The following is a 71,559-nucleotide window of genomic DNA, read 5'->3' as shown; positions in this document are numbered from 1 at the left end:
TGCTATGCATGAGCATAGTCGTAGAGTGTTTTCTGAAATATAACCCTAGTCTTGAGTGCAATGCATAGATTAGATGCAGCCACAACATAGAATCATAAAATTGTTTGGGTTAGAAAGGACCTTAAGTTCATCCAGTTCCAACCTCCTGCCACAGGGAGGGACACCTTCCACTAGAGCAGGTTGCTCCAAGCCTCATCCAGCCTGGCCTTGAACACTGCTGAGGATGGGACATCCACCACTTCTCTGGGCACCCTGTGCCAGCACCTCAGCACCCTCACAGGGAAGAACTTCTTCCTTATATCTAACCTGACTTCCTCTGTTTCAGTTTGAACCCATCACCCCTTGTCCTGTTGCTACAGTCCCTGATGAAGAGTCCCTCTCCAGCATCCTTGTAGCCCTCCTCAGACACTGGAAGCTGCTCTGAGGTCTCCAAGCAGCTTCTCTTCTCCAGGCTGAACAGCCCCAATGTTCTCAGCCTGTCTCCATACAGGAGGTGCTCCAGTCCCCTGATCATCCTTGTGGCCTCCTCTGGACTTGCTCCAACAGCTCCATGCCCTTCTGATGCTGAGGACACCGGAGCTGCACACAGTGCTGCAAGTAGGGTCTCACAAGAGCAGAGCAGAGGGCCAGGATCACCTCCCTTGACCTGTTGCTCTCCCTGCTTTTGATGCAGCCCAGCACACGATGGGGTTCTGGGCTCAAGTGCACACTGAAGCTGCTCATGTTCATTTTCTCATCGACCAACACCCCCAAGTCCTTCTCCTCAGGCTGCTCTGAATCACTTCTCTGCCCAATCTGTAGTTGTGCCTGGGATTGCCTGACCCAAGTGTAGGACCTTGCACTTTGCATTGTTGAACACCATGAGGTTGTCATTGGCCACCTCGAAAGCGTGTCACAGTCTCTCTGGATGGCATCCCTTCCCTCCAGTGTATTAACCGAATCACACAACATCACCACCAGGCAGGCAGAATCACAGAGTATGAGCCCTCCTACCTCCCCTGCCAGAGTAAATGTGACCTTTGGTCAAACTCTGAGGTTACCCTTTCAAAATGAATGGGAAGTTTGCTGTTAATTGCAGAAGCCAGACTTTCACTCTGACCTCAGCCCATGGGATTAAGTGAACACGGGCCTAGAGGCAGCCTCCGCAGCCCAGCAAAGCATGGAATTATTCACATGCAGGCTGATTTCCTTCACTTAACTAGACAACAGGAAAACAAACACCAACACCTACTCCAGTTCAGAATTCCTTGAGCTAATCTGTAACTCATTAGCAGTAGGATTCACCTCACTTCCCACTAAAACTGGGCTCTATAGCGCCAGCCAAAGCGTACTTTTTATTGTAGAAAATGAAAAAGGGACCAGTTCATTCAGCCTGGGTACCACCCTCTGAACAGTGAATGTCCAACAAACTCCTCACAGCAAATACTGCAGAGAAACCTGCAGAACACAACAGTGCTACAGCTGTGGCCAGTGGTAGAGTTTGATCTGGATCCCTCTGTTACAAACAGAAAGGGTGCTGGCAGCTGCATCTTCTCAGTCGAGGCCCCAGAGTCTGGTATGTATTCCTTTCCCTTGGTTCAAAATAGCCTCAATTTGATGTACTTCCAGGCGTGCTGCAAAAGCTATTTGTTTGCTGAAGTGGGGGTTTGGAGGCAAGAAGCTCTTCTGGAATGTTTCTCTTTCTCATTCCAGCTGGCTGAGAGAAGCTCCTATGTCCATGTAGTCACTGGAGGCTCCTGGCTGGCAAAGTAATTCGTCTGTAGCATACTTCAGAACAAATCTCAGGACACGCAGGGGCCTGGCACAGATCTCTTTTCAAGGCAAAGATGGAGAAATAAATCCATCCATTTTGCAAAAAAAATAAATATTATAACTAAAATTTTGTCAGTGATTGACTATTTTACTGTATTAAAAAAAAAGGTAAAGATACGAACTGATGCTGTGGAGGTTTGAAATGAGAACTGAGAAGGGAGAAGGACAACAAGGACCTCCTCCAGTCCATTGCAGTGCTTACCAGGCCCACAGTTTGCTTTCCTGTGCCCTGGAATTTGATCTTTGAGGCCTGCAATCCCATGTGTGCTATTGGGCAGGCGGATGTGGACGGAGCTCCACAGTCTTGAGACTGTACAAAGAAAGACCAGGCACTTACACCAGGGAAAAAGTTAAGGTTTTGGATTAGGAGAGACAATAACTTGGGCTAAATTGAACTAACTATGCTTCTCTGCTCCATCTGCTAGCATTTCACTAGCAGAGGGTTCTCTGTGTGGAAAAGCAGCTGATCAGTCATTCCACAGTTAGCTGTGCCAGCTAACGCTGTATGGTAAAACACATGAGCAAAAACAGTGAGACTTTTTGTAGCACTTCTGATCATTTTTACTTTCCAAAACCAGAGGGATGTGACCTTGGTTCTGTTCCTGTTCAGAACATAAAACACCTGCGTCATACAGAGAAGATGGCACAGAGACTAGAAGAGAAACTGCCCTGTTAGTGCATAGAATGTTGGGCACAGGTCTCCAAAAGCTGGGGTTTTGTCCAGTTTCAGAGCACTCATTTTTCTAGTTTTCCTGGTGATTCTCACTTAATCTTGCTGTATCTTCCATGAAAAAGTGTAGGACATCCTGTTACTGTGCTTTAACTGAGCAAAGGGGGACATGTAATCCTCCTTTATTACCAAGACACAATAGAAGAAGGAAACTCTGAAACAGATGTAGCATTAATTTGGTTTGGAAAACAGAGGTACCATCTTAAAGTTAACCAAAAACCAACCAAACAAAAACCCCAAAGGACACCCCCACAAATTATCAAAGCACTAGCTTCCCATCATTTTATACCAAAAAAGCTGGATTTTTCTATCTGCTTTTTCCAAGCTCCTCAAGATTTTTCCTACAGCCCCACAGAACACAAACATACTTGTTTTTCAGAGTTAGCAAAAGGTTCACCTAAATCCTACGAAGAGTTTAAAAGAATCACTAGCAATCATGGTATTAACATGATGGGATCAATCAAAATCAAAGTTAAAAGAGCAGGGTCATGAAAAACCTGAGTTCTGTGAGTAACTTCAACTCTGTCAATTAATGGAAATAGGAAAGATTTTAGTAACAATGACTGCAATGATAAGAAAGGATTACTATTTATATTTACACCAAGATATTAAGAGAGAACAGGTTTCCACCTGAAACATTATGTGGATGACAGTATCAGTTGTCTTACTGGTAACAGAATTGCCCTTTTTGAACATCTGGAAGTTCCCAATTATGGTTTTATTGTTCATATTATTTTTATTAACATGCAAGCTGTGGAAGCCATGCAAAGCCAGTTTGGTACTCAAGTTGCATGTAAGGCCTATTATAAAAACACTATTCTGAGGGACTTCTGCAAAGAGGGACCCAGTATTAGAATCTCTTTAGTTGCAGCTGGAAAACCTGCACTTTCAAAGACTTACCAATTTATGGCTTTATAAAATGGCTTGCTTGAAATAAGTCATGCCTCCTGCTGACCTCTTTTCATGGCTTTAATAAGGCATCACAGCAAGGTAAGAATTATCCCCATTAGCCTGCTTCAGAAGAAATTGTTCCATTTCAGATAATACATCAACCTTAGCACAAAACCCAATGGGAAGCAGCCATGTAGGTACCCGCAATCTGAGTGCCACATCCAATATATGTATTTATAATAGTATAGTACATGTAAGTACTTGCAATTAGTACATGTAAGTTATGATTTTGTCCCCAAATTAAGTGGAAGCTGAGACAGTGGATGAATAAACCACCCAGGGGATAAGAGCTGCACCAAAGCAAAATGCTAGTTCCTGCAACAGAAGGGCACAAAGGCCTGAGGAGGCTACCTTAGAGCCATGGTGCCCGCTGCAATTTGAGACTCCTTCTGAAAAGTATAGTCGAACTTCAAAAAGTAACTAAAAAGGCAGTGGGATTTCATGTTTGTGACTGGAATGGTGACTTCATCCTGCATATGCACAGCTTGCAACTGAAGAACTGTTCTTCTCAGTGCCAAGCCTTGTAAATCCAGCCTGAAGTCAAGAGCCAAAGTTGTGTTCATTCATTCTGATGCATCACTAAGTAGAGAGAATTCTCTTTCGCAGATTATGTCCCATGAAAGCAAGACTGCATTTCAGCTGCTATCGCTGCATTTACACATGTGTAACTAGCCACAGCAATTGTAGTGAGGAAAACAGTCTAGTGGAGGACAGGAATCATATCATAGACCATAAAAAGCTCCACAGACCATAAGACTGGTCCATGAAGTCTACTATAAGCAGTGACACAAATAGTGTGATCTGCAGTTACCACTGATTAGGGTTTGAACAGATGTCAGAACTTCACAGAGGAGCTCTTGCCTTGGGCTGTTACATAGAAGTGGCCACTTTAACGTCCAAGTCAGATTAAGAGAAGATGGAAACCTCATTTGTAAAAAACAAGCAATAGTTTGTGTATTTTTCATAAAGGCACTAGTAAGCCTTTCCCCTCTATGTAAAGTGGCACCAGAGTTTTCCAGTTCCATAGAGAAGCTTGCAGCTGTTACATACATGCCATAGTGTGTGTTGTCTGCCATTTACAAAAGGTACTCAGACATTTACCAAGTTCCTCTTAAAATGTACTGGTTACACCACGACACAGGAACTGGCTCCCAAGTAGCCTTAATGATTAAACTCAGAGTCCTATTCTGCGCTCTTGTTGTGCCTGAGCATGTGTATTTGATGGACTAGTGAAACACTGTGGATACATTCCCTAAATTATGGCCAGGCAGCCTGAAGGTGACATTTGTTGGGCTGACATCAAATGACTCCATTCAGAGCAGTGACAGACAAGGGGGCAGTCTGAGGCTCGCCATGTAATCAGCATTATTCATGCTCTAGCTGATTACTGATATTAAATAGATTTGCTAACTACAATGTCCGCCTAGAGAAAACGTTCAGAGATGAACTGGGAGCTTAGTCCCATGGGTGTAGATTGGAGGAATCCTCACGTTTGGGAAGTTAGATACTGCATTTCAGAGTGCCAGCATTTGAGCTCAGCATGTCTAAAGCACAACTGATGCCACTGGAGTTTGCTACCTAGTTTATTTAGTTTAAATCCCAATAGGTACCTAAAAACCTTTATGAATGTAGCCACCTGGTGCAAAGGATCCTTATTTTCCTCTGATGTCTTTATACTGAACAGTCTGTTGCTCACTCAGGAAGCGTAGTAAAACAAATGTGAATAGCATAGCATACCATCTAAGAAGGAACAGCCTGCCGCAGTGTGCACTCTGTCCCTGAAAAGAGCTTGCCTGGCATGATTTCCAAGGCACAGATATGCAGATCAGCAGTTGTATGCATCTGTACTGCTTGCATTTCTTATTTCAGACTCTAATTTGGATATCTGCTTAAAAATAAAAGTGACTTCGCTTACAAACAAGAGAGACTGGGAAAATATGTAAAAGCAGTCAGAGAAAACAAAGCTTGCATTTCTAATTGGAGAAAAGCATAGCATAGATTTAAAAAGAACTATTCTTTGTAAATCTGATCCTCCTAAATTCAATATAATGTGTATTTTTATGACTGTGCTTATTATTTCAAATTCCTGTTGCAGCAAAATACGAAATGAAGTGCTGAGGATGAGAAACTTGTTCCGCAAAGGAATGTTAAACATACTAGTGCTGCCAGAGGGTTTAGGGCACTCTGAGAGAACTCACACATTCTGGCTTCTTAGAAAAGCAAATGAGGATGTACTAGAGTATGTGAAAAAAATCTAACATCCCTAGAAAACTATAGAAAACTTTCAGTGGGGCTAAATTTAAGACCTTTTCCTGAAGATATTCAGCGTGGCAGAGCTGCAATACCCCTAAAACTATGTGTACTGCATAGCAGACTATAAAGACATGATTTTTACATTCTTTCTTGAGCTACATGAGTGACACTATTAAACTCTAAACACCTATGAAGACTTTAAAGTGCTAAAGAGGAAATGGGAATCCAGATTTCTCTGTATGAATGGCATTTAAAGAAGAGAGAAAATGCACAAAATAAATTGATACTACTTTCAGGGGTACTTCAGAAAGTCCACTGCCTTTTCTGTTTTCTGGCAGAGAGCGAAAGGATCAAGGTTTTTTTTTATTTCCTACTCTAATTTTAAGTAATTTGGATTTATGCTGGGAGAGAAACTTGGCCTCCCACTCTCTCCAGCAAGTTTTGAGGTAAGAGACCTTCAGTGTTTGAGTGTTCAGAGCCCACACACACAGGCTGCTGTCTCATGAGTCCATTACTCATCCAGATGGTGGAGGGCTGGATGTGCAGGTCGTGACTGCACGGAGCTGGACTCCAGCAGGCTACTGGTGGGTGAAAGCCTCATTGGCACATCCCTCAGTCTCCACCCTTCATGCTTTGATGTCATCAAGTACATGAAACAATTAAGTTCATGGTCAGGCATTCTGAATTCAGATTGCAAAAAACAATCATTCAAGATAAGTAGGCTTCCTGCCTTCTCCAAAGGATGCGTTCATTGTAGATTTGGATTAGATATTAAGAAAAAATACTTCCCTGTGAGGTTGCTGAGGCACAGGGTGCCCATGGAAGCTGTGGCTGCACCATCTCTGGCAGTGTTCAAGGCCAGGTTGGACAGGGCTTGGAGCAACCTGCTCTAGTGGAAGGTGTCCCTGCCCGTGGCAGGAGGCTGGAACTGCGTGAGCTTTAAGGTCCCTTCCAACACAAACCAGTCTGGGATTCTATAACTCAGCATATCCATGAACCAGAAAAAGCTGCATCTCGTGGGGTATTTCTGCACACCAGCTGAAACTGCAGCAGAAAAGACAGCCCAAATAAACTATGCATGAAGAGTTAATAAACTATGCTCTGTAGAGTTACGTAACACAACGAGAGGTGGAATGCTATGAGCTTAATAAATGCTATGAGTTAATAAACTATGCATGAAGAGTTAATAAACTATGCTCTGTAGAGTTACGTAAGACAACGAGAGGTGGAATGCTATGAGTTTCTGCTACAGTCTGGAAGCATCTGAGGAGGCAAATGTATCTGGAGGCAAGATTAGATCACATTAGTCACTATGAACCACAGATATGATACAGGAATGCATTTTTGTGTGTCAAGCAAGGTATTTCCATAGGAAAGGCCAGCACTGTGCAAAGCCCCGCTGAGAACTCACCTGTACCACTGGGGATGCTTCTCATTACTCAGGCTCGAGAAAGGTAAATTTCATCTAGGATAAAGGCAATGACTGAGCAGTAGATTAGGGGCATGAAGGGCCTATAGAAGAAGAGAACTAAAAGGAGCAAGACAAAGGTTGAGAGGGCTGCCATCACTTTCAAGAAAAATATCATTAGCGGAGGACAAAGAAGGAAAAGAGCTCCTGAAATGCAAGGAAAAATATGGTCAAGAACACACAACAATTCAGTACTTCTTTCCAAGAAGAAGACTTCACTGTAAGCAGTGTAGTAACAAATGTCACCCTATGTCTCTGCAAAGTTCATGCAGAGGGAAACAAACCCCTTTATTTCACCTCTGGCATCCCTAACCAAATGAATGTATATGGTATAAAGGCCCTTATTTACACAGTCTGAATGTATATATGAATTTTAGCACAAACATATAAAAATAACTAGAATAGTATCTTCTTTATTCTTTCAGTATTCAAAATAGCAAATCCTAAAGGTAAAAGAGACTTACCAGTGTTTTCTATAAGATCTAAACATCCCACCACAAAGTCAGCTAGACAAATAACTCTCAGAGAGGTTCAAGTCACATGAGCTGTAAAAGATTGGCCCTAGGGCTGACGTACCCCATATAAACACAGCCGGTGGGTGAGTTTAACAGAGTAGCTGTGCAGCTTGGTTTCAGTGGGAAAAGGCAATGTAACGGTGGCGTGGTTTAAACCCAGCCAGCAACTAAGTGAGAGGAGGAGAACCAAAAGGATGTAAAACCTGTGGGTTAAGAACAGTTATCAGTTATTATCCTTGCACAGATACCCAGTCCACCACTAAATCATGTCCCTAAGCACCACATCTACATGTCTTTTAAATACCTTCAGGGATGGTGACTCAATCCCTTCCCTGGCAATCTGTTCCAGTGCTTGACAGGCTTTCATGACCGCTAAGTTTAGGCCCCACATACAGCTACATGAAAAGTCTGTCCATATAAGCAGTCATTTCTAGCACCAGCAACAACTGTTTACATAGCTAACATGCATAGTCCTACATTAAGTTTAGCTGGTGCAAAAATACCCAAACCAGGAAAGATTCTCTGCAACAAGCATACCCTATCAGTTTTCTGACACCTTTGAGTATTAATTCGGAGGTCTTTTGCTTGTTTATTTATATAAAAGGCATTTTGCATGTAGTGTACTCTATTACTTATAATACAGTAATTTCAGAGAGTCTTCTTGGGGCCCAGTAAGGAGACAGACATGTTAGAGAACACTTTACACATCTGGCAGAGCTCAGCAGATCTGGATGTTGCACATGAGTCCAGGACTCCTGGGATTTAAGCTTGCAGTGAGATGGAAAATTTCCTGTGTAGGTGCAAGGCACTTTTGAGATTGAAATGCTGAAAGATGCTAGTCCCAACATCTACTTGGAAATTCCTTCACTGAGGCTATCAAACTGCCTCATTTCCCCATCATCACCAGGGTACGCTGGCTGCCTGCACCCCACAAGGTTGCTTTCTTTAGGACTAGCATCCACACAGCTCTTCTCACCTTCTGTTCAACGAGTGATCTGCATGATATTTAAAGTTGTATTTTACGTATTTATTGAAAGGAGAGCTTCCAGGCAGGAAACGCTGTCCAAGAGCTAAAGTAAGGAGAGGGTATTTAATCTGCACTGTCCATCTTTATCGAAGAGATGGAGACAGAGGGATTTCAAGTGACACCTCTGCCATTTTATAAATCAAGATGTATTAACAGATATAGGAAGCCAAACAAATATAAACCAAGTAATTCCCACAGGTATATTGGAAAGAACTAAGGAGTGTGGAAGGACATACATACTTTATATAGTATTATATGATACAACTCCCTATACATGGCATATCGATAGCACTGATGATATTTATATTCTTTTCTCATAGGATGGTTTGGGTCAGAAGCAACATTAAACATCATCCAGTTTCTTATATATCGACAACTACTCTTTGGTTCCATTTTTATTCTGTTCCCACTAAGGGAGCTGGAACTCCTGGCTTTTGGCATTCCACCTATCCAAACCTTGTTTCCTTTCTAACAGCTGTTTTTCAAAGCTCCTTAGAGGTGAAAACACTGAAATTGTTGGCCTTGGTGTGGGATCAGTAGGACTGGCACCCACCTTCCATGGCCCCCCTCCAGCTTCATCTTTGCAATAGCATGCTCATGCCAGGTCTCAGCCTGCAGAACATGACAGGGAGAGAGCTGAGGAATATTTAGGAGAGCTGGAGCTTTAGCATATCAGAGGATGTGTCTTTCAAATCCAAAGAGCAGGAAGTTTTCAGGCAAAAGTAATTTAGTTAAAGGACTAACATGCCAAAGTCTTAATCTCTGTCATCCTATGTTCTAGTCTGCAGGGGCCCTGAGTTTATTTTAAGATCATGCCATCATTAGTTAATTGCACAGATTATGTTTGTCCCTTCAGGTGAGTGAAGACTCAAAATTTAGAATGCAAAAGGAAATAAAGATTATATGACTCATAGTCATATAGAACATATATCATTAACTTCATGCTACATGGCATTTTATTTCACCTAACTTTCTGATATAGATGACATCACTCAGACTGTCTACACATATTTAGTCACATGCTGTTGACAATTTGAAAGTATATATTAAGGATCAAATCTGATTTAGCCCTTTAAAGAGACAGGCTACATAAATGTACACATACTTTAAAGGAGATCTTCCACCATTCCTTAGACAAGGGGGGAACAAGTCGGTGTGATGAAGCTGCATCTTTCTTAGCAGGCAGCTGAGAGTCAGAGCCCCACAGTGCCTAAGGGACTTTGTTATTAAACCAGAGACTGCCACAAAGACTGAGTCCTCAGAGTGCCACTGGCTCCACCTTTTGGACAAAGTATGAGTGCGTCGTTCTACCTCTAAATGTAGCATCAATCAATTAACATACTTATTAGTATACTAATAATTAGTAGACCAATTGATAATATTAAGACAATAATCAGCACACAGTAGTACAGTAGGATTTATATAGTATAACTAAATCCAGTGCATAGAAACTAATACAGAAAGAAGTGCTATACTTTTCCTTCCCCTCCTGGAAAGTAGCCAAATTTTGTATTAGATCCTTTCTGTTAGATTGGCTACACACAATGGATTGCCAGGCTCCCTGCATGTAAGCACTTCAGAATATGCATAGCTGTACTGCTATGATGTTTGATTTCATGATCAAAATTCTTCCCTGTGAGGGTGCTGAGTCGCTGGCACAGGGTGCCCAGAGAAGCTGCGGCTGCCCCATCCCTGGCAGTGCTCAAGGCCAGGCTGGACAAGATTTGGAGCAACCTGCTCTAGTGGAAGGTGTCCCCGCCCATGGCAGGGGGTTGGAACTGGATAAGCTTTAAGGCCCCTTCCCACCCAAACCATTCTGTGGTTCCATGATTCTATGATGGTAAAATTAATGCAGACTTTGTGCACTAAAATATATTCATTGATTTAAAAGTCTTGATATTGGATTGTATATTTCTAACACTACTTTTTCCATTGCCTGTTGAAAGTACTGGGCTAAATTTTAATAAAAAAACAACTGTAAGAAGTTCTCTGGTTCTATAGTTTAACCTTAATTATAGGTGAACAGAACAGCAGGCATTGTTCTTAGCTCTTTCCCATGCCTCCTGTCTCTGAAGGCAAGGCCAACAGCTATTCATTTAGGATAGCATGTGCACTGAGGCTTGCCCTCCCTGCTGCGGAGGGGACACAATGTTCTAGGTGCTGTTGATGCTGCCAGGCTGGAGCACAAGCTCAACACGAGTTCAGTAGTTTTACTGTTCCGAGCTACTGCTTTTGCTGTGGACAGGACACCTCTTTATCCAAATCCTCTTTGCTCCTCTGTGCATTATCCATTAACCTCGGCTGTCAATAAGCACAATCCCAGCACACTGCTCTTACCGGTGGAAGAAGCTATATGCTTCTAAGGAGCACACCCCTGGCTAGGGCTCTTCAAAGAAAGGCCCCACAGGCTCTGGTGTGCAGTGCCATGGACCCCCAACAGGAAAGCACTGTCCCTGGACACTTGAAGGAGCAGGATAGCAAATGCTTAAACATCCCAAATTGCCCTAGGTGCTTACTGGTGTTAACCACAGTCAGGAACTGCGTGAGGAGCCTGAGAAGGGCACAGGATATAGAAGGAGCCTAACTGCAAGCATAGAAACTCCAGCCCTTCAGTATCGAAGTGTTGCTTTGATACTGAAAAGGGGGATTTCCAGCCATCTTCTGGAAGCGAGGAGTCCCAGGAACACAAGACAAGACATTTACAAATGGGCAAAGTCACAGTAAGGCAATGGGTTCAAGGGTAAGCGCAGCCTGTTGAGCAAGACTGTGTCTTGCTGAGCAGTGACCCGGTCAGTGCATTGGAAATGAGAGGGATTTGAAGTATCCCATTTCAGACTCCTCTCATACATAAACAAAAAAGATGACTGGTCTGTGCTATGCAACTGCTGATGGATTGCAGGGAACTTGGGAGACAGGAGCATTGGCTGGCTAGAGAAAAACCATCAATCTCTTAAGATGAACCTTAAGTTTCTAGAAAGGCTGCCTGCAGAGGTCCTCACTAGGGGTGAGGAGATGGCCTCAATTATTCTAGGGCCCCTGTCCACACATCTCTGCCTGGGCTCACCCATAAATAAATGGATAAATAAATGAGGCAGCTGCTAGAAAAGATACAGCTGCCATTTAAATAGATGGAGAATGCTTCTGACCGGCTGAAAACTTCCATGTAATGCCCCATCATTTAACCAGATTTCTGTAAAGCAAACAGTGGATTATAACCATGATATTTCATCTATAATCATTATATTATGATGATTGTATTTAAGCTATCTGCATTCTTGCCAGGAAAGAGTTTGGCAAGTTGAATTTTGCACTGATGTTTTAACTTCTAAAATTATAGAATTAAAATAAGGAGTTATATGCAACTCTCTCCTGTGGTTCAGTATGAATACTGTAAACATATTTCACCTATGAAAAAGCACGTTGTAAAAATGTTGCTACTGAGCCAGAATTTATTTTGCTTTTAAACACAAAATATCTACCTTAGAACTGCACCAGAACTTGTTGTGATTTAAGAAGATATTTTATTGGTTGCATTCCTGGAGCCAAACACTCAAAGGTTGTTCTGTTTCTACGTGTGATAAAAGCTTTCCTTATTTTCACTGGCAAAGACAAATGGGCCCAGGTTGGCTTGGCCCAGATCTAGCACCCCAGTGCTGTCTGAGAGGATTCATTTGTGAATGAGACATGGTCCTTAACAGTTTTCTCCTTATGAAGTAAAAAAGGTGAGGAAGCAAAGGAATCACTGTTACACACAGTTCATCTACCTGCATGAATTATGTTCCTGTAAGAGGCAGAGTGTAGTGGAAAGGTACTTTCCTTGCTCTCTCTTAGCAATGTAACAGCTTTATGGGCTGCTGCTGTTCTGTAGCAGATCCAGTTCTACCACATAGTCCTAATACAACTTTATTTCATTGCTAGTATCTTTCTGTGAGATAAAATCCCTTCTTTAGAATCCCCTCTTCTTTTACTCTGTGACTACGTGTAAAGGCAGCACTTTCAAATAAAGGGGAAAAGGTTGGGATACTCGGTAATTAAAAAAATATGCATAAGGAAATGCATGGTTGAAATTAGCCGAGTTCTCCTTCCATTCCCTTCCCTACTTCTCTCACCTTGGTTCCTGTGAACCCTACTTGCTCTATGAAATAATAATTGCATTTCCCCGGCATCATGCTTCACATAGAGAGAATACTTAATTGAGCGCTCATGAGATAGCCATGGAAAAGAGCAAGATAAGCATGCATTTCCCATCATGACTGGAATGCATGTCTGTAGTGCAGTCTGTCATAAGGAGAGTGTCTTGGGAACAGCTTTACATGTCCTGTTTTAGAGACTTGCTCCACAGTCAGCCTGCTACAGACTACTTGTTTGGTCTTTCTAACCCTTGTTCTCCTTCCCTGTTTCCCTGCTAGCCTCATAACTTGGCTATCAGATCACTGGTCTTTTCCTCACAGCCACCCAAATGTCCAGGAGTTCTCTCTATGGGCAGATCAGACAGGAGCAGAATATGAAGTGATTGCCTCCTTTAACGTGAAGCGAGACATTTTCATTCACAAACATAGATTAGAAAGTAAAGAGAGGTTTTTAAGGGGGAAGACAGGCATGTTGTCACTCAGTGCCATTAAGTTTCCAGGCTGTTTCAAGAGCGGTCAGTGTTGCGAGACAGGGCACAGGATTGCTGCAGCAGGCACAGACAATGGGGTATCTATTAGCATTGCAGCAAGCAGCAAGCACATCTTGGGCAGTAAGGCAGTGTTATTTCAAAGGGAAATTTGGCTAGATACATTGCCATGTACAGATACTCCCCAGCTGCAAATTATGGAATGTAAATCAGGCTTTGGGATGGTGGGAAGAATACACTAACACAGAGAAATACACCAGAAGTCTCATTACCCAATGTCCAGGTTCAAAACCTCCCTTTCCCTTCAGTCCCCATGATGGAGAAGTAAAGGTCATTTTGACATGTGTCAGAAGGAAGTGTTACACAAAATGCCATGTGCAGAGGGCATAACAGACATTTCTGCATTAAATTACCGTGATGGTGTGACCTGAAAGTAATCAAACAACCTGAGAAGCCAAGGAAAATTGTGGAGAGAAAATAGTAGATGAAAGTAGAAAAATATTCACCTCTAAAAAGAAATGCATGTATGCAGTATGATTCTTTATCAGTGAGCTATTTAGAACACAGAGTTCTGTGGTACACCAACACCAGCACTGGTTTGCTCCATGCAACACTCAAAAGCAGTTTGGCTCCGAAACTTGCATTCCCACACCATTTATCCAAATATACTGCTTTCCTGCAGTACATCAGCTGTGGGGCAGTGTTCCACCCAGTTAAACCTCCAAGCCACTTGAAACATTTCTTACCTTTAGAATGGAAAATATCACAGCGTAGTCTAATGGTAACTTATTATTGGTTGTATTAACGTGGCTGTTTGGGACCTCTGCCAGAAAGCAGAGCTCCTCTGTTTGCTGACTCCTACAGAAGTGCAGTGCAGCTGTGCCCTATGAGTTCTCTCTTCCCTTTCCCTAGTTCAAGTGCTCTGTCATATTGCAAAATAATATTGATGCAAAAAAGCACTGTGAAACACACATGTGCTTGATTTTATGCTTGTAAATCTCATTGGTGCGTTACTGCATCTTCACAGCACACTGTATTAACTGATAGCTATTTATAAATATAGAACAGGGCAACTACAGCACAAAAATAATAAATAATCCTTAAAGAGAACAGGTAAAGGGTTTGCAAGTAGAATCATAGTATCATAGAATGGTTTGGGGTAGAAAGGACCTTAAGATCAGTCAGTTCCAACCCCCTGCCACGGGCAGGGATGCCTCACACTAGACCATGCTGCCCAAGGCTCTGTCCATTGTGGCCTTGAACACTGCCAGGGAAGGAGCATTTACCACTTCTCTGGGCACCCTGTGCCAGCACCTCAGCACCCTTACAGGGAAGAACTTCTTCCTTAGAGCTAGCCTGAACTTCCCCTTCTTTGAACCCATCACCCCTTGTCCTATCACTACAGTAAAAAAGATCATTACTCTTGGCAGTACCATAACCCAGATTGGTTTGCAGAAATAGCGCACTCACAGAATGAGATGCAGATTGCAGTGAACAACTTTTGTTATTTTTTGAACAGGTTGACTCAACTAAAGGGAAAAAAAAACCCTCAAAACAACAAACCAAACTTTTTTTTTTTTTTGTAGCAGCAAAACAAAGCAGCTGTTGTAGCTGAATCCAAGACTGTGTTTGCTCCCTTTTTCTTGCGGCAAGCTGCAGTACAGTGTCCTCACCTGGAAGCAAATACTCAGCAGTACATTAAATGTCAGCTTCATTACACTTCAGATACAACCCACAAGGCAGGTCTTTCATAGAACAAAATGTTATTCTCAGCTGCATTATTAGCTGGAGGGAAACTGCAGCGCTTCCATATGTATTTCAGGAGGTCCAAATGAACTGGATTCTTGCATCACTCTGGCAATACAAATAAAATTGTACATGCTAATATACATTCCCATTGCATTTATACTAGTTTTATCTGCATGATAATAATAGCTGGTTAAACAACTCTTTTCATGTAGCTCATATAAAGAGGAAAAGTAAAGTTTCAGAATTCGGGCTTCAGAATCTCAACTTCTTTCCCTTTGGGTCAGTTGCTTTCCACATTCCTTAAAACTTCTGAAAACACTAAACTAAGACAGACCCTGTGTTGAAGCTGATGTAACCGCCAGGCTCCCTGGGCTCCTCCAGTCCATCAAATGTGACAAGCTCAGCAAAGCATAGGGACCTTGAGATTAAAAGTGTCCCTCCCTATTTGCTGTGAAACGCAGCAGAAGCTGGGCCAATTGACTATCATTCTGTACTCAGGTAGTCATTTTGTATGCAACCTGATTGAATTTTACCATACTTCCAGCAGAGACTAACCTACACAGCTTGTGCAAGTGGCTCATGGCAACAGGGAGGGAAGGAGCTGGGCCTGTCAGCAAGCACTTTAGTAATTAACAGACCCCAGGAGTGGAGCTTTTCTTTGCTCCTGCTGCTGATTGCTGTGAGCAGCCCTGACAGCTTCTCGAGTTACGCTGGCTCCAGCCAATTCTCTGCCCTGCAGTCGAGCTGGAATTGGGGCGGGAGATAGATCTTGTCTGCTGTGCCCCCAGTCCATCTCCATGGGAAGCAAACATTTCAGGGGGTAAAAACCCCAACATTCATAAGCAAACACCAGTGAAGACAGCTGACCATTCAAGCACTTTTAAAGGCTCAGAACCTGGAGGCTCCAAGAGGCTAATCACAACCTTTTTGTTATTTTTTGCAGTGCAAATGCAAAAAGACACACATTTAAGGGTATCATTATAATCCTCGCACTCCTTCAGAGAGGGCTGACATTTATAGTCTTAAAATTGAGTACTTAGACAATATTCAGATTTCTCAATAACATAAGCTCTCTGGCATGCCCCATGATACTTCTTAGCAAAATTAGTCACCTTTTCAGCATTAATCTATTCTATAGGAGTCAGCATGTGACCTGGAATTTAAATTTGAGCATTTTTTGCAGATTTCTGTCTTTAGTCTTCTCTACAGAGAGATAAATGGAAAACAGAAAATAGTTTCTATCTCTTTTCCCCAGAGTGATCTGCCAAACTACAAAATGTATCAATATGCATATACTGAGATCATCCAATCCTAAATTCCACATACTGTAAATTACGTGGTTAACTCTAATCTGATGTACTTTAGACAAGGCACTATCTGTTAGTGGAAAGGTTAAAGCAAACTAACAACACCTATTAGCTCAAGGCCCAGCACTTCTAAATATTGTGCCTTACAGGTCCTATGTAATAATCAAAGACATGGAAAGCAAAGGGAGGTGGTTCAATGATTTACCATTTCCAACACCCAGGCATGGATTCCACTGTCTACCATGGTATGTGTAGGAGATAAATGCACACAGCGATATTGATGAAAAAAGAGACTAGTGAATTTACATTCTGAATCTGTCAATAAAAATCAACATTTATGTTACACTTTCTGATGTTGTGACATTCCAAAGGAGTAGGTGGAATAATCTTCATGTGTATACTTCATTGTTTCAAGGCAGTTTAAGAGACCAGCCTTGCTCCAACAACAGCTTGGCATTCCATACTCTTTTTTTCCTCATGATTCCTTAGCACACAAACTCAAATCTTAAAAAAAAGACCTGTTTTAACCACCGCTCTTGTCTCCCTTTTAACTGAGGCTGTGCAATGCTTTTGGAATTAAAAGTTCTGCAGGATCAGCATTTCCCTTATTTATATTGGAGTTTCTCGAAGGAATTGCTTAAATCTAAATGAAGAAAGGCTTTGACCTTGTGAATGAAATGCAATAGCTGTATCTTGGTGCCATACAAGAAGCTCCAGCAAATTCTGCCACAACTTCTATGGCTCTGAGAGGTAAAAACACACACAATGTTTTTGCTGCTAACTGCAAATATGCAATGAGGCTGGCAGTGTAAGAAAACACGATTACTCTGTAGAGCTGTTTCAAAGCAGAGCCTTCTTCTGTGGGTCCAGAATCACACCTGGTTTTACTTAATTGTCCTGAAGTTAATTCAGCCATGCCAGTAACATTAACTGCAATGAAGCTGCAATGCAGAAAAGTGCAAGATACAATACAAGAAAACAAAGCTACTGTATATTACAAAATATTTGATCTAAAAGAGAGAGAAAGTTTCTGAGTAGGAATTAACTTGTTCTTTGCACTTGCCTTTAGAGCCTCCTCAGAGCTCTGGAGAACCCTGCCATCTCACTGCTGCACCAGTCACCAGGGTGTCTGCCCTGCTCTGTCTGACTCTTCTCCTGCCTCTGCTGAGCCAGGACAGAGGATGATGACAACATCCAGACCTTTCCCTGGCACTCCCCCACCATGTCACCCCTGTTTTGGAAGTTGAATAGTGATGATGGACTGTGTACTCAGGGTACCTTTTCACAAAGAAAACATCCTGCTTTGTCCCTTCCACTCGACTCTGCAATTTGCAGCGGTTTGGGGTTGGGTTTTCAGAACAAACACTCAGTGAAAAGGGAAGGATGTTATTCCAGGGATAATCCACTGACAACCCAGCACTGCTTGTATTAACCCCTGAAGCTTTTCAGGGAAAAATGTTCTCTTACATACTCTGTATGCCTATTTAATTTTACCTCCATGGGTATTCCCGTAAAAACACTTGCTCTGGTTCAGTTTAGCTGCCTCACTCCTTGATGCTGCCCTCCAGGCCTGCCACATCCCATAGCTCTGCCACTGTGCAGTGGTGATGACAGATTAGGTCAAACAAGGCTTTGCAGCACAGTAATAGGAATCCTTGTACCTTAGTGAGCATCCCTGAAGACCCCCTGCTTTGGTTTCCTATCCAAACCCCTCTGCTGACATCAGATCTATCTGCTCCTAGGTAGGAAAGGCAACATGGAAAAGTAAAGAGTGCGAACAGCTCTGCTGAAGCAAATCTCTTATCAAGGGGGGATGAAAACAATATTCACACTTAAATTAGCTGGAGTTCAAAGGGAAAACAATCATGAGCAGTTTCAGCTTCTGTGCTTTGAAGCATGGAGTGATCACCAGGTAACAGCAAGAGCCTTTTTCCTCCAGCAGCCTGTTGTTCTGAGCAGATGTACAGTGAAAGGAAAGGAGGTGATTTACTGAGCAACCACAAAATATGTCAGCTCTGAACAAGGTGGGGAAGATCCTCAGGTCTGCTCTGTCCATGCTTTAGAAGAGCATCTCCATCAGTCTTATAACCAGGTGCAGTGCTTCTTAGAGATTTGAAAACACCTCACCAATAGCTCAAGATTTCTACCTTACTTCCTCCAACTGGCAATCAAAACACCAAATAGGAATTTATTTTGAAGATTTCTTTTTCTCCCCAATCTCTCTTTCCCATCTCTTCTCCCTGTCTCTCTCTTGCTCACTCTTTGACCTCAACATTTCTTTCCCTCCCATGGGAAAGCAATAATGATATACTAAATATTACATTTAATTTGGGGGTGTGAGAGTCACAGTTACCTTTACTTCACAAATTAGTGACGGCTTTGTTTTCCTGAGAATCAGAGCAGCAGAAAGAGGCAGCTATTCCAAGAACGTTGACCCTAGGAATATTCAGGCTGAGTTGACTGGATGCTTTCTATCTGCCTGGGAAATTACGGCATGGAGTGAAGTTCAACATCTGTGGCAGAGCCATTCTTATCACCTGAAGACTGAGGTGCCACATGCTTTGGGAAACGATGTAAGAAACCATCCACGACCAACTGTAGTACTTTAATTTTAAATATAAACATTTATATGAAGATGAACTGCTTTAACCTAGCCTGGAGAACCACAGAGGCCTGATCACTACTTGTTTTTGCCAGCTCCAGCCACTTCCCATCCTGAAAGGAGAGGTTGTGTTTCTACAAAGCATTATTTGTGCTTCCAGGAAAATCCATAGGTTCAAACACTGCCTACAACTTCAGAGCACCATGAACTGCTGAGGACAGATACTCCTGGGAAAGCCTCAGTGTGCACTGAACTCAGTGATGAATCCAGCAGAGCAGTTTAAGCTCCATCCACAGTAGGAAAGGAAGCCCAGGATCAAGCGGTTTGGAAGCTGGGGAGAAGTACAGCTTTTCTGTTACCTCTGAATAAAGACAAGAATGTAAAATTAAACAAAGTTTCACTCTTTCCTGCCAGCATATGGGTCTTGTGCTAGCTTTACCTTGCTTTTTCTCTCTGATACCATTTTCCATCATTTCTTGTCCTGAAAAACTGTATCATCTGCTTCACCCCAGAGTATAAAGAATACTGAAACCAATGCATCTCTAAAACCATATTATCAAATTTCCTTTCATGGTACTTTACCAGCTTTAGTATCTCCTTTCTGCACTCCGGGGAACTTGAAAATGCTCTTATACACAGCCTTTCACCTTTTTATTGTTTGCTCATGTTCTGCCCAGGATTTAAGTTGCAAAATACGACTATTTTAATTGTGTCATTTCAGGTAACATCACATACACAGTGCAGACAGAAGCTTTTACCAACTAGAATCGCTGCTGCCAAACAGAATTGATGCATTACTGTGTGGTGGGTCTCTCCACATGCTCCAGCATCAGAGAGATAACAGAGATAGGAGACATTCCACTTGACCTCCCCACCAGCCAGCTGGATCATTGTGTGCAGAAGATACTGGCCCAAATCTTTTCCTGACTAGTCCAGTCTTAGGCTCTGAAGCATGGGTTGCTTTGTGAGTTTTTCTCACTAAGCTCAACTGTTTCTCATCTTTTCCATGCTCATGGAACTGGGAGGGATCAGGTCTCCCAGAAGGGGGCTCATTCTCTTTGCCAGTTCATCTCATCATTGTTGTCTACACAGCAGGCCTGAGGGAAAAACTTGCTTTTAGTTCCCTGACAAGAGCTCCAAGCTCCACAGTGCACACGCCACTGTGATCATTGCTCTGCCACGGTATGTACCATTAGGCACTTGTTCAAGAGCAAGCATGCACAGATGCTATTTGGGACGTTACAATGAAGAACGATAAGGCATAGAGTTTGGAAATATTATTCAGGAATCGTTATTCCTGCAATAAAGAGCCAGTTTTCACTCACTCCCCTCAATTCCACTCTCTTTCCAGCAGGGACACTGGGTGAAAAACAATATATGAGCACAAATGAAACAATAAAGTCTTATTAAAAAAAAAAAAAAAAATCACCCATACTGTTTGCCAAATCTCCCTCCTGCTGGTTTAAAGCCATTCCCCCTTGTCCTATCCCTACATGTTCTTGCAAAAAACTCCCTTTCCAACTTTCTTGTAGCCCCTTTAGGCACTGGAAGCTGCTCTAAGGTCTTCCTGGAGCCTCCTCCTGGCTGAGCAACCCCAACTCACTCAGCCTTCATCGGAGAGTTGAAAAAGATAGCAAGTAGATGTAAAAGCAAAGAATCATCTCTGACTCCTACCGATTTCTGAACTTTGGCATTTCCCCCCTCTCCCCCCCCCCCCCCCCCCCCCCATCCTCAAGTCTACAACTTTGCATTCTTTTGCTGAACAGATTTAGGTCAAAGAAGAATACAAGATCCTGCTATCGTAGTCAGTGCCTCAAAGTAACACAGTTCTTCAGACCTTGCTGGTTGAGGTAAGGGATTAAAAGGAGAAGCAAAGAGCCACACCTCAGCCCCTCCAAGGCAGCTCAGCAGTCAGTGGAAAGCTACAGTTTCTCCACTGTAGAATAGTGGTCAATCAGGACTCCGGATGATCAACTCTCACTCAGGATTCTTGGCTACTTTGCAAAATGGTGTCGTGCACGCTCTGCTCTGTCACAAAGCCACTTCTCTGCACACAAAACTGTAATGACCAACACCCAGGCTTCACAAAACAGGCAGCAACTTTCAGAGGCTATATGGAAGCCAGATGCCTGTTTAGACCCTCCTCCCACAAGGGAAAACCCCAGCCAGAAGCTGCAAAAAGAGCAAGGAAAGTATTTTATCTCTGTCTTCTATGGATATGACGCTGCAAAAAGAAGCAAGGGAAGTATTTTATCTCTGTCCTCTATGGATATGGTTACCAAACAAGCCCTGCAGAGAAAGTAATACTTACTTTTAACACTCTCTTGTAAATATCTCATTGTAAGGCATCATCTCTAGAAAAAATGTAGTCCAGCCATGCTTTCAAACTGCACTTGAAATAGTCAAAGCTGTAAAGTTATTCGATGCTTTCACAGACAAATACTCCATGAGAAAATTAGGGTTTGGTGCAGTTGTGATTTAACCTCTATAAATACATATGCTTTGAGACATATGCTCTCCAAGTAAGCCCTTGGGCCATTCCAGGCAGTGCACCAGCACCTCAGAGCGTCTGTTATACGCATACAGACCACTAGAAATGGGTAATAATCAGTGGGACTTACTAGACTGGGAAGCACCTCAGCACCATCTCGGATCCAAGCTCCGGGCAGGCAGCACGCAGCACACCTCCGGCCAACAGATGGGTGCCTCTGTACCTTTCGAAGCAAAGCCTCCTACTGCTCTCACCCACCACCTCTTCTTGGAAGCACTGCTCGCTGTCACTGGTCACCATCTTTACTAGCGGGGCAACTGGCTGTTCTGTTGTGGTGGGGGTGCGTCACTAGCCCCCTGCAGAAGCGGTTCTGGGTGGGGATGTCAGGCTTTGGAGGAAGCCCCTGCCTTTTACTTGTTTTCTCCTCCTTCCGCTGTTTTGGGGGGCTTTTTTGAGTTTTGAGAGGGACTAACTACCTCTCTCCCTTCCGTGTGCTCCGGGGGACAGTTGTGTCCTCTGCACCGTGGCCTGCAGGTCCCCCACGGCCGGGGCTCGGAGCCAGCAGCCGCGCTCCCTCCCCGCCTGCCTGATGCCCTCAGGCCTCTGACGGGCGCCCCTCAGCCCTCAGCAGCAGGACATCCTCCCGCGGGCCGCTCCTCGGCTCGTCCCTGTCCCCTCAGCGGAGACGCGAGGACGCTTTGCAGCCGCTGGGGCCGCCTCGCAGCCCCTTCCTTCCCTCAGCCCGCACCGCGGCGTCGCCCTGAGGTGAACCCTCCCCTTCCCGCCCGAACCGCCGCGCTCCCCGGGCGCTCTGTTACCCCCTTCTGCCACCGCCCACCCTGATGGAGCTGCTGAGGGCTCCTGCGGGAGGCATGGCGGGGGCTGGGCCTTCTGCGTGGCTCTTGCCCTGCTGGGCGTGAGGTAACGGCAGTGCCCATGTCACAGCGCCCTTTGGATTCGCTCCCAGATGTTGCGAGCGGACAGCATGGAGGAACGCTGCTGAGAGCTTGAGATCCTGCTGCTAGCCTCAGTGCTGCCTGCTGCTCAAAGACCCAGAGCAAGGGCAGCTGGCACAGGGTGCCCAGGGAAGCTGTGGCTGCCCCATCCCTGGCAGTGTTCAAGGCCAGGTTGGATGCAGCTTGGAGCAACCTGGTCTGGTGTGAGGTGTCCCTGCCCATGGCAGGGGGTTAGAACTGGATGAGCTTAAGGTCCTTTCCAACCCAAACCATTCTGTTGTTCTACAATACAAGAATTAAAGCCATATCAGGCCTTTTCCCCTTTTCAAAATACTTCAGTGCCTCTCTATATATAATTTAAATACATAACAGGGCCTGTACTACGCTTTCACACCGTGAGTAGCTGCAAGGGTTCATCTTGTTTTCCTGCAGCACATGAAAAGAGTGGTGACTGCAAAACCCAATCTGCCCCCCTTTACTGCCCACTCTTAGACTGGCTTCAGCGGGGTCCCAAAGACCAAATGCCACTTGTGACCGAAGCGCACGTCGTCTTGCTTAGCTTCATCCAGAAGGAGTCCGGTTGATGTGCTCCAAGGGCACTCCACAATGCGAACTGAAGTAGTGTAAAAGCAGACTACCAGGAGGTTCACATCAAGAGCAGCTTCCTGATCCAAACAAGCTGACTTGGCTTTTCTGTGTAATTAATTACAGATGTTCAGAGCATCACAGCACTCCCTTGGTGTTTGCTTAGGTCAGAAGTCAGAACTGCAGCAGTAACACTTCTGGAAAGGGCTTTGTTTCAAGACAAAAAATTATTTCCCAGCATTGGTAGCAAAAAAATGTAGGCTCCTTCCTAAAGATCACTGTGTTTTTAGAGGAATTTATTTTATAAATACCTGTATTCTGTATTCTGTAACACCAAAATATACATGATGCATAGATTTACTTTGTGTTTGTCTGCTTCGTAAAACAAATAATCTAATCCCATTTGGTTACGATGGAGCAGCGTATTCCTGACTGATGCTCTACAGCACAAACACGGAGTTTTATGACACTGATCTGTGTGCACGTGTGCCAAGATTCAAAGCCTGTATTACTGCAGGCTGTAGGTAAAATGCTGTAGGCTGGGTGCAAAGCCCCTGGTGGGGTGCTGGAAAACACAGAGGCCAAAAAGTCAAGTCTAAACTAGGTAATGGGCTCCCTCATTACCTCTTAAGGTCAAAATGCGAGTTTTACTTCAGACTTAGCAGAGGATATCATTACCACCAGACTGGGTTATTGGTACCATTCAAGATTGGCCAAAGGTCACATATTGAAAGCATCAGAATCAGCTCCTGCAGCACCTTCAATTTTTATTGGAATTCACCCAACCAGTCCTAGGGAAGGTTTAACATTGTTGGGATATGAGATCATTATAGCCCAAGCTGGTGTGACAAGAGACCATAATAGTGATGTTTCTGAAAAGGTGGATTGGGAAGCGGAGATTTATAATCCAAATAAGACAGTGATAAAGGAGCTTGTTCTTATTATTCTTAATAAGAAGCACAGAATTTCCTGTACTAAACCAAATTAGTAAAGAGATTTCCATCTGGGAGACAGTGCTGTGCTTTGTCCACATTGTTCTAACAACAGTCAAATCAAGTATTTGAAGTCAGAAACTTGTTTGAAGACTATCCGCAAAGCAAATGACGCTTTTTATGTGCAACAGGACATAGTGTCCCTCAGGGCACAGTGTGTTGCAATAGTACTTCTGCCTCTCAGAGCATTTTAGCTACTGTCATGTATAGACAAGTTGCTATTTTTCTTATGAGACAGAATAAAAACAGGTGATGCTGCCAAAAGAAATTTAAGATGCTTCTTCCTAATGTGCCTTCGCTGACACTGAGAGCCACAAAAACATTTCTGCATCTCTGGATAGCATTCCTCCTGTGTACCCTCATAGTTTTAGTTCGCAGCTCTTCTTTGCCTGTAAATAACTTTGAAAGAGGGCTTCTGACATACAGATCTATTACTATTCACTTCAGGAATACAGTGCAGCAAAAGTTACCATCCCTGACAGTAGTAAACATCCTGTGGACTGTCCTTGTGGAAAGAGGCATATGCCATTTACTAGTCAGTCTGGATGGAGGTTAAGCTATAAGCAAGCTGGGACAGTGTGCCTCTACCATCACTTGTTCTGCAGGAGGAAACAGTGGCTGCCTTCTCTCGTGATTTCTAGGAAGCAGCAGACTTTCAGCCTCCAAAATGAGCAATGTCAACCTCCTATCACAAGGACTAAATCAAACACCAAGGAGCCGGCTGTATAAAGGAGATGAGTGGTGTGGTCTAAGTGACACCACAGCTATAGGTGGGTGCAGATGGGCACTGGCACACACCTTAAAGGAATCTCTCCTAAGCAAGCTTTGTTATACAAAGAGCAAAGCTGTGAGCCATTGCAGTGTCTCTCAAAGTGTGGAGGGTATCATATAGCTCGTCTTTTGTCCTAATGTTTACTACATCTGTAAGGGGGGATATTATTACACTGTTAAAAAAGAAAATTGGGTATTCCTGAAAGACTCCTTAATAAAAGGGGGGAAAAAAGCTGTTTAACCAACTGGAAAAAGTAAACCTGGTGCTTACTCCCTTTCAGACCCTGAAAGTGGGATGGGATTTCTCTTTCATAAATGTATTAATAATTATGTATTTTTTGGATGTCCATTTGTCTGTCCATGGACTGGACGTGGCTTTCTCTGAATTTGGCCCCAAATTTAAGAGAATCCATGCATTTGTGGAGTTTATTACCTAGCACGGAGATTTTGTTCTCTGTCTTCAGGCATCGTTAGGTTGTTGGACAGTCCCTTTCGGGAAGAGCCAATAATCTTTTAATCTCTTTGTGTACTTCAGCCCCAAACATCAACTCCAGTGCACACCCAGCTTTGGAAGATGAAGTCACCATTGGCAGCTGGAGGTCTCATTCTGCTGGCAAGAGCTGGTGTGCAGCAACAGCTTTGCCCTTTGTGTCAACAAAGTCTTGGGGTACCTTTGTCAACAGCATTTGTACTTCAGACAAAAAAGCAGCTGGTAAAGATCATCATGGTGACAAGTAACATAAGGTGCTCCCCTTACTTCTTTGTTATTTATGAGTTCTGTGGCCTTCCTTAACTCAGGGCACCCGTTAATAAAGTTATTTAACACAGTTGGGAAGTTGCAAGTGAAACAACAGACAAATGAAGAATATTTTCAAAGAATCCGTGTCTGTGAGCAAATCTCAGCAAGGGCTGAGGAGCTGATACATGCAGTGAAGTCAGGGAGACGCACACCAATTACAGCAGGCTTTGTATCAGCCCCTTAATGCATACCAATATTGAAACACTCAGTTACTCAAGAATGGATTTAAAGTACACGACTAAGTGCTACACAGAACAATTTTAACAACATTCACACACATCTGTAAGGAAGTAACATGTGCTTTGTGTTACTTCAAGCCTGAGATGCTGCAAGCAAAAGCAGTCTGTCTTAAATACAAAAAAAACCCAAACCCAAAAACCCACCCCAAGCTTTTTCTCTGCAGTCAGAGCAAATGGTGTCCGTTAGCTTCTCAGTAACAGAAACCAGATGCAGAATGGCCATCCAATCCTCTCAGTTTGCCCCCAATTTAGGCTGCTGATATTACATTAAAAGAAACGTGTGGAATTGTTCAGAAATGATGTAATAGCCATCCAAACACAGATTGTAACTCTCTGTTACTGTTCTATCTGCTAATGCAATCATTCTTGGGTGGCTGTGGGGATGCATCAGACATAATAAAACACAGTAGAAATAGCTGTTTGCCTGAAATACATCAGCAGCTGTTACAAACTTAGTGTCTTGAACTAAAGGGTTAGATCATGTAAATAACAGAAACTGACTTTCTAGGCCTTTCTAGGGCTTTACGTCTTTGAAGAGAAGCTGACCCACTCCGGCAACAGCATGTAGCAGATAGAGCATTTGCTTTCGGTAGGAATGGTAGCCAAAAATGGTTACAAATACTTGAAGCCTACGGGGCAACATTAAGGTTTTCCCTTAAAATATATATAATAAACTTCTATTAAAAACAAGGTTTAAACTTTTAATCATGATAGACTGGACTTTTTGGGGATCTGCCCTTTGAACAAATGTTTGACTGCCTCTACCAACTCCATTAGAATGAATGCTGCCTCATGATCAGGAAGCTACAGTCAGGTCTCATTAAACATGTGAGACATACAACAGCTTAAACAGAGCATCAGAAGCCAGTGAGGACAGGAAAATACCACTGTCCCAGTGAAAGGCAGAGCAGAGGTCTTTTATTAACAGGTTGTGATTCCCCATGGCCAAGGACATGTGGCCTTTGTCTAAGAGACAAACAAAGACAGAAAGGATGCCAAAATCAGCCCCAAAATGATTTGTTACTGGTGGGTAGGCAACTGCTGTGTGAAAGACTAAGCAAAAAGGAAAAAAAAAACATTAATTACTACAGTTATACAGCTCACAAGCTACTATCATTTGGAGTCTTTTGAGCCATCCATCCCTTTGTTCTCTTGGAAGTAGAGGACATGCATGACACAAAGTCCTTTGGCTTGTTTTCTGCACAGAGAAGGTTCTATGATTTTAAGGCACTTACACACTGCTGTATCTGCCTGGGAAGACCTTAGTGTAGCTAAAGACCACTAGCTGTTGATCCGGCAACAAAAATACCCTGAAACCTAAGATGGAAGAAGCGCACCTATAAAATCTTACGATTGGCCAGTCCCACTTTTTCAGGGATAAGTAATGACCCTAATCTCATCTTTCTTTCATTGAAGAGGACACAGGAGAACAGTGTAGAATGCTTATCAGTTCACACTTCTAATACATTTGTGTGCAATTAGGTTTTATATATAAACTGAATTTTACAACATCCTAAAATATTCAGTATTAATCATCTTTTTGTTGATGGCATCAGAGTGGGTTTGTTAAAATGTGGAAATAATCAACACATTATCAGTTTTTGAAGCAGGTGGCCATTCTGATGCAGAACACAATGTACATTTTAAGGAAAGGAGAATAAACTTAGAGGAACTTGGATTCAGCCTTGGCTGTTTCCACTGGGCTGCACATCACTGCTTCTCTGTGGTAACTGTGTTTATGAAATCCAAGCCAGCTCCCACTAACCTCCCCCCATCCACCTCCACCGCTCAGTTAGCATTTATACATAGCATGCATTTCTGTAATGAAAATAAATGAATTAAGATAGATTGAATTTCCCTCTAGAAACAGGATCTACTTAAAAAGTAAACAAAAGATTATCATCTATTTAACTTTTGTAGTATAAATGCTCCAACGCAGTTAGCCAGACATGAAAAAGACTCAGTCCTACCATCCATTCTAAAGCTCCTTAATCACGATACCATATAATAAGGTCATTTTCTCAGGTTTGGGATATATTTGGACATTTCCCATAAGCTTTAGTAGAACCAGACCTACATGAACATGAACTAAATCCTCTCTCCCTTCTATGTTTTTAGTGAATCTAGATACTTTCTGATTATGTTTTATAAACATTGAGGTTTAATATCTTCTAGCTTTCATTGCTCTAAATGCTTAAGACTGATTCTTTCCAAGAGATCTGCACAGCTTGAACATATAGCGTGGGCTGGCATGAAAATCACTTGATAAGCCTCTAGAGCCCATGTTTAACTGCAGGTCTGACTCGCCAACTGTTAACAGCCTCACAGGGCCTGGAAAAGCTGCAAATGTGGACAAAGTCTACAAAGGAATTCCTTGTTTTCTGGCTTTTCTGCAGCAAAAGTTGAACTCCTTTTATCACCGTAGTTTAACTTCCATATTACTTGATTCACAAAGTAAAGAGTCACAGATCCTGCTTTAAGCAATCTGAGCAGGTACTTTTATAGTGTGGCAGGAGAAGGGATATAGATCTGACTTAATGGGAGGTGATGAAGATTAAAATGGGCTTCAAAGGGGGAGCAAATGGAACAACCAGTGATCCCAACTACTGGGCAAAAATGAAAGGCAGGCAACAGGAAGTTAAAGTGTCAGGAACATCCAGCTGCCTTCACCAGCTGCAGAGGCTCCTGAAATACATGTAAATTTGAAGTTTTGGTCCCACATTTCCCCCCAGTTGTCTGTTCAACCTCTACTAAGGTACTCAAGGCAACAAAGCACCTTGTGATCTTAACTGCTGAAGACATTTACCTCCCAAAAGCTTCTGCCTGAGAGAAAATACTTAACTGTCAAATTGCCAACAAGGAGCATTAAAGAAAAGCACTGGAGGTTGAAGGAGCCTTTTTTTACTTTTTCAGGAATATTGTTTTTCCAGTCTGAAATTCTGAATTCCTTTTTCAGTTTGGAGAAGTTGCTGTGAATACCTCCCCCCATCATACCCACTAAATAACCTGATCCTGCTTCTCCCCTAGAATTTCTGAGTGCTGCCCTTATTCAGTAATGAGGCTGAGCCTGTTTCTCTCAAAAGTACTGCAGAGCACAATGTTTGTCTATCCATTACACATCTTGGAGAAGCTTACACTTCTGAACTGCTGGTTGCATGAGTAGTAATGCTTTATTGTGGCGAGAGTTCACTGTAAATGTCTATTAAGCGAGACATTTATTTAAGGAGGACCAGAGTGCACCTCTCATGCCAGGGTGGGAGTTAAAATATAAGAGCTATTTGGCCACATTAATCTGGTTACAAGGTCTATCAAGTCTTGATTTTGTCTCCTTCATTTTGAAGAACATTCGTGACATGGCAGGCAAACATACCAGGTAAATGTAATGAGGCATCCAGTCTTCTGTCAAGGCAGGCAGGAGTGAGGGTTTTAGGCTTTGACATGTTGACCAGACATGAAGAAAATGAGAAACTCTCTTGCTGTCCTGATTAACTTTCCCCATCCCTCATTTCAATTTATCAATGCAGAGAGAAGAGAGAAGCAGAGACAGTTCTGCTGCAGCTTTCCTATTCTTCATTCCTCTCAGATGAGATCTTCCATGCTTGGTCCCTCACCTGCCGAAATACAGTAATTGCCACGTACCTCAAAAGACCTCTGCCCTAGTCCTCTAGACTTAAATAAGCTTCTTCCCCAGAAACGTCACTGCCTCCTGACCTAGTACATGGAAACTTATACCCCAAAACCACCAGGATATTGAGAACCCCTTTTGTCAACATAGTAATGAAGGCCTGCTCTGAAAACATCCCTGGTTTGCCATATGCGAGGTTCAAGGGCTGTGAGATGAAGCAGGGTTCTTCAGCATCTCAAGATAAGCCTGGAAGATCTGGCAAGACAAAGAACCAAACACAATCAAGGTCTCATCTCAAGCTGTGTTCTCTCCAAGTAGTTTATCCCAAGGGAATGATGACTTATAGAGCTGTCCTGGCACCATGTCCTGTGCTTAGTCTTCCAGTTATCAGTAGCTCATTTTCATTATGTTTATTTTTTCCATGAAGTCACTGTCTGTATCTAAATAAAGTGGGTTTAGATTATATAAGGAAATTCCAACGTCTTCACTTCTCTCACACAAAGCTCAACATAACAATCCCATAGGTCTATTCCTGTAAACTTTAACAGAAGATAGTGAAACATAATACCACATGAGATAATTCCTACTAATAAACCATGTCTCTGTCTATGGGATTACCTCTCAAGGCTCCAGTTTCTAAGTGTAACTGACTGTATTTAAGAACTTTCTGCTGCAGCAGCAGCAGATAGTTAAGGAAATTTCTCTGATTCATTACTTTAAAACTTAAAATATCTGTATTTCAGTTTTACACACACAAGTATTTTTGAACAAATTGTTCAGTACAGAGAAGGCTGAAAATCCAGATTTAGGCAGGACGATACAAAAGGTCAGTAATACAAACAAGCACAGGTTCATCATCAGCCAAACCAAAATCTGTAAGGTGCAGACAATGCCACTTTAAGAACACAAACCGAGAAGTGTTTGTTAGCTCTCATTCAGGTCAGTGGACTTCCTAAAGATATGCTTGAAGTAGGATGGAAAAGAGAACATGTTGAAATCCTCGGGACAAGCAACACTCTACAGACCCAAATGCCCCCCCTATATATTGTACAGATGTTTTGAGTACATAGCAGATCCCTAGGGAGGCGTTACCTCCCTCTAGTTCAAGCCTACAGTGGTGGTGATCACCCTGTCTGCATGTGATGAGATTTTCATGCCACCCATGCAAGCAGGCAAATAGAAGCTCATTTGTCAAATTAGTCTAGTTTGTGTAAAAGAAAAATCCAAAATCATAGGGTCTCTGCAGCCTTCTCTCTGTAAATATATTCACCCCCTGCAACTCACAGGCTAACACAGAATGAAGGAAATAAGGCTTTGTGGTCCTATCATTAAAATATTGGCAACTGTAGCCACACATACCATACTTGAGGGAGTTAATCACTCATTCCCCCTCTAAGGGGCCTAGTCAAATAGCTACCATTAGAGTCATACAAGCCAAGCCAAATCAAAACAAACCCCCATGCCAGTGGCATGTCAGTGTTTGTATCTTCATCAGGAATGCCAATGCCTTCTGGAAATACAAACGTCATGACTCGAATTTGTGATTTATTTTCCGCTTCCAGAAGAAATGTAACAACTGAGATCTATGCAGAGGGTTCCTGTACCACCTCCCTGCTCCAAATCACTGAAAGCTCCGCAAAGCCATATCTTTCAGCTGCCGTAAACTGGTGTAGCTACTGATTTCAAACGCACTAAGCTGATTTATGCCAGCTGTGAGTTGGCCACTATAAATTAACAGATACCTATGAGCTGATCAGAAATCTAATACCTGCGTACAGATAATGCCATACTATTTCACAATATTAGAGGTAACTCCTTGAATTGCTAGTTTGCTTCTAAGTTCTTTGAGGAGTGATTAATTCACCCAAAGTGACCATGGTAGGTAAAGTTTTCTAGCAGATAGCAACATGGACAGTTCCTTTGAGTAAAACAAAGGCTGAAGTTGTTCCCAGTTTTTGCTGAAAATTACACAAGTACCAGCAAATGAGTGGACATCACTTAAAATGCTTGAAGATCTGAGAGTGATTTACCTTTTGCTTGTATTACGTAACACATAAATGTCTGCTTTCACATTTGGAAAAGACTTCTGACATTTGACTGAGTACATTTAGGACCCCACAGTTCCCACTGCTGAAGGACTCTCTGATTCTTGAATACCAGAATACATTACTTTGAGCTCCAGTTTGGCATCTTCCATAGGTCGATGACATGACAGTAACCTGAACAAGCTCAGAGAATATGGCATTTAAATCTGGTAAGTGGAAAAAAAATCAACTAATTTGTCAATGCCTTGGTACAAAGAGTGGGGAAGTCCAGCATTCCTTTACTACAAGAAATTGTGCTTCAGATTGTCACCAACAGTACATCACGAAGTGAGATTAAGTAATGATGAACTGACTATGACTTGAACACGTGCCCTCTAACCTAAGGAAAGGATAGCAAAACATTTAAAGCATGAGCCCATGCACATGAATAAAGATGTCCCTGAGTAAGTACCCATGAAGTGATTTAGCCTCTATCAGAGAAGCCAAATGCCCAGAAAATCCTTCATGCATTTATTTGCCACATACTGCACTCAGCTGTTAGTACAGATTCTTGTATTATAGATGAAGCACAGAGAGGCTTAAGTCCAGATTCTGTAAACTAGTCACCTCATCTCAGTTCAGTTACATCTCTCAGGGTCTGCCTACATGATTTCACTGGGTTATTCATGATGCTTGCTCTAGAAACAGTATTTCTGTCATACCTGACAAAATCTGAACAATTCCAGTCTTACATTTAGTCACTGGCCACCTGCCCATCTGAGAAATGGCATTTATAGAAGACTATAACAAAAATCACACCCTCTCACAAACATTATCTGAGGGCCACTGCTTGTTCCTAACTTCACTTTGCTTCAGAAAGCAGAGGAAAGCATTTTCCTACAGCTCTGCAGCACCCTCTATTGTTTTCTTTTTCTAATCAAAATATGCATTGCTGCAGCATTAGCAAAAAAGAATACATGCAGTCTTTTTCTAAAGCAGCATAAAAATAAGGATCAGTAATATAGTACTGTGCAACCAGAAGGCAAGGAAAGCAAAAGGTTATAGGTAAATTTCTGTATCAGTTCACTGATCACACAAAAACTTCCCCTTGAAGGCAGAGAGATTTTAGTTAGCTACTCACTTCAGCAGAGTTGAGCCTAACAATGCAGCAGCTTTGTCTAATAAGACCCAACCAGTGGCTGCAGAATTTAACCTTATAAAACATAAACTAGAAACCGTAACACACAGCATTATACTAGGGCAACTATAAACAACGTGAAATAGGTCTGAAGGTTCGTTAAGTGTTCTCAAATGATGAATTTGTAAGATGTGTTTTGGGTAGTTACAGGAAGTGCCAAACGGATTCTGTTTGTCATACAGTTATGCAGCCACTGCATGGTTACACATTATTATCACTTGTTACAGACTTCAACTGGGGAACAAAAAAGCCCAACACACAAAACACACACTCAAAGCAAGATTTGAGTTGGACAGAGTCCATTTGCATGTGAAGCAATACAACTGATCTGAAGATCTAGGAATTCTTTGTATCCCTGAAGCTACTTAAGAACAATTTCCATGGCTCTCTCTTGAAATGCTTGTTTCAACTGAACTCACAAACTTGCCACCGTTCTCTGAATTAACTCTTACTGCCTCCTAAGTGATGAATATAACCCAGTACTGAAGTGGCACGTGTAAATTTGCATAGGTCAAATGCAGAGCTTCATAAAGTTTCATAGAAGATACCGAGAGTCAAAAATCAAATCCAAGAGTCATGAAGGGCCTGAGCTCTTTAACAGCTGCTTTGGCTCAGTACAAAGACATAAAAATTGTTCAGAGCCAGGCAGAGTTAAACGTGGCAGTGAATTCAGAAGCAAGTACATCTGAAAACCCAGGAGCAAGTTAAAAGCCATGTAACGCATATCTAACTTCCTCCTGGGTTTTCTCAACAGGGCAGAAGACCTGCCAGGGACTTGCTTGTGTAAGGCTTATGCCAGAACAAGACAGGTGGGATTGGTTGTGAGGGATGAAGAGCATCTCTGGTCCCTGGGACAGATGGTGGGTCAGGACCAACACCTTGTCTAAGTCCCCTATCTTATAGTTAGAATTTACCCTTTGACATTTCAAGTTTCTCTTCTCGTCATCTAGACCTGACAGAATCTTGCGTGTTCCAAATCAGAGGAAATTTGATTACAGAGGTACCACTAAATGTCAGACCACAGCAGATACTGCAGCATCGGACTTAAAAGTCAGTTACGCCAGGAGTGAGATAACATGTGAAATGTCAGAGCAAATAACCTGCTGTGTTAATCCCGTGGTGCCAGAATGAAACAACTGGTAAAGAAAGTTACCATTTTTCATTACTAACTCAGCAGCTGGTGGTTGGGTCAGGGAATTCTATGCTCTCACCCCCTTCCAAGCTCCTCTAAGACATACTTTAAGAACAGGATGAAAGGAATACAAGATAGCAGAGGCTGGTAGCATGTAAAAATGGGCAGTTAACACTTACATGTCAAGATTTCTTGAAAACCAAAGCCCTGCGATAGGAAATCAATACAGTGTCTGATACAAAATGGGTCGGGATATCTGAGGCAATATATAATCAGTAGTGAAGGATTTTCACTAGCTTTCAAAAGACCAACAGATAGATCAGTATTACAAGCTTCTGTAAAAACCTGGTTTTGTGCTCCATAAGTAACTTTCTTTGCACTGCAGCCAGAACTACTGTTTTGATGAATGTTTCTGGAAAATACTGTGATTTAAACATAGATCAATGGCAATCACACTGCCCTGAAATCAATCCAAGGAATTCAAGTCAACCCAGCAAATGTACTGCAAAAAAAGCAGCAAAACTATCACCTTCAGCAATATAAGCTGAACAGAACTTCAGCATTTCTTCTATTTGCCTCCTGCTTGGAATGTTAACTTCCTGTGTGATGCTTTACAGTGTCCAAGTGCCTTTTTATTTTACTTACAAACGAGCACTTCCATGCACAATGGATGAAGAGGACAGGAGAGCTAGAATGCTATAAAAGAACTGAGTGATCAGAAGGACCAGAATTATATGCATGGATAACATTTGAACAGAACAACAGAAAAATGCAGCACTGTTCCCTTAGGAAGCAGAACCAAAATACACCAGTGCAATGTAGAAACTTGTCAGTTTAAAATGACTTACAAAGCAAAAGCTCTCAGCTGCATAGGTATTCATGTAACAGGTGTCAGATTAAAGTTAAGGCACAAACTTCCAGTAAACATATAAAAAGTACACACACAACCTCGTGCGCTACGTACTTATGTTCAAGAGCAACTACTCCAAAAGTACATATCAGCAAGAGGTCAGAAACATCACCTTCAGCAACAGAGTAAATAAATAGCCTTATACTGTATCCTGCTCAGCAAAATTAAGGTAGCACAGGTATACAAGTGGCTTCAATAAACAATCCAGGAGCAGGGCTGGGCCCTGGCCCACCTACAACATAGTTTAAAGGAGCACAGGATACTACAGCCCAAGCTGGAACAGGATCTGTGCACCCATGGACAGGGAGTGGATAGGGGTCCCTGGTGAGGCTGCTTAGGGCCTCCAAGACCCAATACGGCTCTCAGGGCTCTGACAATTGGATTCACGGATGACAGCAGGTTTAAAACTGAGTATTATTTCCCCTCTGATCAGCATGTACACATCAACAGGACTGCAGGGCTGAGCTGCATCCTTGTGCTTTAGTTAGGTGGGAAGGGTAAGAAAGCCCTGGGCCTGGAGAGATTTCACTTCTGTTGGTGTGTCTAGTGTCCTTCCCTCCAGAACATGAAATGGATCTTTCACTCCATACTCCTGACCTGGACCAGAATTACTGCCCCTTGTGGTGGTTGGGATTTTTTAACAAAAGATAAATGTTCTCACAATTATAACTTCTATATTATAAGCAGATACCAATCTGTCACTCTCCTGCTCCACAGAAATATGACAGTTTAACTTGGAGCTGTATTGTCCAATAATGGATACACCCACCAGCAGCCCCAGAGGCCAAGTCTACCTTTATACTTGTGAAAACACCCCCCTACATTACCTTCCCTGCATCTCAAAGCATCCCAGAAGCACATGCAACTTTCAGCTTTGCTGCCCAGAACGCTCAGATATGCCAGTTCCCCGATGCTGTATCTTTCATAGCAAGTAACTCTTCACAGAAATGGCCTTCTGGATGAGGAGATGTTTTGAGTAATTTCATAAATAAGGAAATAATGTCCATCTAATGGCTGTATCTAACAGCATATCACATGAGAGTACTCCAGCAACTCATGAAAGTTTTCAGACTTGAAGGAAAAGGCCTCAGGTTGGAAAATTACCGAGATTCCAAAGTATTCAGGTAAGTGCTGGAATGAAATACTGAAGCGAAACATCCTCATGAAGCAAGATGAAGTGGACAATTCTTTTACTTACAATATCTGTAAAGAGAAAAAAACCACCACAAATCCAGTTTAAAGCAGGAAAAATACTCTGTCTTCTACAGAATGCCATCATCAGAATACAATGCTTTACCACTTCTGACAGAAGGATGACAAGACGTATCATCCTGTAATATTTAAGTCCTTGAGGGTCTACGAAGCATTACTAAAGAGTCTATGAAAGTTGATACCAAAAAAGGAAGTATGTAATGTATAGGCCTATAATGCTACATCCATGACTTACATCGTCCTCAGGAAGTTCTTAGTATCTGCATTAAACCATAACTCACAGATTTTCTCAGGAAAAACATGCAAAGGTATCAAAATCAAATACAAAACCCTGCTAGAAACTGGGGGCTTTAAGAAACATTAGAAGTTCTCAGGTATAGTAAAACCAGTCAAGTTTCAAACAGACAAAACAGAAGATCTGCTGTTCTGCTCTGACTCATATGGAAAACATCTGTCCTTTACTGGAGTTACCAAGCAGAGCTGCTGAACTTACTGCACAATGCTTTTGTGGGGTTGACCTGCTGTCCAGCAAGCAGCTGCTGCAGCTTCCTGATGTCTATGCAAGCCTCAGCCATGCTTTCTGGATCTCTGTCTTGAGAACTTTGACATCCATCTTCTAATGCTAAAAGAGTAAGAACACAACACTTGGTCAAAACATCAGGAGTTGCAAAACATGTAGGAACATACCTGATAATCACTGAACAGCTGGTACCCAAAGGGGTTGCTTTCAGAAACAGCAGTACAAGGAAGAGAAAGCCCAGTTTTCCTACAAAGTTGTTAAGGATACTGGAATTCCCTCACTAACATGAACTAGCCATTGGCCACATTTTAAGGTTTTGATTGAAAAAAACCTCAATGTATTTGATGCTATTTTGTAAAGACTACCAGAAGGTAAGTACCGTTACCAGCATCACACTGAGATCAGCCAGCCACAAGAGGCAACAAACCTGGAAACTTACCCCAGGAAGGATTTCCCAAGTCTTTAAAATGTGTTGTTACACAAACTAAGTCAGTTTCTATTTTCAAGTTCATTTCTCCACTCAAGTTTGCTTCAATCATCTGCAATACAACCAATCTCAGTTTTAGGCAAGCCTCTTTCACACCGAAGAATTACAGAAGAAGAATTATAAAGTGCAGCTTTGTTCAAGTACAAGCTTCCAGACGCACTTCAGTGCCTTCACAGCTCAACTGTACTTTCTGAAGATGGTTTGAACATCTGAAAGTTCAGCTACATAAAGCATTTCTTATCATTCCTATGAGATGTATCCTAGATCCACCTCCCTGAAATTATGAAAAGAAAGAAATGCCATTGCTCTCCAGTACTTCTAGAACAAGCGCTGGCTTTGGGAAGCTGATGTGTTGAGGAAAGGCTTTAGAAATAGGAGACTGAAGCTAGAGAAATGCAAGGTTTCCTGCATTTGCACCAGCACCCCACAAAGCCAGGGCAGACTGGAAAGCCACCATGTCAGAGTCTGGAGTACAGGCTGACAACCAGGAGCTCTCCATAGGATTTCCTTTAAATCCTACCTCAAGTCTACTTTAAGTTAACTCCAGACACAAGACTCACTTAATGGAGTTTCTTTAATGAAATCAGCTCAGAAGTCTCCAGGTGGCTTCCTCAACAACCACAGTTTCCTAATAGCTATAAAGAGTGGCTTTGTGCAACACAATTCTTTCAAGGATTCAGTATAAAGAGGAAAAGCTTCCAGGAAGCCCAGGACAAGCTCTTCATTGCTAATCCTAAAATAAATCCCATCATCCTCTTCAACCCTTACAGTCTTCAGATGCCTTTAGTGCAATGTCTTATCCCACAACAAGATATAACATGGGGGACTAGTTTGGGCAACAGGGAAACATGCTATGTCCACGATAAAATAAGGTCTGTAGGACACACGTCTGAAGTGCTTTAACTTACAACGTGATTGCTGAGATTCCTCATTCTCTCCACAACACTCTTCATTGTTTTCAGCGCTGGTAGGTAAATACTGACCTAGAAAGACATAAGAACTGCACTGGCACAAGTATTTCATGTGTGACTGGGATGTGATGCATTTATTTCACCCTTCAATCCTATCTTATTTTGAGCTCTGTTATCACTGAGTGCAGGAAGCGCAATATTTAACTGATATCACCAAAGGTCTCAGGAACAGAGGACCTCTTTCCCATTATACCAACAGGCCATCGCTCTGGCAATCACTTCAGACATACAATCCCATCTGTGTTCAAAATAAATGAGAGACAGGTTTTTGCAGATCAGATTCTCACATGAACCCACATCTGTGTTACTGAGCAGTGAAATAGTTCCTACAGCCAAAAGGGGAAGAACACAGTCCCCGTGGTACTGTAATCATTTCTGGCACTGCATCAGTGGAAAGCTGAAATAACAGAACAAAACACATCAAGTTTCTACTAAGTCTTACGTCTTCAGAATTTAAATGTTCTCAACTATAGAAGTAACAGACATCCATAATCTCAAATGGGAGCACATCTGCACAAAGTTCTTTCCTTGAAAGTATGCTAAATGTCAAAAAGGATATAAAAAGATATATAAAAATCACGAGGAAACACATATAGATTAACTCTGCCAGGTGGGCCATGAATTTCAGAAAGAACAGCTTATTTAGGCCACCTGGTACCTAAACAGCTAAAACAGTCAAAACCTGTGTGCTTTGGAAGTGCTCCTACCTAAAGCCATGCAAGTCCTCTGCTCCTCCCTTCCTTCACCCTGAGTATCACAGCAATGACTGGTAATGATTTGCTCTGTTTCTACAGGTTCTGGAGGCTTTCTTGTCAAGATAGAACCCATGTTCCATCACTCTCCAAACCTCTAGCTTCCAGCCTTCCCTCTTTCCTTTCACCTTCTCTCCAAACCTCACTCGTAGTATACACCACAGCAACAGCATTCCACTTACAACCTCCCCTTTCCATAGGGAATATAAAACAAGATGCTTACATCAAAGTCTGGCACACTGGGCTCTCTGAAGTCATTCCATAATCTTCTGGGAATAACCCCCACAGGAATGTCATGTGTCACAATCCTACTGCTGCTTGATAAGGATGGCTTGAGAGAAGAGAGAGGATGCTCTTGCAGTTAAAAACAAGACTGGAATTCTAAATTCAAACTTTTCAGAGCCACTCTGGGAAATACTATAACTGAGTGCACCAGACACTCAGTTCCAGTTTTGCATAGGTTCCTATCAGTCTGCTATTAAGGACAACCAAAAGCAAAACAGAGCCAAAAACTACACTGAAACCTCCTTCATCTAATGGCTTCAGTGAGAAAGCAGTAATCCACACATCTAGAGAATGAAGGAATGGAGAAAAGTAGACATCAGAAAAAGGTGTTTCAAGCATATATCTTTCATTCTTCTACCACCTCTTCCTTGCATTTTGGACAACACAAAGCTGGCTCTGTGTGCTACCACTCATGATGGCAGGAAAGGCTAATGGAAAAATGGCATTTTTCTTCCTTTATTTTCCTAGAATTACACAAAAGCTTCTATTTGATCTTAGGAAAAGCACTTAATTTCTAAAAGCTTTTTCTTAACATGAAGCATGGTTGCACTTACCAGCTCCACAGCGACTCTGAGACAGGGACAGTGTTTGTTAGTCAACTTCATCTTCACTGCCTTAGCATTGTGGGCAGTTTTCAATGCTCTCGACAGGTTCTCAGGCGCCAGCTCTAAATAGATCTCGTTGTGCTCTGCAGTCACTCCTTCCATCTGAAATTCATCGAAGAAATTCTCCTACAGGTTTTTAAGTTGCGAAATAAAACATAGCAAATGAAAATATGACAGAGAGGTAAGTTTTACCTATCCAAACTCAAGCTTAGCATGGCACGTGTACAACAGGAAGCTTTCCTGTGCCTGGCATCACCTGCAAGGGTCAAGACAGGCTGCACAGGCACAAAGGCCCGTTGCTTCAGGCTAAATGTACTGGTTTCAGATCCCCCCTTAACAACTACCAGCCCTCAAAACCAGGGGTGTAAGAGGTGAGTTACAGTTTCTTGTTGCCAGCTTTGACCCTTTTGGGCCAGCCCACACCAAAGCTTTACACGAAGTGACAACCGAAGGGGATGTCCGGCCAGAAACACGCGGTCTGCGTAACCAAAAGGCAGCCCTGCAAGGCAGAACGCCTTCGGTGAACAAGGACACACAGGACTGAGGCCTGGCACACCTCAGGGGAGGGCTGCACATACCATAAACCACCCCGTGCACTGCCCGCTCTGGCCTTCAGTGCCGTGTGGCTGTTGAGTGCCCCGGGCTTACCTGGTTCAGCTCACACCACATACCCACACCGCCATTGGCTACTTTATCACAGAGGATGAAATACAGCTTGCTGACGGTCAGGCGCAGGGTGCAGGTCTTGGCTAACTTGGCGATTGTGTTAATTACACCTGGCGGAGGAAGGGGGATGTTACAGCGGGAACAAACCAGCCCGGCGGAGCGGTCCGTCTCCACAAACGCAGCTCGAGCTGCTGAGGAAGCTCCTAAAATACTTCGGGGCAAGGAGAGGCTGTGGCTGCCCCATCCCTGGCAGTGTGCAAGGAGCAACCTGCCCTAGTGTGAGGTGTCCGTGCCCACGGCACGGGGTTGGGACTGGTTGAGCTTTAAGGTCCTTTCCAACCCAAACCAGCCTCGGGCTCCGTGAAACGCGCTTCACGCTGCCTCCCCCTCGCACCCGCTAAAGGTGTCTGGGCCTCACGGCGCGGGCCGCGGCTACCCCGCGTACCGCCCTTCCCTTTCCTTGGTACAGAAGGTCCCGGCCGCCCGGCCGTGCCCCTGCCCGGGCACACTCACGGCTGAAGTGGTTGAGGCAGGCGAGATCCACCATCTTAGCACGGAAGCGCATGGCGGCCCCCGGCCCTCCGCGCAGCGCCGCCCGCCTCAGGCGCACGGCCGAGGGCGGAGTCTGTCAGGAAAAGGGCGGGCAGGGCCAGGCGCAGCTCGGCAGCCGGGCGGGGGGACGGGTCCGACATGGAGCGTTGGTGAGGAGGAAAGCGGCAATCGTGCGAGAAAGGAGGGAGAACGGAGCTCTGGAACACGCTTTTGCTCTTCCGCAGCCCCAGCCGAGCCACCCAGAGCAATCAAAACACCTGAAGTGCGCTGAGGAAGGACCTGCCCTGCAGGCAGCCTGCCTTTGCGCTGTGCTGGTTCAGTGCGTGCTGTGCAGGGCTCTATGCGGAGACAAGGATCACCTACAAAGCAAAGGAAAACCTTGCTTTACCTGTCCTGCCCATGTGCTGGGTAACTTTCCTACAAGAGACTTGGTCCGTTGCCTCTGTGGTGCTCCTAAGGACTGCAAGGAGCTAAAGACTGGTGCTTTTGTCACACTGCAAGCTCCCCAGCTAAACTGCCTTTCGTTTGACGTTTAAACACTCTGGGGATGCTGCTCACACTGCCCTGATGCTGCCTTTTGACACAGTCACTACAAAGGAAATTAAGAAACAACCGTGTGCCTACACACCGCCACACAGAGGGGTACGGGCTGGAGAGGTTATTCGCTAGCTGTGCTGCTCCCAGGCCCTTGGCACATCCCAGCCATCAGCTGAAGACTGGCGCAGAGAAACCGCTCCAGTGTCATGGGCAGTTCATTCAGCGAAATGAGCGCACAGGTACCTTCCTCCTGCCCCTAAAACTGTACTTACATGATCCAGAAACAGGAGTTCGTTCTGTGCGCTTTAAAATGGCCAACGAGAACACAACGGCGTTTGCTTCTTTTATTACGAAAGGTACAAAACCACAGGGTGTAGTGAAGCTATCGTTAGAAACGTGAACTTTTGTTGAGCCAACTTTCTATTTACATACACAAAATTCCCCAAGTGGAACAATATCAAATGTGAGACACATTATCAGAATACCATATATACAGGTTCAGAGATTTAGTATCTCTGTTACTCTATACATGATTGTTACACAAAAAGTCAATTCCTATCTTTCTTACACAAGTATTTTAAATTAAGCTTATGAGGCTACTCAAGCAAAATAAAGCAGAATCTGGGCAAAGCTCTGCTATCAGTTACTTTATAAATACGGTACAAAATGACAGAGCCAGGTTTTCAGCCAGGCTCAATCTTCTGTTGCGTGAAATATCCCGTGCTCCAAACTGATGGAAGTAAAATAGCAAACTATTAGTAATCGTTATTGACATCAAACCAGATACATCTCAGGAGCTAGAGACACGCTGGTTCTCAGATTACTGATCAGTTATTAGGAAAAGCAAGTGTTTTCACCTATTTTTTGTACACCTCTACATACAGAAAACCCAAATAAAATACTTGAGTTTGCTTTGTGTGATCAGACATTCTGTTAAAACAATCATAATAAAAAAGGACCACAGCACATATTGGTTTTAACTGGGACCAACTACTTAGTAAAATAAGGCACTTCTTCCTTTAGTTTAGTTCGCTTCCGTAGATTTTAGTTTAGCTCCATTTTACACAGAGAAGTGATTTCAGCTATGGCATTTGTGACAGCAAAAGGGATGTTGTTAAGAACGGTCGCTCTCCAAGCGTGGATGGCCTCAACAATACCTTCTGGGTTGCTTGAAGCCAAGTCACACAGTGAATATATGGCTGCCAGCTGCACACCCCAGGGAACACCTGCAAAAAGTTAACACAAATCAAGTTTATAGAAACTTTGATATGCAATTAATGTTCCTGGGAAACGTGAATCTATAGATGGGTTCAAGAACTGGAATTAAAACACATCCAACAATTGGGATGCCTAAATCTAGAAAGCAGCAAGATGACAACCTGCACACAAATTGCTTAACATCTCATTTCATACTAGCAATTTCCGGTTTTCTGAACTCAGCAGGTTTTCAGTATTCAGAGGGCATAAAAGATGCTCACATCTAGTGATTTTACTCTAGTTAAGGGTGGTCAACTTGTATGAAAAGTCAGATTTACACAGTGTGAAACAGACATTTACCACTTGGAAAAACCTGAGATCGCAAGGAAGAAAAGCGATACAAGTGGTTCAAAACAACTCCTTAACATCAACCAGTGCTTCACTGCAAAATGTACTTAACCTCTGGAAGAACTTAGCAATATACATCTCTGCTGCCCTAATTGCCCTGCTTTGTCTCATGAATTTTGACTCTCTTGTAATGCTCCCTCAATACAACAATCTTGCTAATAGCAAGCTTCTGCATGAGCTGCTCAGATAGCAAATTTGGTATCACTGCTCAAGTTAAGATTACTCTTCAAGTTCTCTGAGGCACTTTATATACTGTTACATGAAGCAGTGTAATTCCAAGGTGGCTGAAACTATGTCAGATTTGTTCATGGTCTTAAACGGAAGGTAATATGTTTCATTATGAGCATACATGTTTCATTAATTTCAGAAGAGAAAGGGACTCGAACTGAGAGCTGTTTGTCCTGTTACGCACTAACATACAACTGCACAAGCAAGTTGCTTGGGCATACGTGTCTCAGTCTGTGCGTGTCCTTGTTTACACTGGCAAAGCTTCACACTGCAGATGTTACACTGAATTTCTGCTACATAAACATTACCTTCCTCTTTTGCCTGCTGTACAAACAGTCCAATTACAGAACTAATATTCTTCACTGCAGCAAGATATCCTTCCTTCAAACCTATCTGGCCCAATCGACCTGAAAGAAAAAGAAAGGTTACTACATGCCTGACATTCAGTCAGCCTCCTAACTTTTAGATTGATGGATTGTTGAAATATCAACAGAAAATTCAAATGTCAATGACAAAAATTATTCACTCTTGTTACCATGCTGTCTTGGGAACAACAGCTGTCCTGTTCCTTTTGTGACTAAAGACCCCAAGGCATTTTCCATCAGATTGAACTCCTACAGGTTTACAATTTGTAAGTGTAAAACTCAAGGAATGCAGTTTCTCTTTGACAAACAATATTATATACCCTACATACAGAAAACACCTATTGCAGCCCAAAGTTTATCTATTTACCTGAATGCCATTTGGATCCCAAATAAATGAATCTAACTTACAACTGCAAGAAGACATATTATGTTGCAAACGAAACCTTATTTTATACACTTTGCTATAAAGAGTATACGTAGTTACAATTTCATTTTAAATACATAGAACATGTTGGCATTTGTTATTTTGTAATGAAGGTAACATCAGAGAAACTTAAGTACCTGCTTTCCACAGGCTGACAAACGGAAAATATCTGCATATGATTGAAAACTTTACGGTGAAAATTGTTGAAAAATGTGAAAAAAAAAATTAAAATCAAGATCAAAAAACAAAAAAGTCTAAATACTTCAATTCACTTTCGAGGCAGGCTGACACTTGCAAAAGACATACTTACACAAAGCAGATGTTCACCCAGGAATTTAGATTACTTACCAATTAGCCTGAGGATCAGTGCTGTAACGCTGTCAGAAATGGACTGAGCAGTTTCAGACCCCTTTCTCTTCTTTATCCATTTATCCATAGAAGGCCAAAGCACTTTGCTGTGAAAGGTAAGTGAATTTAGTAATCTGACACTGCATGAAGGGGCAGCACAATATTGATACAATAATGAATGCAAATGGTTCTTCTGTTTACCATCTATTTCCAAAGCTCCAGTTGCATTTGTAATTCATATTCTTGGGGAATTCAAAATATTCCAAGTACCCACAAATATGAGTTTAAAGGTTTTAAACCCAAAGAATCAAAGCTAACTTTCTGAAGGCATCGTTCCTGTTCTGAATTGCATTCCTGTTCATCTTGTATTCATTTCCCTGCAACACCTGCATCACTACCTCAAGTCAAGAACTTACTCTATTGACTTCATATATGCATATGAAATATTGTGTTACTTTCAAATGTCATGCTATGATGTTATGCAAGCTTTTTGTATGACTGAAAATTCACAGTTTGCATGTTACAGGTAGGATCTGGTGCTTGTTTTTAAACCTGAAAGGACCTGAAAGAAGGCTTTTCTGATCCTCAAAATGATGCTAATAGACCTAGTTACCTATTACCAGCCCAGCTCTACACAATCAACTCTGTGTGGCTTTAGTTAAACTGCAATACCTTTCACTGAAGCTAATTCGTATTCAAAGTCTCTCAGTAAAAATCTTTACTATTTGAAAGCATGGAACGTGTATAAAAAACTTGATGATTGTGAGCTATTTAAATTTACTTTAAACTCAGTGATTATATTATGCCATAATTAAACAAATGCCATATCTCTGGAGATTCTGCTAGGTTGTGGAACCTCTACATGGAAAACAAGGGGCTGTCAGATCAGTGTAAGTATCAAATATCATCGTAGGTATCAAATATCAGTGTAGGTATAAAAATGAAGTCTTTCAAACCAAGTTACGTACAGTGGCAGTCCAGGCACTGCATTAAAGGGTTCAAAGAATATTTAAGACATTGAATCTAAGTATTATAAAGATTTTAGAATTAAAATGAGACTGAAATCAGGATAATGCTAATGGCTATGGTTACATTTCACTTGCAGCACTGAAGGAGTACTACACATGCAAAATTCCACCCTCATTTTCTTAGTGATGGGGGGGAAGAGAATTCAACCATTAAGTTCAGAGGAAGACAGTCAATCATTTTATTTCTTTGACAAAAAAATCCATCTCAGAATCTTGCCCACATGTAGCTATTTTAGAAACAATTCTTTATTCAAATGATTGAAACAGGGTTAATTTCTTGTACCAATGCCATAAAATCCTATAATTTCCTCATTGAACACTCGTTCTATCTTAAAACAAGGAACATAAACACAGTAATCTAGGCTTCATCAGTTTAAACCACCCTCATTTTTAAGTACCTATGCAATATTATGTGAAAAGCTAAGTCAATGTTTCAAATTTGGGGGAAAAAAAAAAGGCCACCACCAGACCAACAACAAAAATCCTACACAGGAAAACATCTGAAAGAACTGCTTGCCACAATACCTTATAACATTGTCATGTGTCCAGTCCCACTTCAGGTGAGAGCAAAGTAGATCAACAGCAAATATGTACTGCCAAGCATCTTCACTCAGATCTTCTCCATATTGCTCACTTGGTTGAAATTCTACTTTTGGACACGACTGCATTTCTAAAAGCAGGTTTGAGACCATAATCCCAGCATCTAAAGAGGAACTCTGGAATTTTAGAAGGTGATTATCTTAATGCATGAAAAGTCACCAACCCAGAACCAAACTCTTTACATAGATTTGATTCTAACTGTCCACAGCATCTTTATACCATAAATTCAACTTTGGGTTTGTCTTAACACAAACAAAACCCGTGCATAAACCAAAATCAATTGGTATTTTTTCTTGATGCTTTTTCTAAAAGGAGAGTTTGAGGGGAAAAAAAACCCAGACAACAAAACCCACAAACCGTACACACCCACTCTCTTCACTCCTCCTTCAATTTGGGGATTTTTTATTTCTCTCAGTGACGCTTTAAGGTCAGAAGAGTGTTTTCCAATGGAAGACAATGAGAGTAATTCTGCTCACTTGGTATGTTCTGGGGTTTTAAAACGATTTGCTGATGCTGGGATTTGTTACTGTTTATTGTTCATTAAGAGCTAATTTCCAAGCACCAATATTCAGTAGTTAAGGTAGCAATAACTACTGAAATGTGCCATGTGAATCAATTCTGCTAATTCAATAGGTAACACAAGCAAGGAAATTTAAAAACAAGCATCTTCTGAGTATCTCAATTAGTAAGGAAAAAGTCTAAGTCTATCACATAAACATGCTCAGTACAAAAGCTCATAGCATTGGCAAGTTCTGCAGTGCTGCACGTCACTAAAATGGCATACTTAGACCAAGAAATAAATACCCATTCCACATGAGCTTTACTTTCCTAAGTAGAATAACCTTTTCATAAAATTATATGTATAACAGACTGTCGATCACAATCCATTTGAAATTTGTCCCTGTATTTCCACCCAAGTAAAAAAAATACTACAGATAGCACAATGTCATCTGCTATCATCAATACAGGGATTCCTGAGGTACTTCTCCCCAGATATAGCTGCTTTCATATTTCACAGAGATCCATAAAGCTAGGGAGTGTAAGTGCACTGAATTAGGTTTTTCAGGAACATTTACCAAGACATATTTGTGTGCATCTTTGTTGGCATGAGACTGAAAGCTGTAACCTAACAGAATGGAGAATACACACTCTTTGCTAAACAGGGACTGCAGTACCACATAACTCAATAGCAGAGCTTAATGCTACACTGCAGCTGTAATTTAATCAAAAAGGAAACATATACAAGTTCATGTCCCACTGTAAACCTGCACCAAATCAGGAAGTTTATAGGGGCTGTAATTCCAGTGGTACCAGCTTAAATCCAGGGCTGGTTTTAGAGCTAAAAAAACCCCCAAAATCATCATGCTTTTTCCAGTGGGTACAATACCTAAAGGCTGTGCTGACAGCAGTAAACCTAACTGGGCAGTTGTGGAGCAGCATGTTAGGATAGGGAACAGATGAGCTATCAGTCAAGATTATTTTGTTCACTTGACACTTACAGAACTTCAGCACTTCCACAAAGCAAGCCTGGCATTAATAGGGGGTTTTCAAAACTACTGGGGTCCTGGCCTTCAAGCAAACAAGCCTGTTACACAAACTCTTCAGACTCTTCACAGACACAAAGTACCTCTGGCTGGAGCACCTCTGCATGATAGAAATTTGCTTCTACTGATATCTAATGTGTTGCGATTTTTCCTCTTTGCAACACCCCTTTCAGGATGGTAATATGTGCCTGATGAAAACTGACAAATTACATTAGTTGGCAAAAGGCTGAGACTTGAAGTCAAATCTCGGAAGTTCTTTGGTCCTTGACATTGCTCATCCTTCTTTCGCCATCACTACAGTTCTGTACTGATCATGCCAACTGCTTATGAAATTCGTTGGATGATTTTGTCTGGTGATAAATGGGTATTTAGTCTTTTCTCTACAGAAGGATCAAAAGTAAAAGGAGACAGGCTCATTGTGAAATTAACTGTGATAAATGATTACCTATTACACAGAGAACAAGGAAAGTATGCATTTGGCTTGTCTGTCTAAAAAAAACCCTCCAACAAAACAAAGAAAACCACCTCAAGGAATATCAAAGCCACAGTTCAGAGGGACAGAATTCCCTAGACCAGGAACACTCTAGTCAAAGTTTAAAAACGATCTTGACTTTTAATGTTTCATAGAGAAATTAGTATTTAATATGGAAAACAAGAACAAGTTCTGTGTTCTAGTAGGGTGCAGACAACCACAGGAAAAGGCCTGAAGCAACATTAGCTGGGCAGTTGTACAGACTCCATGGCAGATTCACAGGGTACCTTCATAGCCTTCATCAGAAGTAAGCTGCTTGAGTTTATTAAAGTACAACCAATGCAGACAGATACTGACAATGAAAGCAGATGTTACCTGTTCCCAGCTGAGATAAGCACTCAAGCAGGTCAGCATCTCCTCGCTTGCCCTCTGCCTGACAACTAATTGCATAGCTTTGCTAATTGCACTTTGGAAGATGAATATGTCAGACCATACATTTGTGATAAATAAAATCAATTTCTCTGAGTCGGGAAAGTCTAAGGGGAAATAAAAAGAGAACAAAGTAAGTCATTAGCATTTAAAAAACAAAAACCTATTATACTCAGGCATTAAAAGCTATTACATCCTTTAGCAAGTTAACTAGGAAAAGAGGCACAGAAGGCATGTAACAACTGCAGCCCAGGGAAGGGGAGTCATACTGGCACATCTCAGTCTGAGATTAAATAAGAATACCCAAGAAAAAAAATCCCCCCCTTAAGCCACCATCCCCTTGTAATTTCACTCTTTTTTAAGGGGAAAAAACCTGAAAGGAGAACAAATCAAAAAAGGATGGACAAGGAGTCAAGAGAAGAGGTGATGCAAGTCTTAATGAGGTAGTACTGACTGTTTATGGTCAACTTGGCAACTGTGTAGCTGGCACATAGCTCACACTTGTGTTGCTGTAGTTCTGAGGGGAATTAATATGTGAAACTACATGAAAGAGAAAACTGAAAAATGAATGCATTGTAATCAAATCAAACAAAACAAATCAACCCTTGAGATGTGTTTACAGCTGTGCACACTCAAAAAATACAGATGAAACTGGATGAGCTTTAAGGCCCCTTCCAATCCCACCCATTCTATGATAACAACAGTAAAACCATAGAACCACCACTACAGGAATTCATTCGATTCAAAGTATACAACAGAAAATCATTCAACAGAAATCTCCAGGTAGCTACTGAAGTTTGGATGTTACCCAGAAAAACAGACGACCATACAAAGACACACAGCGTATGGAAGATACAAGAGCACTGAGCCATGTTATACCTTCTTTAAGCAGGCTATAGCAGAAAAGGCGAGCTCTTTCCAGGTCTCCCAGCTGTCGACAAATTCCTGTATAGACTCGACACAGAGCCTGATTGAAACTGTAATTTGTGGCATTCTTCTGAGCCTTGAGTTTACTGAGAATAGCATGAAGCAAGGACTCTGCTAACTGCTGTAAGGCACAAAAAAGATTGTTTGACTATTATATACTTGAGAATATTTGATACCATTACAGTGGTATGACAAGTAAAAGGAATTACTATCTTACTTGCAAGAATACTGTTTGCATACATATAAGAATGCAGAAAAGTACATCAGATGCAACCAGGAGAAGAAAAAAGAGTGAGGAGCAACTTCCCAGAATAAACATGCCTTAAACAGATGCAGAATGGGACTACTACTCTTTAAATTGCTTAGTTATGTGACTAAAAGCTACCTTCCTTAAACAAAAAGTGAGGAGAGAAATAATGAGAGGTAGAGGAACCCCAGCAACCTAATGGAGTACCGTGACTTGGCTACTCCCAGAGAACAAACAGCCCATTGTCCAGATATGAGACTTAGTATTTAATCAACAGCAGAGTCTCTCCCCATATCCCTTACACACTGCAGGAGGTGGAGAGGGGGTGTTACTGTTGTGGAACTCAGTGCGAGATGTAAGGAAGGAGAATACTGGGATTGTGTAAGACTTACTATAGGTCTTTTAGTGGGGCAGCAGCTAGACCTGGGGAGTAATGAGAGACTCAGGGGCCAGGTGCTGGAGAGGCCACAGGTTTGTAATGGGTACCTGCAGACACCAGGCAGTCTGACTGTTGGCTTCCTGAGGAACCAGAAGGTCCAAGCCAGCTACCTGAAAGACCAGGGGTCTGAGGGTCAGATGCAGGCAAGACCGTATGTCTGGACCGGCTATTGAAGGGATGCATGTGTACTTCTGGGTCTGCAAGTCTGTCAGAGCATGAGATAAGGGGAGAACAGAAGTCACCTACTGGGTATACTGAGTGTCCAACTGTTAGCGACTGGAGGGATCCATACTGTATGTGTGTATGTACATATATATATGTATTTTCCACTAACAGGTTTTCAACCCTGATCAACCAGAGAAGGAAACAAGATTAGGCACATATAGTGTCCACGTGTGCTCCTTTAGGTATACATACTTGACCTTGCTACAGGCTGGACCTGGAAACATAAAGCTGTTGCAAGCCTTGCGTCTATGAAGTTACCAGATTTGGCAACTCCTAACTAAGATGACCTGAGAACTTGGTAACAGCTTCTGTGAAGAACTTAATTACACTCAAGAACTGAAACAAGGCAGAATGCTGCCAAGCATCACTTGGTGAATTGCTCTGGTGCAGACTACAAATTATCTATGAGAAAGATGGCATTTAAAGTGAATTTTTTAAAACACTGATGCTAAGCAAGTTCTGAGACACAAACCAATGAAAGGTTTTTCCACTGAAATTCATTTGAGCAACGTGATGTAGAATAATAAAGATGGAATGAAAGCATGGCACTATTGTATATACAATGCAGTATATAGGGAATTGAAGCTCGCACTTCTAGAGGAACTCCTTTTACAACTGTTAACACTATCCACTACAAAAAATGTTGCAAATACGAAGTGGTTTATGCATGCATCAGAAGAGCAAATGTATTTACAAATGCAGTTTTGCACCTTGGACACCTCTGAACAGTAATTTCTTGTGAAGTTGTATGTTTTCTTAAGTTTTACAAGTTTAGATGTCTGGTAACCTTTCAAGACTACACTTTGGCCCTCCAGATTGCCTGAAAATTGAGAATTCAAGTATTACATGCTTATATATATATATATAAAAATAACTTTTTCACCTGCACATAAGTCATTATTAAAACACAAGAACCATGCTACTTACCTTGTTTTTTACACCAAATTCATAGACGATCTCTTTCTCTTCATCTCTCATTACTGGAATCTTTGAGATATTGCCAACGTACAAGTGACCTTTAATAACTGGTAACAAGTCAAAACAGGACTCGGCAATTCTCTTCAATGCCAAAGAAACTTTCTGACAGTCAGTATCAACAGCTTTCTTTAGTGGTAGTGATGTTTCTGACCTGGAACCATGCACTGAGTCACTGGTTTCAGAGCTTTTCACATGGAAAGCCCCCTGCTTTTCAGAGGTTGTATCTTTAGTGTTTCCCATAGCAGCAATATCATCGGGTGCCAGCTTTGGGGGTTCACTGTCCAGCCTCAGTCTCTTTGCACTTCTTGGCATAGATACCGGCAATAGGGGCCGTTTTCCAAGATGATCTGATGAGCCTGAGAACAGCTGCTGATTTTGCCCATCTTTCTCTTGGTCTTTGCTACTATCGAACTTGAAATTGCCCCCAGTTTTAACAAAAGCAGTTGATGTAGATGCAATAGCTTTGAACCCACCAATTTGAGCCACGGGTCCCGGCAAACTTTGGCTGTCTGAAAAAGCACATCGGTTAAGGTGTATATTGCCTTTGAGGATGTTTAGTGTCCTTGCCCTCGCAGACAGCTCTGGGTACATGGTGTCCAGTATCTTCACCGAGTTCTCCTGAGGGGGAGCTGGAGCAGCACCATCAGCTGCCAACAGAGGAAACCTTCCCGGGACGGGAAGCGCGTGCTTTGGAATGGAAGTACAGAATTTCAGGGGTGAGGAGCGAATCCTTCGGCCTACCGCTATTTCTGAGGGTGAGGGAGGAGAAAACAAAAGAGCAGATTTTACTGGTGGCGTATCTGTTAATGGAGACATGAGAGGAGGAATGGGAGTTTCACGTAACGGCGATATCAGGTCATCAAGAGGGGAAAGCAAAGAGGATCGACCAGTAGAAGACATTGCTGGGGACACGGTACATGTGGCTTTTGGAGGAGTATCCGTCAAAGGCAGGAGTAAGGGCGGCAGAGGAGGACCGATCTCTTGCCTAATTTTATTTATAGTCTCGGGTGAGCATTTTTTTGGCGCAGAAGTATCAGCATTTGCAAGAACTGCCTGAGTGACTTTGAGAGTCTTTGTTTTCCTTTTACCTTGAGACAGCCTCTTTGATACCTTGGCATGCATGGCTTGGGCAGCTGCCTTGGCTGAAGCAGTCAAGACTTCAGATGGTTCTTGCTCTTCACACTTCAACTTGTTGCTCTTTTTGACAGCATCATCCAAACAAGATTCTGACCTTAGCACAAACGGCTTCTCAAATACCGGGTTTTGTGGCTCAAAAGGCTGCCTGACTTTGTGACGATTGCACTCTACATCACACAGGGCTGGATCTGGAAGAGACTTGACAAATGTATTTCTTCTACTGCTGCCATCTGGGATAACATCAGTGTTGTTTTCTCCTGTGCTGCAAAAACTGGAAGTCTGACTACGATTATATTCTTCAGACACCGAGACCCTCTTACCAACACTGTGTAGTAGATTTTGCTCCACCTTTGACTGACATTTTTCAGCATAATTTTCTTCTAAGAAATTGCCAAGTGCTAACATTCTGGTATTTAATCCACTGTTTTTTACTGTTTCTGAGAACCTGCTTAATGTCTGGGATACTGGTAATCCATTTTGTGAAGCATTTGGCATCACAGGGCTTTCTTTTAATGTCCCAGTTTTTAACAGACCTCCCTCACTGTCACTGATGCATTCAGCTCTGTTAGAGTCTACCACACATTCACTGGCACCCTCAGCACTGTCAGAGGTTACCAATACAGACTCTTTTGTCCAGGAGGCTAAGTCTTCAGGATTACCCACAATCGACAACTCATTTGAGGTATCTGGAGAGCTGTTTGTTTCACAGTGTGTATCCATATCCACCACAGTGTCTGCTTTTAGCTCACCAACTGTCACAGGGCTTCCTGGGTGCATTGCTGAATGAAGTTCAGATACTTGGCAGTCAGTGCCAACAGTCTCTTCACTGGTTTCCAGAGCACACCCTGCAATCCTCCTGGAGGCTCTGGGCTCCTCTCTGACCATGGGAACACATTCAGAACATTTCACATCTCTAAGTTTCTGTACAGAACAGTCTTTCTCTTCAGATTCATTGCTCTGTTCTGGACCATCAAAATCGGGTTTAGACATTTCTATGGCATTTTCCCCAGATGCCTCAAAACTATTCAGTTCTTGGCTTTCCCCTCCCGCTGTTACTGAACCAGCTCTAGAAGGATCTGTTGTAACCTCCTGTGTAGAAGTCCTGCATCCTGATTCTTGACAATCAAACTTCTGAGGAGGAAAAGTATTCTTATTAGAAGAGTCTGCATGCAGGAGCTGCGATTTAACAGGGGCAGGAGGTTCTTTATCTACTATCTGTTCCTTCTCGTCTGGTATTTTAATTTCATTTTGGTGTATGTATACCCTCTCAAGGCACTCCAGTTCTTTGCACATGACGTCTGTTTCAGCAGATGGGATCTCTGCACCCTCTTCCAAGCTTTCTGAAGAACACTTACATGCACTGTCCATAACGCGATTTTTCTCTCCTCTGTTTTCCCCTGTATGGTTAGAAGCAGCACCCTTTTCCATCACATTAGTTTCAACAAAACTCCCAACTTGCTGAAGACTGAAACTGAGATCAGGAGGTACTGTGGATCCCAACCCAGCTCCCACTTGCACAGGAGAATCTGTTTCTTCAGCATTTATACAGCCCATCTCCAAGTCCCCTTCAGCAGACAAAGCCAAGCCACTATTAAAGTCCATTACTGAAGCAGGCTGGCAGATGATCTCTGAAACATTATTTGTCTTCACAACATTCCCTTCCCAGCTAAATGAACTGGAAGACACCAGCTCCTTGCTTTGTTTGTTTAATTCCCCTTTGATGTCATCACATTTAACATTTTCAGTTCCCAAGAACCGATTCAGAGGTTTTGCAAACAGTGCCTCAGAAGGAAGATTACTTTCTGCTAAGACAGACTCAGTGGTACCCACTCCTTCTAACAGCTCACTGCTTCCCCCTCTGAAATCTTCTGGACTAACTTTGAATTCAGTCTCTTGAGATACAAACACTCCGGAGTTTTGAGTTTGGGACAACCCATGTTCTAATGCACTACACAGGTTTTCAGGTTGGTTTATTTCACCTTGTATTTCTCTAAAATCTAACACAGAGGATTCACACTTGGCTACACTGTTTTCAGCACCAGTGACACGTGCTGTGTTTGACAGTGCAAGTGTACTTCCCAACTCTGACTTCCCTTCTGATAAATTCCTACCATCATCTTCCTGGTGTGGTTTGCCTTTTAAATATCCCCCCTCCTTCATATCCACTGATTTCCCATTTTCTGCTCTATGGAGTAGCTCTGATGATTCAGCTGTTTCTGGAACACTTTCTCTGTTAGATTCCATGGCTAGTGCAGTAGTCTTGGGTCTGGTTCTATTCCTGTCTTCAGTTTTGAGCTGCTCATCATCTTTTGGAAAGGCTGACAAAGCAGTTCCCTCCATACCTACATGTTTGTCTGTGTCATCCATAGACAATACATTTCTGATTTCTTCAATAGGAGATACAGGTAAGTAACATCCGGAGACTTTAAGAGTCTCTGGATCACATTCTCTGTCCACTTCATCTTTTACTGTTTGCACACACTGTTTCTCCAGTATCTCTTCACTGTCATGTTTTATTTCAGAGCAGTGAGAGCGTACAGAGACCTCATCAGCTCCAGCGTCTGCCTCAGTCTCTATAATTATTCCCTCCCCATCACGCTGTATCATCAGGTCTTTAGGACACTCTGCTGCACAGGATTTCAAACTACTGGAATCAGACGCTACATTTTCAGAGAGCTCTGTCTCACTATTTGCCTCTGCACAGGGTCCTTTCATCAGTATTGCAGCTGTTACTTCTGCTCCATTTTTCACTTCTGTATTTTCCCCTACATCACTTGCCGTATTAGTTACTTTGATTACATTTTTTGATTCATTTTCAACCACTTCATTCTGTATCAACACATCAGATTTCTCCTCAGAATCTTCTCTTTGAAGCACAATGCACTGCTCAGATGGCAGGTGAGGAACATTTTGGGGAACACATACTGCCCTAGGAGCTCCTTTCTCTCCTGATAATCCATCTCTTTCTGCTCTCATTAATTCACCCTGCTCTTCATGTGCACCCTCGTCATCAACAGCTCTGATTAAGGTTACATTCTCCTCTGTCTCGCTATATTTTTCCATCTCATTCTGAGGCTTGAAATTCTGTAACATAAAACCAGCTGAAGGACCTCGCTCTTCACTGTGCATGTCCTCAGTACCTCCTTTCTGTTCTCTGATGGCTTCCAGTTCATGTGCTGTCACTTCAGTTAGTTCTCTCTTTTCAGTTTCCATGTTCTCAGATTTCTCCTCCAAACAATCATCGTTAGTTTTCATGTTTGTAATTAAAGTAGCAGCTTCAGCTTGCTTTGTTTCAGCATCCCCCTCCTCCCTGCTTGACATCTTTGGACTGATATGAACGTTGTCTTCATTCCAACTCAGGTTTTGGGAGACTTCTGCATCAGGACCATGCTCACATGATTTGCTCTGACTGCTACACTCCTCATTGAAGCTGAATGCATTACAACTCTGAGGATGAACTCCATCTTCTTGTAGAATATCCTCCACTGCAGAAGCACTACGATCAACTTCGTCATCACTGGAACCTGTGTCTTCTCCAAACAATACATCCTTTAATGAAAAAAACAAAGTTAATATTCCAAAGCCTGGTACCAGTTTTAAGATCTGCTTCTCTAAACAAATACACTGGTGGCCCCGCCACACAGTGGGTTTGAGAGATTAAAACTGATCACCAGAACTACATCCTTCTCCATCGCTGTTCTTCATATCAAATGGAAAGTACCTCTCCAAAAAGTCAGAGACTTCTTTACCTACCTACTTGCATTCTAAGATTACTGGAAAACAACATTTGAGCAGGTTCCCCTTGACTTTCAAGCTATGGAATTTTGCTACGGAAACCACACTTATACCCAACAGGAGTTGGGACTGTAAGTCTGCAACATTGGAAATGACAGCAGTAAAGATAAGTGTGACTTGGTTTTACATGTACTTCTGAAAAGTATGGTTTACCCCCTTCCACATGCAGTATGCTAGAAGGTAAGAACTATCCGTATGGATCTAAACACTCACACAGAGGCTCCTTCAGTGCATGAGTAACTATTACTGATACTCAAAAAATAAAAAAGCCCAGGAATATCAAATCATTTTTGCAGTAATTACACAACCAAGTTAGTTCCAAGTAAGACACATCCTGAAACTCACCTCTGTTGGTGGTGGTGAAAGCCGTACTGGAGAAAGCAGAGCAGGGAGAGGCCTGACCCAATCCAATATATCCATCAAATTTCCACCTGGGCCCTTTTGCTCCTGGTCAGAGAAGTCTGAACTGCTGTGTGCCCCATCTGTCTGTATCATCGTATCTTCAGTTTTATCCTCACCACTGTGCAAACATTCTTCAGTAGTCCTGTTCTCAATGCAGTCACCTCCAAAAGGCTCAGTACTCGCTTGAAGGTGCATGGCTGTTACAGGAATTTGCTTTCCAGGACTTTCCAGTGAAGAACACCAAGACAGCATTTTCCCATCGCATTTCCTGATCTTTTGGTGAATTTGCACAGTTTCTAAGACACAAGAAGATTGTTAAGAATTTTTTCCCCTTCCACTTTTCTCTATAGAGATAATACCTGATAGTGATAAGAATGCATTAGCGTCTTTTCAAGGGATGTTCCCATAGATCAATAATAAGAAGCACTTAATGTCACTTTCAGAAATACTTCCCCTACAGAGTTCAGATGCTGTTATCCACAACCAGTTCTTTCTTCACGAGAAAGCTGTATGTCTGCGCAAAGAGCTCCCTCCTAAACTAACTTCGGACTTGGATCATTAAGACGATTCTTCCCAATTTTTCTTATCAGGAAGAACCATACTGGGCAGGACTGAAGGGCCATACCGCTCAATGGTTTATTTCAGTTTTAGCCCAGTAACTGATGTTCAGGAAAAGCAGCACAAGCATTCAGTGACATGCCCTGCTCAGGCTGCAATTCTCAGCTTAAAGTAACCTGCAGTTTCAAGCCAGCTTGCAGGCCAGTTACAGTTATACCCCGCCACAAACACAGTTAGGGAGTTCTTAGCTATATTCCTAGTTTTATGATGCAATATGCATAGGATTTTGAAGTGTTTGTCCTTTAAATTTCAATACTGAGTCTAATCATACAAGATTTTGTCCTTAATGATGCAACTTAAAGCTGTACTCTTACAAACCCCACAACACACCCATACACAAAGGAGTTTGAACCACCAAAACAAAGCAAGATAATGTCAACTATACCAGTTTTACAGCTATTCTAGAAGAAAGATTCCACTGGAGCACAGTCTGAAACTAGATTCATCAGGATCTGTACTAGTAAACTTAACAGGGTGGGGAGACAAGATAACAGTTCACCCTCAAAGCTCTTGCTAAGGCAGGATACCTATCCCAGACAGTATCTCTACAGCCTGAATTACAGAAAACCAAAGTAGTAGAGAAAATAAAACAAAAATAAAAGCATCATAAGCATATAAGAAGGAAAATGACACCATTATGTGAAGTTAAAGCATTTCACATTTGCTGTGAATGTGCATATGGATAACTACTCACATTATTGTTTTATTATTACACTGTACAAAATGAAAGCTATCACCAAATGATACATTTTGTTTCTCTGTATCACAAATATGAAAATTAATGCATTGTCATATAGTGTTATTCAGGCAGGTATGAATTAAGAAAATGGCTGGAACAGCCTCTTACATTTTCCAGTCCAACTATGTTACCATGTGTTTCAGACTGGAAAGAGTACTTGCAGCCCATAATTCACATTATATACTGCAGAGTTGATAGTCATGTATTAACTAAGGAATAAACATGAGAGGCGAGTTTTGATTGCTTAGAAACAGTCAAAGCAGGTGACAGTAAAAGAATCTGATTTCGCAGTTGCAAGAGCAGATCACAACAGAACATTCCCTTTTACTTGGCTGTTCAAAGTCGTATTTGCAATTACTTTCCAATATTCTAATCAGACTTGACCAGGCAATCACCAAGGAAAGTATTTAAGCCTGTCAAAAAGGGTTACACAGACAGTACCCAACCTGATGATATCCCAGGAAGACTAAATTAAGGCACTTGCATATTAATAAATTCACATTTACTGGAACCCACCTTCTGTACCAGTCAGCCTCCTTTTTTCAGGCCATACCTTACCCTGAATAGAAGCTGAAAGAATGCATCAATTTTTGGTCAGAAAATGAGACAACTTCAAGAAAGTTTCAAGACTTTGCATGCCATCTCACCCAAGACAGGACCGTTTTCCTGAGTCTTTCTTTTTCCTGTTGCACTGTCAATGCACCGCCAGAGTTCTTCTAACAAGAGCTTTATTTTTTCTGTTGAAATACATATGCTTATAAATTGAGGACACTGAGCTCAGAATTTGTGCTTATTTTCACACAGACATGCCTACAACAAAATACCCACAACAAAAATGAAGACAAAGGACATAGGGGCATTTTGGCTTCAGAGAAAGAGGAATGCTAGATACCACTGAGGGAATGGGTCCTGTACTGGCCATAGCCACACAGCGGACTGAAGGAACAGTTGCAGAAGGCTTTAGTTTTTCCTTCCTATAGTGAGGGTGGCAAAAAAGTTGTAGCAGTCCCCAGAGTAAAATGCAAAAGCAGATTTGAATGTAGTACTAGTGAAATTAAACAGCTTTCTAAAACAACCCCGGTGACACGAACATAAATGGGGAAGGAGATCTTTCAGGAAGGAAGTATTTATATCACATTCCTTATGCCCACTCAATAACTCATCTTAGTCTTATCATGGATTATCAACACATTAAATGTATCTGAATTAATTATTAGGCCACAACATCATCTGGAGTCCTAACATTGCTGGGTGATGCCAAACCACCTTGTTCCAGAACCAGAAGGGCAGGTGGAGAGCGAGAACCGGATCAAAACCTCAACAAAATACTCATGCACCTCACCTACTTATGCCAAAACTATCATCAGATCCAGCAATCAGGAACTGAGACTATCGGGTTTGTGCCAATTCCATAAGTCAAAAGCCACAGCAAACTGCTACTACTTCATAAAGAGAGGTATTAAAAGAACCTCAGCACATCAGAGGGAAGCTTGCCAAATTCTGCATGACAGCTATGAACACTAAAAATTCCTCATTACTCACAAAGCCTTGCTGCTATTTCAAGCTCATATTAGAGCTCAGACCTTAATTTTAGCATTTTGTCATCATCAAAAATTAAAGGATGAGACTGGGTGCCAGTTCAGTACAATCCAAAAGGCAGTAAGAATATGCCAAGACACCCAAGAACTGACAAGATGTACCTTTTTCAGAGAAGTCTAATTTTGGCAAGAAATTTTATATGCAAATACTGCAATGCAAGAAATAGAACAGGGAAGTTCTTCTTTTACCTGAAAATTGCCTTCAGAATCTTTAAACAAGTATTTTAAATACTAAAATACTAAACCCAAGTATTCTAAAAGACTGCAAAAAAATGCAATAAATACATTTGTTTGAAGTTTGGCCTCTGTACTTTAGAGTGAGTTTAGAAGGAGCTTGCTCCATTACAGTTAGATCCAGATAATCTGTAGCAAATATTTTAGATCAATAGGATAAGAAACAACTATACATCCTGGATTGCCATTCGATTTACAGAGCCTCACACAGAAATTTTAGCATCTTCTGCCTTGCATGCTTCCTTTATGATTTCAATAAGCTCCAAAGACAATGGAATTGCTTGTATTTTTCTCAGTGTTTGCATTCTGGTTTATAATTACACATCAATTGACTTCACAGATACGTGAAATAGACTAGCCATTTTAATGAATCAAGTACTTTCCTTACTGCAGAACTGAAAATAGTCACCTATTACATCAATCCTCCATCGGTGTAAAATGCTGGTATCAACCACATCTGCTCTCTACATCTATGCTCACTCTTTACAATTGCCTGACAGGAGGCTGTAGTGAGGGGGGGGTCAGTCCCTGCTCCCAAGGAACAAGGGACAGGACAAGAGGAACCGGCCTCAAGCTGCCCCAGGGCAGGTTTAGATGGAGCTGAGGAACAATTCCTGCCCCAGAGGGTGCTCAGGCATTGGAACAGGCTGCCCAGGGCAGGGCTGCGGGCACCGGCCCTGCAAGTGCTCACACAGCGTGGAGATGAGGCCTCAGTGCCATGGGGCAGTGGTGGCCTTGGCAGTGCTGGGGAACGGTTGGACTGGGTGAGCTTAAAGGGCTTTCCCAACCTGGCTGATTCTGTGATTCTACAGCTTTTCTGTCAGTATCCTCTGTTCCCAAAACCACAACTCCAGAAGAGCTGCAATAAATTCAGAACAGTTGGTTCACAGCAGAGAACAGTCTTGCAAAACATCTTACCTTTGTCTATATCTTTTGTAAGACCTTCACTTGAACTCTGGGTCTCCGCATGCTTCACTGTTACAAAGAGGAGAGAGGGAAAAAGCAAATGTTCAAATGGCACAATACGACACACAGATCTGAAGGCAGTCAAAGGTGAACACTTACCTTTTCTGCACTTCTCTTTAAGGACACCATCAAGTTTCCCCTGTTGAAATTAAAAAAAATCACTTTTCAGGCCACACATAGTTTTTAGAGCATTGACTCTTAATTAGCATGAAAGCTAAATCAACACTTTAAAGCTTCAGTTGGAAAATGTCTATCTCTTCAGGTGAATTGCTATGGTAAGTTACTCAATAGCCCTAACAAATGCACTATTCCAGTATCTCTGTTACTAGTTGCTTCCTTCTTTCCCCCAGCAATACTAAAAGAAGCTTCATCAAAAAGACCAGGAGAGTCTTACTTGTGCCTTCTTTAGCTCGTTTTCAAGCCTTTTCTTCTCATTTTTCAGTTGTCTGAAGTCCTGTGTATGCTTTGTTGCAGCCTCTTCAAGAAAGAGAAATAAAATTTAAGTTACAAACTACAACAAAAGAGAGAAAAAATTAAGTAGTATTGGTCACCAGTTTGCAAATCAAATTATCAGGGAAAAAAACAGTGTGAAATACAAACATTGAAGTTATATTTTGTGCATATAACTATGTCATCTTCCACTGCACAATTAGTGCTCCGAACTACTGAAATACATGTATTACTTCTCTCACTGATATGCAAGAATGAAGAGTGGGTCATACTGTAATGATACTGTACTGTAGAATAATATACACCAAGTGAAAAAAGGGAGCAAAATTAAGAATAAGGCACAATGGGGTTTCTGTGTGTTTTATTCCCTTATTTAAAAGAGGGCTCTGGTTCAAAGATGAAAACACCCACAGCCAACTGCATAAGAAAGATGTAGATAGCACTCAAGATCAATAAACAGAGAGGAGTGCCTTATCTCAATGTCTAACGACAAGCACCCGGTAAGACTGCAGATGAGTGGGAATAGAGAGGACAGGGCAGGTGAGGACTGAATGTGAGGTTCCTAGAGAAATCCTCAAGTAAGAGAGATACTTGAGAGAGCTCCTGGGAGATCAGAATCACAGAATCAACCAGGTTGGAGAAGACCTTTAAGATCATCAAGTCCAACCTTTGAACTCAGTCATCAGCTTGGTGACTTATACATGGACAGCACAGAAGAGAGAAGAAGCTGCCTGCTGATCAGATCAGGTCACAGTACAGAGCATATCAAAAGAAAGAACGTTAAAAAGGTAGCTCAGGTGGTAGGCTGACAAAAACCCCATCATGGGAAAATTTCAGACTGACTGACAAAAGATCCCAGGTTAAAATAAAGGGTCTGGGATATTTAACAAACATGGGAAAGAACAAAACAGATAAGCTAGTCACTCAAATTGGACCTAATGCAACCTATCTCAGTGTTTTGTTCTAGCTCTGCCAGAATTTGAGGTTTCGGAGGCAAGAGGATATAAAAACCTTGCTGTCACATAACAGAATTCCAAAACACCCAATATCTTTACTTTACAGTGGGACTTCAGGGCTTTCTAACACTAAGATACAAGTCACTCAGCTTGTTGTACTTTAAATCGTGGTAAGCACAGTTGTATACGTGCCATGAATGAATGTATTTGCCTTGCCAGGCAACACTACAGCAAGTTAAGCAGCAGAATGCTATATGCATATCTACCCTCTGCTAACAAAACAAGAAAACACCAGTGTCATGAGGCAAGTGCTTTATCTCTACTTAAAACCAAACCAACCAACCAAGAGCCAGCTTCCAGAACATTTAAAAATCAGAAAACATGTGTTAGGATCACCCCATACTTAAATACAATTATAAACATGACTAGAAGAATCCTGCCAAGGTTATTAAAATGCTGGAGCACATGCCCTATGAAAACAGGCTTGTTGAACTCGATTTAGTTAGCTTGAGAGGAAAAAACATCAAACAACTTAGAAGGGATCTCAGAACAGTTTTCCTACACCTACAAGGAGGTCCCAAGAAGATAGAATGAGACTGTTCAGTGGTGCATGGTAGGAGGATGAGAGACATCAGTTATAAGTTGAAACAAGAGAGTTTCCAACTGGCTATCAGGAAAAGCTTTTTCACCATGAAGACAGTCATGAAGTGAATCAGGTTGCTGGGACAGGCTGGGCAGACTCCATCCTTTGAGGTTTTCATGTTCAGAAGTTTCCTTCCAACTCCATTTACACCATGTGCCCAAGATACTTGACAGAAAACATTTTGCAGGAGGGCCAATATAATTCAGAGACTAAGCACCACCCATAGTACTAAACTGCCTTGCTGCCTGGGGCCTCAGTTAGAAAGTTGCAATTTCGTCTTTGGGGAAAAAGGGAATCAAGAAATGGAGTAGGACACCACCACAGTAACAGTGTAGAAAGTTACCTTCGAGTTTCTTCACTTTTGTTTCCAGTTTCTTTCTCCTGTAAAAAAACAAAGCATTACTACACCATTTCCATATAGAGTTACATTGCATGAAAACCCAGGAAAACAAATAAATCTACCTATTTCAGAGAAAATACGCTTCCTACACCCAGGACCTGTGAGACCAATGTGTCCCTGCAGTGGAAATCTTAAATCAGTGGCATGCCGCTGATGTTCTCACACAGCTGTGTCTGAGACTCTTGGTCTTAAGAGTGTCAGTCCACTAATCCAGGTACATAAATACACCTTCAGCTACAACTGGGGGTTACAGACACAACTCAAGAAAACTGGCTTCTACAATGTAATGCTTAGTTTTAGATCTTGGTTTTACTCCTTAAAACAATTAAGCCTGGCTTACAATCAGTAAGACCTAAGCAATGAGGTATCACGGATAACCCGCTTGATCACTCACATCCCACAGCTTTTTGTTCTGAATATCCAGGTGTTTACTAAAGCCAAACCGAACTAAAAAACTGATGCATTCTGAGCAGTTTTGAGTTCAGCATTCCCAACCCTACCTTATACATAAAACATACACACAACTGGGAAATAAGTGAAAGAAAAAAAGTAAACGCTTCTATTATGTCCTTCCGCTAAATCCCACTATTCCAGAAACACAAAGTGCCAGAAACTTTTGTGGTAAGTAGAGAACTCTGTCCTGGTAAACAGATGCTACCGGTGCTCACTGACCACTCATGAACAACGTGCTCCCCACAAGCATAGAAATTTTAGCAGAACGTAAAGTATGACTAGGTAAGGTATAAGACCAAGTTCTGGAAGAGCTAAGAGGGGGAACAAAAGCTTGTGAAAATAAGCAGCATCACTCACACAGTATCACTGTTCACTATTTCTTCTTTAATTTTAACATATTCCAGTTGACTCTCCCGATAAATCTTGAGAGAACTCTATGGAGAAAGCAAGATATGCCATTACTGGGGGCGGAAAAATAGATGGCAGAACTTTACCTATTCTAATGAATATAGTGCGTAGCCGGAAAGGTGTATTCATTGAGAAAACAAGTAAGCTGCAAAGTCAGGTTATTCTTCTTTAAGAGCATAAGTTGTAACAAACAAATCTGTATCTATCTTTTGAATATGAACTTGCAAGACCTATCTGGATAGGAGCTCACAGCTGAAGTCAAGAGCACAACTATAATACACAGCACACATAACCCTGCTTTTTCTGAAAAAGAGCCATAAGGACATCAGCTACTAATGCTTTTTGAGGGAACAGCATTCAAAAACCAGTTCTAACACTGAAGAAAAACTAGGCACAGTGATAAAACAGAGGTTAATATCCTACCTTGTACCAGCATGAAAAAACAAGGAAGAAGGCGGGGTATTTTTTGCAGAAATAACAGTTTATGTCTAGGAAATACATATTTTGAGGTGATTTGAACAGTCAAAATCTTTTGTTCTGCAGACTATGTCTTAGATAAGAGATGGGAAAGAAATTAGGAATACACTCAAGTAACTAATAATGGAAAAATCATATGTTCAAAATTGTAACAGAAGCAAAATCCTGTTCTGCACAGACTCTTAGCACCTTTTTAGCAGTGCAAGTTATAGAGCTCAGTAATCTAAGATCAGAACAGAACACCAGATGAATATGAATGTATCTCCTTCCTTCCTAAATAAGGAAATAAAATGCAAATCATCTGATGAAAAATCATAGGAACTACGGAGCTTCTTGCCTGTCTGAAACCTGATGCCATGTCATTCCTTTCACCTAAAGCCAGAGCTGCCTGTTACAATGAGCTGGAAATAACAACTGGGCTCATTAAAGCCTGTTTCATTAAGATAAGCGTTACATATATACATTTCTTTCAACACAGAAAGTGCAAGTCACCTTTTTCTCTTCTAACTCAGCTTTCAAGGAACCCAGCTCTTCCTGGCACTTTTCCAGAGGCAGAATTTTCTGTAGCATCTGCTCCACTTGGCAACGAAGAGCAGAGATCTCTCTGAAATGGAAAATGTAATTAAAGTTACCAAAACCCATGGGTGCTTTCAAACTCAAAGTTCTGACTCTTCAGGCAAGTGTGAGTATTTTGCCTTCCTCTAAGGAAAAATGCTGTGAGACACACCCAAAGGCTTTTAAGAGTCCGAGTGTTTTCATTTTTCCATCCAACGTTTTACATTCAAAGGCAATCCAAGATCCGATTTAAAAACATTAAACTTAGCCTAAATCTTGATGCAAGCAGATGGCATGTGCCACACTGGAGTACTGCCCAGCTACCTACACTGAAGGGCCAGAACAAGTGCCCCTGTACAGGTAGCACTGTGAAATAAGAGCAGAGTCCAATCTGGAGGCAAGACACAGTCCTTAAAGATTACAGGCTGCATCTTCCTGTATAATCAAGTAAAGAGCACACAGCCACAACTCTAGGACAAAATGCTTCATACAAATATGGCCACCACAAATACACTTACATTTAACCACCACTAAAAGATGAGCTCTGCATCTCCCCTTTTGACTTTAGATCCTAATGTAACACAGGGCCAAGAAAGAATTTCACACAGGTACTGTAGGAGGACAGATTTCTCTCCTCATCAAGAGTATCTTTGCTAACTATGGCCTAAGAACCACGGTAGAAGAAAGAACTGTATTAAAAGCTCAGCTTACACCTTGCAGTTACACAGTATCAGACTCCTAAAACTGTCTGAGACACAGAGAACATACCGTCTTCAGTAAATAGCTTAAATGAAACTTACCGTTCAGCAAACTGGAGCTGTAAGCTCTTGTTAAGGCAGACAATAAAAACAGTGTATCAAACATCCCCAAATATGTTTCAATCCAATCGCCTCTTGCAAGGAAGCATCCAATAAAGACTTGCACCAATAAAACACAGGACATGTAGATCTCAGCAACACAGATTTACGATAGTTAATATTAAGTCTTAGACAGAGGCAGATCTTAATTGGATAGATTTAATCCCAAAGCCCCACTTTCTTTACAAAGCCTATGCAGCCTGTTCTCTACCAGAAGCATCATCTCTTAAATTAAACCTTCAATAAAACACCTCAAGCTCTTTTATAAGAAATCTTGATATACTAATTCTGTAAGAACACAACAAGTAAGGATATCAGTGCATTTCTGTTGATACTCCGTCAGCAAATGACTGCAAGGAAAAAGAAGGAGATATTAGTCATTTTCTCACTGATTTTGACAATCATATCTTAGGATACCTTACACCTTCTGTATTTATCTATAAAGCAAAAGGAAAGATTGACTTGCATTTTTGACAGTAGTCAATATAACTTTTCTGTTCCATTAAGCTATTCAAACCTCAAATCAGGCTGCTTTAAAATAGAAAGCAAAACCAGAAACCAACCAACTGGCAATTACATGAATTTGTAACTACCTGCAGCTTTAAAAAAACCCCAACAACCAAAAAAAGCATGATCTAGGTAAAGAACATAAAATACATACAATCAAAAAAATATACATAGACTCACAAAATAATACCCTAGTTCTCAAACTTACAGGATGTTTTCCTAGCAAATAATACATAAATGTAAGAAAAATAGTTCAAAAAACCCTAAAAAGCTTTAGTCTTTACACTGCTCTCTTAGCAACCATAAGAGGGTAGCGCTTGCTCTGATCCAAGGTGTACAGAGGGCCATAGGGCAGCACCAAGGAGAGTTATTCTCTCCTTCCCTCAAATGCTATGGGTTTAGAGAGGAGAAATACTGTGGCAGTTACCCAAGAACAGAGGGGGCTGCATTACTTTCTCTTGCAGCAGTTGAGAGTAACCAAGTAAGGCAAGAAAGAAAGGGGCCCAGCTGCAAGTAGTTAAAGGAGAGGTAACTCCCACAGGAAATGTACATGTACAATGGCAGAGAGAAGGGGGACACAAAGTTTGGAGGTAGCAAAAGGAATCTATGGACACAGAATGAAGGTGCTTTGAAGAAAAGGGTCCCAGCTGAGACAGTGAGGGCTCTCTCAAACACTTTTTGGAAACCAGAAAGCAGGACTGGGATTTAGATTCGCTAAAGCCAGACTGACACCTGTCTGGGGAAGGGAACATGAGAAATAAAATGTTACAATTAGGAGCTGTAACAAGGATATCAGACCATAGTATGGAGGTATACATAACAGATCTCAGTGGACTGTTCCATACAATCATGGTTATTCGGAAGAAGTGGAAGCAACCACAAAGAGCAAACTATGAGAAGCATTTTAGAACCTTACTGTTCTGACTGGTGCTTAGCCTCACTTTTCATATTGTCATATTTAATCCCAACAGCATTTCACACTTTAATGCTCAGACTAAATTCTGTTGAAATGTGCTTGACTTTTAGTTCTCATACTATATCCCTCACAACAGATGAAATGAAATACATCTCTTTGAAAGGGCTGCTTCCGCTAGTATACATAATCACACATAAGCTATTATAGCTTATAAATAGCTATACTTTTTATCACAATTTTATACTTTTTATCACGATTACTCACATTTTAGGGCACAAATTAAAAAATACTTACAGTCTAGACTTAGGACCTCTTTGCAAAGAAGTTACTCTGATTTTGAGGAGGGCTTAGTTTCATGCATTAGCAAATATCTACATTCCACAAGACATATTTACTGCATTGCTTTAAGAACTTAAGAGCAACAAAAAGAAAACAAACTTGTGCAATCGTACTTACTCTCCATCAATCATTTTTTGCTTCAGTGCAACTAATGCGGCTACATATTCATTTATATTCTGTAAGGAAGAGTTTCAAGTTGGTAAAGAAGTTTCACCCCAAACCCCAGAACTATTTACATTATAAATAATATCCAAAGTCATTGCTAATGTCCTATACAACAGTTATGCACCTTTTCTTCAGTTCTCTTAGTGGAGAAGTTAACTCACAATAAATACGTTCAAATACATACAGAGAACTCAGGCTCTGCAAGAAAGCATGCAGGCTTTACTATAAACACTCTTCAGATTTTGTAGTCATTACATACTAAAGTCCCCATGACTTTTTCTCTCACAAGCAAATAAAGCTTTGCCAGAACATTACCAATAAACAGCACCCAGCTCATCCGAATCTGCCTATGTCCCAGATTCTCAGTCTATACTCATTCTGTGTCTGAAGACCTCCGTCACCCTCTGAACTCTCAGCAAGGCCTTCCCCTCATTTAAACAGGAAACAAACATTGCCCAAAGTGTTACACTATAAAATTGCATGCTTGCTTGGGAGCACGAAGAAAGGAAGTGAAGAATCATAGATCACAGATGGTTTGTGTTGCAAAAGACCTTAAAGCTCATCCAGTTCCAACCCCTGCCATGGGCAGGGACACCTCACACTAGAGCAGCTTGCTCCAAGCCCCTGTGTCCAACCTGGCCTTGAGCACTGCCAGGGATGGGGCAGCCACAGCTTCTCTGGGCACCCTGTGCCAGCGCCTCAGCACCCTCACAGGGAAGAACTTCTGCCTAAGAGCTCATCTCAGTCTCCCCTCAGGCAGGTTCAAGCCATTCCCCTTGGCCTGTCCCTACAGGCCCTTGTCCAAAGCCCCTCTCCAGGTTTCCTGCAGCCCCTTTAGGCCCTGGAGCTGCTCTCAGGTCTCCCCTTCAGGAGCCTTCTCTTCTGCAGGCTGCCCCAGCCCAGCTCTCTCAGCCTGGCTCCAGAGCAGAGCTGCTCCAGCCCTCACAGCATCTCCGTGGCCTCCTCTGGCCTCGCTCCGACAGCTCCACATCCCTCTTGTGCTGTCGCCCCAGAGCTGATCAGGACTGCAGGGGGGTCTCCCCAGCGCGCAGCAGAGGGGGGAATCCCCTCCCTCGGCCAGCGCTGCCCACGCTCCTCCAGACGGTAACACCCTCCCCCAGCCCCGGAGCGCACTGCGGAGAACACGCCGCGGGACTCACCCGCGGACCCCTCTAGGGCACGCCGCAGACACCAGCCCCTTCCCTACATCTCGCTCAGCCAAAGCTCGGCCCTGCTGCTCCTCTCACAGAGCCCAGTCACGGCGGCGCCCGGCGCTCCCCACCTGCCCGCGGCCCCCAGCAGCCCCAGCGCCCGGGGCGGCGGCCCGCCGGTACCTGCTGCAGCAGACCGCAGTTGGCGCAGGCCACAGCCGCTGCCGTCCCGCCCGCCGCCGGCGGGGCCTCTCCTGGCATCATCGTGAGCGGCCCCGCCGACAGCGGCACGGGGCGCGGCCCAGAGGCGTCACACGTCGCGCCACCGCCTTAGCAAGGACCCAGCTCTCTTGCGCCTTCCCGGGGGTGATGGCATCGCTGCCTGAGTAGCGGCGTCTGAAGGACAGAGGAAAGTGCCGAGCGTTGGAAGCGCCCTGTCTCGGCTCACTGCAAAGAGAAAAGAGCGGATACTCCCGCATCCACCGCGCCGCTCTGCGGGTGCTTTGTTACCGGTTTATTTGCTTTCTGCACAGGCAGTTCTGCAGTAGCTGCTGCGGCCCTGGCGCGGACAAGGGCAGCCCTGCTCGCTTGCCGGGACAGACTGGGCGGGGCCAATGCCGGGGCGGGGCGGCTGTGGGCGGGGCCTGAGCGCTCCGCTGCAGCGCCCCTCCCGTTGTGGCCCGGGGGGCGGGGCTTGGCCGGGTGACGGGAGCAGCCCTTGAGGTGGGGGCGGGGTGTCCGTGGAGACGTAGGGTTTGGATGGGAGGAGCCTCAGAGCCCACCCGGCTGCAGCCCTGCCACGGGCAGGGGCCCCTCACACCAGAGCGGGTTGCTCCAAGCCCCTGTGTCCAACCTGGCCTTGAGCACTGCCAGGGATGGGGCAGCCACAGCTTCTCTGGGCACCCTGTGCCAGCGCCTCAGCACCCTCACAGGGAAGAGCTTCTGCCTAAGAGCTCATCTCAGTCTCCCCTCGGGCAGGTTCAAGCCATTCCCCTTGTCCTGTCCCTCCAGGCCCTTGTCCCGAGCCCCTCTCCAGGTTTCCTGCAGCCCCTTCAGGCACTGGAGCTGCTCTCAGGTCTCCCCTTCAGGAGCCTTCTCTTCTCCAGGCTGACCCAGCCCGGCTCTCTCAGCCTGGCTCCAGAGCAGAGCTGCTCCAGCCCTCGCAGCATCTCCGTGGCCTCCTCTGGCCTCTCTCCGGCCTCTCTCCAACAGCTCCAGGTCCCTCCTGTGCTGTTGCCCCAGAGCTGATCAGATCTGCAGGGGGGGGGGTCTCCCCATAGCGCAGCAGAGGGGGGAATGAATGTCTCTCTCTGGAGTGAGTAAATTTCCCGTGTGAATTACACTCCCCAGGGAACGGGGCTCAGTGCAACTCGGTTTAGATTTGAGAGGCTGGGCCGGTGGTTGGGTCAGGTAACAAAGCACTTTATGGTGACATAGTTAATGACAGGGTTCTGCAGAAAGAAGCCATGTTCTATCAGTCATAAATGAGGAGATGTTTTCATAAGAGTTCGGTGTTTCATGTCACTGTTCATGCTTAAGCGAGAATGCTATCCTCAGAATTCTTTTAACATCAAAGATGCCCAAACTCTCTAGTTGTCCATACTCCCTTGCATAAAAGCTCACAAGTTTCAGTGCTTCAGACTCTGAATACATGCAGAACTTGGCAAGTAAACTTATGAAATTTCTGTATTGCCATTTTAATATTTTGTGACAAGTTCCCATTCCTTGACAAGAAGAAAATATTTTTAAATTCTTTCAGCACACCCTAAAAAAGTAGATACTAAATGCATTTCCTTAAAAAAAATAAAAGTGAGATTTTAAAAATTAAACCAGTATGAATTCATAATGTAAAGTACATGGGGTTTTTTAATTTCACTCAACTCACTTAAGCCAAGAAGAAGAGAGATGGTAGGGCTTAGAGTTCCAAAGTTCTGCTTCGTTATGCCTCAAGTGATGCGCACGTCAGAGTTCAGAGAGGATGCATGACGATGGGAGGGCACGGGGAACTAAAAGAGGAAGGTTCTAAATCTAGAAGTTCAAAAGCCCTGTGAGTTCAACAGTAGGCTTATACAGAGCTAAGATGTGTGTGCCAGGAGGTCTGAGTCACAGAGACTCTGGTCTTTGGCCTTTGGCCGTTCTTGATAGCTGTGAATGCCCTCTTTGCTGAACGGGGACATTAACAAGAATTACATGATGCCTGCAGGGTTATTGTATTTATTGAGCAGAACTGAAATAGCCAGCAGCACATGAACATGATTTCTTTACTGTTGCTCATAGAAACAGCATAAACTGCCCTTCCTGTTTCTCATGAATAAGGAACAGAAGGAACCAAACGCTGATATTCTCAAAGAAGTTCTGTGCAAACACCACTCAAGTGGTCATTCATGGCACAAAATTGTCACCTTCTCATCGCTGGTAACTGAAGGCCATATTAAGGAGAGGTGCAAATAGAGAGGCTCTGCAGAGGAAATGAAGATGCCAAACCATCTTCACAGCTTGTCAATGTGATAGCACCGTAGTCTCTGGCAGTCTCGGCTTTATAACAGTGAAGTTTATTAACTATAGCAAGCGTGAAAGAAACTCATATTAATCG

At 42.6% G+C, this 71,559-nt stretch overlaps 2 protein-coding genes across 6 annotated transcripts; both read right to left on the bottom strand.

The window, feature by feature from the left end:
• Window positions 1-26,736: 26,736 nt before the first annotated feature.
• HUS1 (HUS1 checkpoint clamp component) lies at window positions 26,737-40,893 on the bottom strand. Of its 2 annotated transcripts, XM_065665616.1 has the most exons (9): window positions 40,766-40,893; window positions 40,235-40,362; window positions 39,536-39,712; window positions 38,920-39,027; window positions 37,882-37,956; window positions 36,926-37,025; window positions 36,460-36,588; window positions 35,859-35,957; window positions 26,737-29,745 (listed from the first exon to the last, which is right to left on the bottom strand). In XM_065665616.1, exons 1-8 carry the CDS (start codon window positions 40,815-40,817, stop codon window positions 35,875-35,877), a joined length of 852 nt encoding a protein of 283 aa, XP_065521688.1. In that variant the 5' UTR covers window positions 40,818-40,893; the 3' UTR covers window positions 26,737-29,745; window positions 35,859-35,874. The 2 variants fall into 2 exon arrangements, with proteins under 2 accessions (XP_065521688.1, XP_065521687.1); XM_065665615.1 differs by having other exon boundaries at window positions 26,737-35,957; window positions 40,766-40,892.
• A 778-nt stretch (window positions 40,894-41,671) lies between these two features.
• Window positions 41,672-69,274, bottom strand: ICE1 (interactor of little elongation complex ELL subunit 1). 4 transcript variants are annotated; one of them, XM_065665610.1, is made up of 20 exons: window positions 69,150-69,274; window positions 67,768-67,826; window positions 66,204-66,238; window positions 65,832-65,850; window positions 64,969-65,080; window positions 63,949-64,025; window positions 63,082-63,119; window positions 61,084-61,166; window positions 60,789-60,828; window positions 60,642-60,698; window positions 58,539-58,628; window positions 58,408-58,461; window positions 56,478-56,830; window positions 51,150-55,886; window positions 49,264-49,432; window positions 48,331-48,491; window positions 45,865-46,055; window positions 44,312-44,418; window positions 43,483-43,581; window positions 41,672-42,567 (listed from the first exon to the last, which is right to left on the bottom strand). In XM_065665610.1, exons 1-20 carry the CDS (start codon window positions 69,228-69,230, stop codon window positions 42,386-42,388), a joined length of 6,744 nt encoding a protein of 2,247 aa, XP_065521682.1. In that variant the 5' UTR covers window positions 69,231-69,274; the 3' UTR covers window positions 41,672-42,385. The 4 variants fall into 4 exon arrangements, with proteins under 4 accessions (XP_065521682.1, XP_065521683.1, XP_065521684.1 ...); XM_065665611.1 differs by having other exon boundaries at window positions 49,264-49,429; XM_065665612.1 differs by lacking the exon at window positions 58,408-58,461.
• Window positions 69,275-71,559: the final 2,285 nt, after the last annotated feature.

Source organism: Lathamus discolor, chromosome 2 (genome assembly GCF_037157495.1).
Source record: "Lathamus discolor isolate bLatDis1 chromosome 2, bLatDis1.hap1, whole genome shotgun sequence".
In the NCBI taxonomy this organism is placed as follows: Eukaryota; Metazoa; Chordata; class Aves; order Psittaciformes; family Psittacidae; genus Lathamus; species Lathamus discolor.
This window is presented reverse-complemented; position numbering and strand designations above follow the sequence as displayed.

What these genes read in the sequence shown, in the direction of transcription:
- HUS1 (XM_065665616.1), bottom strand. Translation starts at nt 40,817, where the DNA reads ATGCGCTTCCGTGCTAAGATGGTGGATCTCGCCTGCCTCAACCACTTC. An exon ending in CTGCCTCAACCACTTCAGCC is followed by an intron (nt 40,363 to 40,765) that starts GTGAGTGTGCCC and finishes TTCCTCCGCCAG; the next exon opens with GTGTAATTAACACAATCGCC. An exon ending in TCAGAGTCGCTGTGGAGCTG is followed by an intron (nt 39,028 to 39,535) that starts GTAAGTGCAACC and finishes TCTTCTCTCAAG; the next exon opens with CCATCCTTATCAAGCAGCAG.
- ICE1 (XM_065665610.1), bottom strand. Translation starts at nt 69,230, where the DNA reads ATGATGCCAGGAGAGGCCCCGCCGGCGGCGGGCGGGACGGCAGCGGCT. An exon ending in ACGAGCTAAAGAAGGCACAA is followed by an intron (nt 60,829 to 61,083) that starts GTAAGACTCTCC and finishes TAATTTCAACAG; the next exon opens with GGGAAACTTGATGGTGTCCT. An exon ending in TTTCACCACCACCAACAGAG is followed by an intron (nt 55,887 to 56,477) that starts GTGAGTTTCAGG and finishes TTTTCATTAAAG; the next exon opens with GATGTATTGTTTGGAGAAGA.